Here is a 72,089-nt window from a genome sequence, read left to right on the forward strand (position 1 = left end):
AGGGTTAGGGTTAAAGCTCGGACTAGGGCTAGGTTTTGGGTTAAGGTAGTGCTAGGGTTAGGATTACAGCTAATGTAAGTACAAGTGTTACAATTAGGGTAATTTAGCATTATGATTAGGGCTAGGTTTAGTGTTAGGGTTAGGGTGATGTTTAGAGCTAGGGTTAGTGTTCGTGTCAGAGTAAGGGCCAGGGTTAGTTTTAGGGTTCAGCTTAAATCTTGAATCATGGCTAGGGTTAGGGGTAGATGTAATATTAGGGTTTAGGTAGTTTAAGGGTTAGGGTTAGAGCTATGGCTCGGTTTTGTTTTAGCGCTAGGGCTAAGGTTAGGGCGAGTTTTAGGATTAATGTTAGGGTTAGGGCAAGTGTTAGGGTTAGGCTTAGGCTTCAGGTTAGGGTTAGATTTAGAGTGAGATTTTTATCCAAGATAAGTGTTAGAGCTATGGATATGGCAAGATTTAGAACTAGGTTTAGGGCTTTGGTTATGGTTATGGTAAGGGACAGGGTTAGAACTAGTGATAGGATAGTGTGAGATTTAGAGTTATTGTTAGGTCTAGGGTTAGGGTTAGGGATAGGGCAAAATTATGGCTAAGATTAGGGCTAGGGTTAGTATTATGGTTAGGGCTAGGGTTAGGGTTAAGGTTAGGATTAAGGTTAGGTTTATGGCTTGGATTGGACTTGAATTTTTGTTAGGGTTAGGGCTAGAATCAGGGCTAGGGCTAATGTCAGCTCTAGGGTTATGTTTGAGGATAGTTTTATGATTATATTTATGGCTAGATCAAGTGTAAGGGTTAGATTTAGGGTAAGGTTAAAGTTTAGAGCTAGGGAAATTATTATGGTCTGGATCAGGGTTAGAGTTTAGTTGAGGTTAGCGTTTAGGTTTAGGTTTAGGGTAATTGATATTGTTAGGGTTTATGATATAGTTGGTGTTATGCCTAGGGTTAGCATTAGGCTAAGGGTAATTGTTAGGATAATTGATAGGGTTAGAACTAAGGTTAGGGCTAGGGATATGGTTAGGAATAGATCTTGTGTTAGGGTTAGGGTTAGGGTTAGTTTTTGTGTAATTGATAGCGTTTTGGTTAGGGTTAGCAATAGGGTTAGTGTTAGCCCTACATTAGCATTAGGATAAGGGTAATGGTTAGGATAATGGATACTGTTAGAGCTAAGGTTAGGGCTAGGGTTATGGTTAGGAATAGGTCTTGAGTTAGGGTTTAGGCTAGGGTTAAAACTAGGGTTAGGTTTATGGTTATGTTTACCATAAGGGTTAAGTTTTGATCTAGGGATAGGGCTAGGGTGAGGGTTATGTTAGTATTAGGTCTAGGGATAAGATTACAGGATGGTTAGGGATAGATTTAGGATTAGGGCTAGCATCATCATTAGGGGTAGGGTTAGTTTTAGATTAATGGATATAGTTATATGTAGGTATAGGTTTACAGTTAATGTTAGATTGAGGTTTAGGCTTAGGTTTAGGACTATGGTTATGTTTACATTTATGGTAAGGTTTAGGGTTTGAGCTAGGCTTAGGTCTATGGTGATTGTGAGGTTTAGGGTTGGGTCTAGGGTTAGTTTTCTGGTTAAGTATGGGGTTAGTTTTAGGTCTAGGGTTATCAATAGAGTTAGGGTTACGTTTAGGGTAATGGGTAGATTTAGAGCTAGGTTTAGGGCTAGAGTTATGGTTAGTATTAGGACTAGGGTTAGAGTTTTATTTAGGGATAGGCATAGGTTTATGTTTAGGCTAAGGGTTAGGCTTTTAGCTTTGGTTAAGTCTAATCAAGGGTTAGGATAGGATTAAGGCTATGATTACGCTTAGAGCTAGGTTTAGGTCTAGAATTTCCTGTAGGATTTGTGTTAGGTTTAGGCCTAGGGTTAGAGCTGTGGGTCACATAAGAGCTAGGGTAATGATTATAGCTTGTTTTATAGTTAGGGCTATGGCTAGGTCTAATGTTAGGTTTAGATATTTGCTTAGGCTCAGGTTTAGAGATAGGTTTACTGTTAAATGCAAGGTCAGTGTTCAGGTTAGAGTTAGAGTTAGGGTTACAGCCAGAATTAAGACTAGGTTTAGGTCTAGGGATAGGGTTAGTATTTGTATTATGGCTATAGTTAGGGCTAGGGTTTGGATTAGTGCTAGAAATCCTACCTTAGCATAGTGTTAGGGTTAGGTTTAGGGTAAAGGTTAGGTTTTGAGCTAGAGTTAGTCCTAGGGTGAGGTTTAGGTTTTGTGTTTTTCTAGGGTTAGGGTTATGGTTATAGTCAGGGTCAGGTTTAGGGTTAGGGCTAGGGTTATCATTAGGGTTAGGGTTACGTTTATGGTAATAGATTGGGTTAGATGTAAGGTTAGTTTTAGGGTTAATTTTAGATTTAGGGCAAGATTTAATACTGGGTTTAGGGTAAGAGTTAGGATTTGAGCTAGTGTTAGGACTAAGGTGAGGGTTAGGGTGAGGATTAAGATTAGGGTTAGGGTTTAGGTTATGCTTAAGGTAGGTTTAGACTTTGGATTAGGGCTAGATTTTGTGTTAGCTTTAGGCCTAGAGTTAGTGCTATAGGTAATGTAAGATCTAGGGTGTAATTAGGGTAGTTTTAGGTTTAGGATTATGGCTAGGTCTAGTGTTAAGTTTAGTTTTTGGTTTAGGGTGAGGTTTACAGCTAGGTTTAGTGTTAATGTTAGGTCAGTGTTCAGGTTAGAGTTAGGTTTAGGGTGAAAGCCAGAATTAGGACTATATTTAGGTTTAGGGGGTAGCATTAGTGTTTTCTTTAGGTTAATGTTATTTATAGGGCTAGGACTAAGTTTTTGTTTGGGTCTAGAGCTAGAGTTATCACTAGATTTAGGATTAGGTTTAGTCTAGGGCTAGTGATAGGCTTAGGTTTAGGTAAAAGATTACTTGTAGGGCTAGTTTCAGGGTTCAGTTTAGGGTAAGGGTCAGGTTGAGACCTATAATTAGTGTTAGGGTCAGAATAATAGTGACAGTTAGGGTTATGTTTTGGGTTAGGGTTAGATCTACAATGAGGGCTTTGGTTAGAACTAGTACTAGGTTTAGGGTTTGGTTTAGGCTATGGATTAGGATTAGGACTTGGGTTAGCATTATGGATAGGATTTGGATTAGGAAAAGGGTTAGGGTTAGAGCTAGGATTAGGGGTAGGATTAGGGTTAGGGTTAGGTCTAGGGTTAGAGTTAGAATTAATCTAGTGTTAGGGCTCACATTAGGGTTATTTTTGTGTTAGGGTTAGGGCTACAGTTAGGGCTATGACTAATATAAGAACTAGGGTTATGATTAGGGTTAGTTTTAGGGTTAGGGTTTGGGCTAGGTCTAGTGTTAGCATTAACTTTAGGTTTAGGGTGATATTCAGAGCTAGGGTTAGTGTTTGGATAAGATTTTGGGTAAGGGTTAGTTTTAGGCCTAGGACTCGAATTAGAGCTAGTGTTATTGCTAATTGTATGGTTAGGGATTTGTTTAGGTTAAGGTGTAAGTTTAGGACAATGGCTCAGTTTTGTTTTAGGGCTAGGGCTAGTGTTAGGGTTAGTTTTATTATTAGCGATACTGTTCAGCTAGTGGTAGGGTGAAGTTTAGGCTTAAGATTAGGGTTAAATTTAGAGTTATGGTAAGATCTAGGGTTAGGGCTATGGCTAGGGTTAGGGCTAAGGTTAGGGCTAATGTTAAGGTTATGGTAATGGATAGGGTTAGAAATAGAAATAGGGCTAGGGTGAGAGTTAGATTTAATCTTAGGGCTAGACTTAGGGGTTTGGTTAGGGTTAGCACTAAATTAGGGCTGGGATTAGCGTTAGCATTACTATTAGGGTTAGGCCTATGGTTAGGGCTAGGGTAAGGTTAGTGTGAGTGTTATGGTTAGTTTTAGGGGAAAGAATGGGGTTATAGCTAGGTTAACAGCTAGATCGAGGGTTAAAATTAGGGATAGGGATAGGGTGAGGTTTCAGGTTAGGATTAAGGCTCAGTTTAGGACTAGGATGAGGGCTAGGATTTATGTTAGGGTTAAGTCTAGAATTAGGGATAGGGCTAATATCAGTTCTAGCATTATGGTTAGGGATAGTGTTAGGGTTAGATTTATGTCTAAGTCTATTGCAAGGGTTAGGTTTAGGGTAAGGGTCAGGTTTAGAACTAGGTTTATTATTAGGGCCAGATTCTGGTTCAGGGTTTGGTTAGGTTAAGATTTAGGGTTAGGGCTCAAATTAGTGTTATGGTTATGGTTAGGGTTAGAGTAATGTATAGGGTTAGGATTAGGGTTCAGGTTAGGTTTAGAGTAATGTATAGGGTTAGTGTTAGCCATGGGGTTAGTTTTAGGCCTAGGGTTAGCATTTGGGTTAGGCTTATGTTTAGGGTAATGAATAGGGTTATTGCTAGTGTTAGGGCTTGGATTAAGGTTAGGACTTTGGCTAGGGTTAGGGATAGGACTAGGTTTAGTGTTAGGGTTAGTTTAAGGGTAAGTGTTAGGGTTTGAGCTAGTGTTAGGTCTAGGGTGAGGGTTATGGTTAGAATCAGGGCTACAGTTAGGTTTAGGGTTATATTAGGGCTTGGGTCAGCATTAGGATCAAGGTTATGTTTAAGGTAATGTATAGAGTTTGAGCTGGGATTTGGGCTATGGTTACAGTTAGGATTAGGTCTAGGTTTAGGATTAGGGTTAGGGCTAGGGTTATGTTTAGAGTAAAGGTTAGCGTTTGATCTAGAGTTAGGGCTAGGGCAAGCGTTATCGTTAGGGTTAGTGCTAGGGTTAGTGTTAGGGTTATGCGTAGGGCTAGGTTTAGGGCTAAGTTTAGTGCTAGGTTTTGTTTGAGGTTTATGGCTAGTGTTAGGGCTATGGGTAATTTAAGAGCTAAGGTTATGTTTATGACTAGTTTTAGGGTTAGGGTTATGGATAAATCTAGTGTTATGGTTAGGTTTTGGGTTAGGATAAGGTTTAGAGCTATGGTTTGTGTTAGGTTAAGGGTCCGTGTTTGTGTAAGCATTTGGTTTAGGGTTAGGGCCAGAATTAGAAATAGGGTTAAGTCTAGGGGTAGGGTTAGTCTTGGTGTTAGATTAATTGTTATTGTTAGGGATAGGGCTAGGTTGTTGTTTAGGGATAGGGCTAGAGATATGACTATGTTTAGGATTAAGTTTAGGTCTAGTGCTAGTGTCATGGTTAGTTTTAGGTATAAGTTTAATGGTAGGGCTAGTTTTAGGGTTCGGTTTAGGGTTAGGGTCAGACTTAGACCTAGGGTTAGTGTTAGGGTCAGAATAAAGGTCAGGGATAGGCTAAGGGTTTGGGTTAAGGTTAGAGATAGAATGAGGGCCTAGGGTTAAAACTAGTAATAAAGTTAGGGTTTGGGGTATTTAAGGATTAGGGTTAGGACAAGGGTAGCTTTAGGGTGAGTGTTTGGCTTCAGGTAAGTGATAGGTTTAGAGCTAGGATTAGGGTTATATTTAGGGCTAGGGTTAGGGTTAGGGTTAATGCTAGGTTAGGGCTCATATTAGGCCTAGGATTTGTTAGAATTAGAGGTATGGCTAATATAAGAACTTGCATTAAAATTAGGGCTAGATTTATGGTTAGGTTTAGGGCTAAGTGTAGTGTTCAGGTTAGGTTTAGGGTTAGGGTGATGTTTAGAACTAGGGTTACTTTTATGGTCAGAGTCATGGTCAGTATTAATTGTAGGGTTAGGGTTAGGACTCTAAATAGAGCTAGGGTTATGGCTAGGTTTATTTTTAGAATTTGATTTAGGTTATGGGTTAGGATTAGGGCTATAACTCAGTTTAGTTTGAGGGTTATGGCTAAGGTTAGCTAGTTTTCAAATTACTATTAGGGTAAGGGCTAGTGTTAGGGTGAGGTTTAGGTTTAGGGTTAGGGTTAGATTTAGAGTTAGGGTTAGATCTACAATTAGTTCTAGAGCTAACTTTAGGGCTATGTTTGGGCTAGGGTTAGGGCTAGGCTTTGGGCTATGGTGAGGGATAGTGTTAGAACTAGGGATAGGGCTAGGGCGAAAGTTAGAGTTAGTCTTAGGGCTAGAGAAATGGTTAGGTTTAGGGTTAGGGCTTAATTAGGGCTAGGATTAGAGCTAGGGTTAGTATTAGGGCTAGGCCTTGGTTTGGGGCTAGAATTAGTATTAGGATGAGGGTATTTTATGATGTTATATTTAGGTTTAGGGCTAGGGCACCAGTTAAATTTAGGGTTATGGCTAGTGATAGGGTTAGAGTTAGGATTAAGGCTAGGTTTAGGGACAATATTAGGGCTATGTTTTTTGTTAGAGTTAGGGCTAGCATTAGGGTGAGGGCTAATATCAGGACTAGGGTTATTATGGTTAGGAATAGTTTAAGCATTAGGTTTATGGCTAGGTATAGAGTAAGGGTCAGGTTGAGGGATAAGGTCAGTTTTAGAGGTAAGGTATTTTTAGGGTCATGGTGAAAGTTAGGGTTTGTTTAGGATAAGATTTAAGGTTAGGGCTAAATTAGGGCCAGGATCAGGTCTTTGATTAGTGTAAGATTTCATTCTAGGGTTAAGGTTAGGGTTAGATTTAGGGGAGCGGATGGGGTTATAGCTAGGTTCAGAACTAGGGCAAGGGATACAATTAGGGATAGGGCTAGAGTCAGGGTTCGGGTTAGGATCAAGGCTAGGTTTAGGGCTAAGTTTAGGGCTAGTGTTTGATTTAGGGTTATGGCAAGAATTAGGGCTAGGGCTAATATCATATCTAGGATTACGGTTAAAACATTGTTTTAGGGTAAGATTTATGGCTAGGTCCAGTGTCAGAGTTTGGTTTAGGGTAAGGTTCAGGTTTAGAGGTAGGGGTAATATCTGAGGTATTGGGTTTAATCTTAATGATAACTCTAGCCCTAAGCCTAACACTAATTCTACCGTAATCCTATCTGTAGACCTAACCCTAAAACTAACCCTCTCCCTATCCATAACCCTAGCTCAAAACCGAACCATTACACTAACCATAACCCTAAACCTAACTCTAGTTCTAAACCTAACCCTAGTTCTATACCTAACCCTAACCATAACTCAAGTTCTATTCCTAACCTCAACCCTCGTTCTAACCTAAGCTCTAATCTGACAGACTACCATAACCATAACCCTTACCCTAATGCTAACCCTTAACCTAACCCTAACTCTATTGCTGATGATAACCCTATCAATTACCCTAAACCTAACCTGAACCATAAACCAAACCCTATCATTACTGTAAGTCTAACCCTAACGCTAATTCGATCCCTAAACCTAAATCCTAACTTATACAAAACCTTAAACTTCACCCTAACCTTAAAATTTCCCCTAGCTCTAAACCTGACCCTAACCCTAAGCCTAACACTTACACTAGATGTAGACCTAAACCTAACCTTAAAATTATCTTTAACTGTAACCCTAGACCTGATATTAGCCCCAGCCCTAATCCTAGCTCTAAACCTAAAAAAAAAAAAAAAAAAAAAAAAAAAAAAAAAAAAAAAAAAAACACTAGCCCTCATCCTAGCCCTAAACTTACCTTAATCATAACCCTAACTCTATGCTTAGCCCTATCCGTACGCTAATCCTAACCCTAGCTCTAAATCTAGTTATAAAGCCATACTTTATCCTAAACATAAACCTAACCATAACCTTATCGCTAGGCCTAAACTGAACACTAATTCTAGCCCTAATCCTGGTCTTAACTTAATCCTTATCCAAACCCTAACCCTAATCCTAGCCCTAAGACAAACTCTAACTCTCACACTAGCCCTATTCCTAGTTCTAAACCTATCCCTTAACGTAACTCTAGCCCTAGCCCTAAACCTAGCCCTATCCCTTGCCCTATCCTTAGTCCTAGCCTAAGCCTAGATCTAAGCCTAACTCTAAATATAACCCTAATCATAAGCCTAAGTGTAACACTAACACTAGACCTAACCCTAATACTCATCATAAATCTAGTGATAACCCTAACCCTGGGACTAAAACAAAACCAAGTAATAGACCTAACCCTAAACCTTAACTTAAAACAAAACCTAAATTACACCTAGAACTAATCCTAGCCCTAATTCGACTCCTAAACCTAACCTTAAATCTAACCCTGACCTTGACTTATACCCTAACACTCACCCTAGCTCTAAAACACAATTGTAACCTTAAACCAAACCCTGACAGTAAACCTAGCCCTAATTTGAGTCCTAATCCTAAAACTAACCCTGTCCCTGAATCCTATCCTAATAATAACTCTAGCTCTAAGTTTATCCTAACCTTAAACCTAACAATAAACACTAATCTTAAACATTAATCCTAAATCTAACTCTAACTGTAATCCTCATTCTTACATTATTCATTGTCCAAACCCTAGCCCTAATGCTAACACAAAAACTGCCTTAATCTGAGCCTAAACCTAGCCCTCATTCTAACTCTAACCTATTCCAAACCCTAACACTTACCCTTATTCTGACCATACACTAACTCTAGATATAAACCTGACTCTAATCATAGACAAAACTTTAACACTAGCCCTACCAGTAAACTTATACTAAACCTGACTCTACCACTAGCACTAGACCTAAACCTGATCCTAAATCTAGCCTTACCCCTTAAGTCTTAAGCCCTAGACCTAAACAAAAATCTATCCCTAGCCCTAACAATAACCCTTAACCTAATGCAAAGTCTAACCCTACCCCTAGACATAAACCTAGTCCTAATTTTGGCTTTAACCTTAATCATAACACTAACCAGAACCCGGACCCTGCATTTAACACTAAGCTAACTCTAAATCTGACCCTTACCAAAAACCTAAACGTAACACTAGACCTAGCCATAACCTAAATCTACAAATAGCCCTCATCATAATCCTAGCTCTTACATGACCCACAACCCTAACCCTACACCTTAACCTAACACAAAACCTAGAGCAAATCCTAGACCAAAACCTATCCCTAAGCAAAACCCTAACCCTAACTCTAGCCCTAATTTTCACCATAATTCCAGCCTTAGTTCTAAACTTTACTCAATGCCTAACCCTTACCCTACATATAAACTTAGACTTATTCCTACCTATAACCCTAACATTATCCCTAATCATAAACTTAACCCTATCCCTAAACCTAGCTCTAAACATACCCATCACACTAACCATTACCCTAACCCTAATTGGAAAACTAACCCTAGACCTATCCCTAAACATAAGACTTGCCATAGCCCTAACCTTAGCTAAAACCCTAAGATGTACCAGAAACCTAAACCTAAACATGCCTTAACCTTAACCATAAATCTAACCCTAAATCTAACCCTAAACATAATCATAACTTACATCTAACCATATCCATTACCCTAACCCTTATCCTAAAACTAATGATAAATCTAGCCCTAACCTTAACCCAAATCCTAAGCTTACCATAATCCTATCCCTAGACCTAATGCTGAACGTAACCTCAACTTAGCCCTAGGCCTAACTCCAGCTCAAACCCTAACCCTTACACTAAACAAAACCTAGCCGAAACCCTAACCTTAACCCTAGCTTTAAGACAAACTCTAACTCTCACACTAGCCCTATTCTTAGTTGTGACCCAATCTCTGACCATAACCTAACCCTAGCCCTAACCCTTGCCTTATCCTTAGTCCTAGCCTAACCCTAGATCTATGCCTAACTCTAAATGTAACCCTAACCATAAGCCTAAGCCTAACACTAACACTTGACCTAACCCTAATGCTAATCATAAAACTAGTGCTAACCCAAGCCCTCAGATAAAACAAAACAGTACAATAGACTAACCATAAACCTTAACTTAAACTAAACTCGCAATTACACCTAGAACTAATCCTAGCCCTTATTCGAGTCCTTACCCTAACCTTAAAACAAACCCTGACCCTGACTTATACCCTAACGCTCATCCTAGCTCTAAAACACCACTCTAATCCTAAACCAAACCCTAACAGTAAACCTAGCCCTAATTTGAGTCCTAACTCTAACCCTAAAACTAATCCTGTCCCTAAATCCTATCCGAACAATAACCCTAGCTCTAAATTCATCCTAACCTTAAACCTAACCCTAACACTAGAATAACACCTAACACTAACCCTAAAATTACCTTAATTGTAACCCTGATTCTTACATTACTTGTTGCCCTATTCCTAGCCCTAACACTAACACAAAATATAGCCTTAATCAGAGCCCTAAACCTAGCTTTAACACTAACGCTAACCCTAACCCTACACCTAACACTAGCTCTAATTCTATTCCTAAATCTAAGCAAAACCCTTACCCTAATGGTAACTCTAAACCTATCCCTATTCCTTAGGCTAATCAAAACCCTAACCCTATTAATAGTCCTAAACCTAGCCCTCATTCTAGCTCTAACCTATCCCAAACCCTAACCATAACCCTGACCTTTATTCTGACCATAACACTAACCATAGGACTAAACCTGACCCTAACCCTAGACCAAACCCTGACATAGCCCTACCAGTAACCTTGTAGTAAACCTGACTCTACCACTAGCCCTAGACCTAAACCTAATCCTAACTGTAGCCTTAACTCTAGCCCTAGAACTAAACAAAAACAAGCCCTAGCCCTAACAATAACCCTTAATGTAATGCAAGTCTAACCCTAAGTCTACACATGAACCTAGTCCTAATTCTGGCTTTAACCTTAAACCTAACACTAACCTGAACATGGAACCTGCATTTAACACTAAGCTTTCTCTAAACCTGACCCTAACCGAAAATCTAAACCTAACACTAGACCTAGCCATAACTCTAGGCCTACAATGAGCCCTAATCATAACCCTAGCTCTTACATTACCCATAGCCCTAACCCTACACCTTAACCTAACACAAAAGCTAGAGTGAATCCTAGTCCTAAACCTAGCCCTAGGTGTAACGTTAACCTTAACCTTAACCCTAATCCTAACCCTAACTGTAGCTTTAGTACTGAATTTACTCAATGCCTAACTCTTGCCCTAAATATAAACTGATATTTATCCCTAAATCTAACCCTAACTCTATCCCTAACCCTAAACTGGCCTAAAATGCCGCAGTCTGGCTGGGCACACAATCACGAGCCACCACACAGCTTGTAGATTCAAACAGCAGCTCTTTATTCCCGAACTCACACCAGCCTTCTACAATCACGTTCTGGGGAAATCCACGTTCTCTGCCCAAACCCACCTTCACTGGGCTTCTATCTCCAAAATATACTGTCTGAATCCCGTGAGAACTCAAGGGGAACTCAGGCAGCAGGATACGCCCTATTCCCAGCAGGAATAATCTTAAACCTTAAACCTGGAACCTAAACCTGGAACTCCCTAATCCGCCTTGGTCCTTGAGCAAGGTCACCTACATTCAATGTCACTGCAACATGGGGTACACTGGCAAGGAAATTGTCATACCTACTTGGCTAATGGCTCCCAGCATAACCCTATTCCTAAACCTAGCTCTGACAATACACATTACCCTAACCCTAACCATAACCCTATTGAAAACCCTAGCCATAATCCTAACCCTAACCCTAACCCTAAATGGAAAACTAACCCTAGACCTAACACTAAACCTGACACTTACCACAGCACTAACTCTAGCTCAAACCCTAAGCTGTTCCAGAAATCTAAACCTAACCATGTCTTAACCTTAAACCTAAAACTAAATCTAACCCTACACCTAAACTTAAACTTACATCTAACCGTATCCATTACCCTAACTCTTATCCTAACCCTAAAGATAAACGTTGCCCTAATCCTAACCCCATTCCTAAACCTACTGTAATCCTATCCCTAGACCTAATGCTGATCATAACCCAAAACTTAGTCCTTACTTTAACTCTAGCTCAAACCCTAATCCTTACCGTAAACAAACCCTGGCCTGAAACGTAATCCTAATCCTAGCCCTAATCCTAACCGTAACTGTAGCCCAAATCTTAGCTTTAACTCTATCCATTACTCTAATTATAATCCTAAACCTAATGGTAATCCTAGCTGTAATAACCCTAAATCTAACTTTATCCTTAACTCTGATTCTAACCTGAACCCCCAGCCTAGCACTAATACTTATTAATTTCATGAGCCTTACCCTTAACCTAACGGTAAGAAAACTCTAAGCCTAACACTAACCGTAGCACTAGCCCTAACCCTAATACAAACCCTAACCCGTGACCTAACCCTAAACCTAGCCCTAGCCTTAGCACTAACCCTAGCTTAAACCCTAACCCGTATCCTAATCTTAACCCTAACCCTAACTCTAGCTTTAGGCATAAGCCTTACCCTAACTCTAGCCCTAATCCTAAACATAATCCTATCCCTAAACATAGCTCTAAATTGATCCATTACCCTAATAATAACCATAAACCTAATGCTAACCCTAGGACTAATCCTAACCCTATCCATTAACCTAAACCTATCATGAACCGTAAACATAACCTGAAGCTTAAACCTAACCCTATCCCTTACACTAACCCTAACTCTAACCCTAATGCTAATTTAAGCGCTAACCCTAAACCTCAACCTAATCTAAACCCCAAACCTGACCTGACCATTATAATACTCCTAGGTCTAAACCTGAACCTTACCCTAAACCTAACTCTGAATAAAGACCTAGCCATAAACCTTACACTAAAACTATCCCTAACCATAACCCTAGACCTGATATTAGCCCTAGCCCTAATTCTTGCCATAACCCTAACACAAATGCTTGCCCTCATTCTAACCCTAAACCCATTCTTGATCCTAACCCGAATCATAACTCTAGCCCGATCCCTAATTTTATCCCTCACCCTATATCTGAACTTAGATACAACTCCAACCCTTCCCCTAACTCTAACCCTAACTTTATCCCTAGATTTAACCTTTACACTAATCCTAGACCTGATCCTAGCCCTAATTTAGCCCTAACCCTAATCCAAACACTAGCACTAATACTAACTCTAACTATCCCCCTAACCCTATTCCTAGTTCTAACCCTATCCCTTACCATAAATCTAACACTTGCTCTACCCTTAGCCCTAAACCTAGCCCTACCACTAACCCTGGATCTAACCATAACTCTAAATCTAACCCCAACCCTAAGCCTAAACCTCACACTAAATCTAGCAATAACACTAATGCTAATCCGAAAACTAGCCTTAACCTAGTCAAAGACCTAGAAAAAAAAAGAGCCATAGCCCTAACTCTAACCCTTAACCTAAATAAAAACCTAACCCTCACCTAGCCCTAACCCTAGTCCTAATTCAAGTCCTACCCTAACCCTAAAACTAACCTTGACCCTGATTCTGATCCTAACACTAACTCTAGCTCTCAGATCACCATAAAATTATACCTAACCCTACTAAAACTATATCTACCCTTAACCCTAACCCTAAAAGTAGCCCTAATCAGTTCTTACATTAGAGGCAGCCCTAATCCTAGCCCTAACCTAACCCAAAACCTAGTACTAATCTGAGCCCTACACCTGTTTCAACCCTAACCCTAACCAGAGTCCTAACAATTACCGTAAAACTAATCCTAACACTGACACTTGCCCTAACCCAAAACCTAACCTTAGCCTTAATCCTAACCATAATCCTAGCCCTAACCCTAAATCTAACCCTATCCATTACCCTAACCATAACTCTAACCCTAATGCTAATTTTAGGATAACATTAACCCTATCTCTAACCCTAACTTTATCCATTACCCTAAACTTAACCCAAAACCTAAACCTAACCATAAACATTAACCTAACCTTAACACTAACCCTAATGCTAATGAAAGCTCTAATCCTAAAACTTAACCTAACTCAAACATTAATCATGACAGTTACCCTAATAATAACCCTATCTCTAAACCTGACCCTAACCCTCAACCTAAACATTACACTAGAACTAGCCATAAACCTAACCCTAAAACTAACCCTAACTATAAACCTAGACCTGACATTAGCCCTAGCACTAATTCTAACCCAAAACCTAACACAAAACCTAACCCTAACCCTAGCCCTAAACCTAGCCCTAATCCTAGCCCTTCATCTAGCCTTCATCATAAACTTAACCCTAACCCTAGCCCTAACCTTATTTTGTACCTCACCCTAAACCGAGCTATAACATCATAACCTTACCTTATAACATCATACCTTATGCTAATCCTAACCCTAACCCTAGCCCTAAACGTAGGCCTAGCCCTAAGAGTAACACTACTGCTAATCCTAGCACAAATTTAGGCCTAACCCTAACCCTCACTGTAACCCTAACCCTAACTCTCACTCTAGCACTAACTTTAGTTCTAAATCTAACCCTTACCATAACAGAAACCCTAGACCTAAACCTAGCCCCAACCCCATTCCTACATTCGCCTTAGCCCTAAACCTAGACCTAAACCTAACCCTAAATCAAACCCTAATCCTAAGCCTAAATCTCACAATAACGCTAGCCTTAACCCTAATGCTAATTGGAAAACTATTCATAATCCTATCCCTAACACTCAAACAAAACCGAGTCATAGGCTTAACACTAATCCTTAACCTAAACTAAAATCTAAGCTTATACCTAGTCCTAACCCTAGCCCTAATTTGAGTCCTAATCCTAACTCTAGAACTTACCCTGATCCTGATTCAGACCCTAACAATAACCCTAGCTCTAAACATCACACTAACACTAAACTTAAACCGAACACTAGACCTAGCCCTAACCCTAACCTTAATACTAGCCATAATCGTAACAACAGTTCTTACATTAGCCATAGCCCTGTGCTAACAGAAAAGCTAGATCTAATCTGAGACCTAAACCTAGCTTTAAACCTAACCCTAATCTAAACCTAGAACTATACCTAACCCTAACACTAGCCATTACCCTAGATCTAACCCTATCCCTTACCCTAAGCCAAACCCTCACCCTAGTGCTACCCTAGTCCTAACAGTAATCCTTAGCCTACCCCAAATCATAACACTATTACTAGTTCTAACCCTAGCCCTCATTCTAGCTCTAAACATAACCCAAATCTAAACCCTAACCCTGACCCTTATTCTAACCCTAACTCTAACCCTAGAATTAAACCTGCCCTAACCCTAAACTGAACCCTAACACTAGTCCTATGGGTAACCCTGTACCTAAACCTAACCCTAAAACTTGACCTAGACAAAAACATAATCCTAATATAGCCTTAACTCTAGCATTAGCTTTAAATAAAAAACTAGCTTTAGCCCTCACAATAACAATTAACTTAACCCAAACACTACCTCTACCTCTAGACCTAAACCTAGTCCTAATTCTGGCCATAAACCAATCCAAACAATGTCTCTTCCTGTAACACAAATCATAGCTCTAAACTTTATGCTAACACAAAATCTAGTCATAACCCTAACACTAGACCTAGGAATAACCCTAACTCTATGTCTTACATTACATATAGCCCTAAGGTTTGACCTAAACCTCACACAAAACCTAGCTCTAAGTGTAACCCTAACCTTAACCCTAACCCTTGCATTTACCCTAACCCTAGCTCAAACACTAAGACTTACCCAAATATAACTCTAGAACTAATCCTAATCCTAAACCTAGTCCTAATACTAACCATGACCAAAGTCATTCCCTAAACATAACCCTAACCCTAATGCTAAACCTAGCTCTAAACTTAACCGTAACCCTAAACCGAGGTGTCACACTAACCCTAACCATTGCCCTAGGCCTAACCATTGATCAAACCCTAGCACTTACCCTAAATCTAACCCTAACACTAACCCTAGGCTTAACCCTAACCATAACACTAACCCTAGTCCTAATACTAAACATAAACCTAGCCCTAAACCTATCCATTACCATAAACATAAAGCATAATCGAAATGCTAAACCTAGGCCTAACTCTAAACCTATCTCTAACATTAACCCTATCCAATTCCTAAAACTAACCTGAACACTAAACCTAACCTTATTAATTAATCTAACCCAATACCTAACCTTAATGCTAAATCAAGCCCTAAATCTAAACCATAACCTAAACCAAATCCTAAACAAGACACTTACCATAACAATACACCTAGCTTTAAAACAGACCTTTTCCAGAAAACTAACCTTTACAATAGACATAGCCATAAACATAACCTTAACACTATCCCTAAGCATAACCCTAACTGACATTAGCCATAGACCTAATTCTTGCCCTTAACCTAACACAAACCCAAGCCCTCATCCTAGCCCTAAACCTAGCCTTAATCCCAACCTGAACCCTAACCCTAGCCCAATCCCTAATTTCAACCCTCAGCCTAGTTCTGAACCTAGGTATAACCACAATCCTTACCATAACCCTAACCCTAACCCTAATCCTAACACTAACACTAACACTAATGCTAACCCTAACCCTTACCCTAACACTAACCCTAGCTCTAATCCTCGCCCTAATTTAGTGATAATCATAACCCTAACACTAACCCTACCCCTAAGACTAATTCTAACTCTTGCCCTTGACCTATTTCTAGTACTAACTCTGTTACCATAACTCTAACACTAGCCCTAACCTAAGCCCTAAACCTAGCCTAAGTTCTAACAATAGATCTAACCATAACTCTAAATATAACCCTAAACCTAAGCCTGAACCTCACCCTACCATGAGCCCTAACACTATCGCTATTCCTAAAACGAGTTCTAAAACTAGCTGTAGGTCTTAAATAAAACTGAGCCTTAGCCCTAAACCTAACACTAACCTAACTGTAACCTCAGACATGAAACTAGACCTAGCCCTAATTCTTGCCCTAACCACAACACAAAACATAACCCTAAACCTAACCATAACTCTAGCCTTTTTTCAAGTGTTATCCCTAACCCTAAAACTAACACTGACCTTGACTCTGACCCTAATTCTATCCCTATTTCAAATCATCACTCTAATCATAACTTAACCCTAACACTAGACCTAGCCATAACCCTAACCCTAAAACTAGCCCTAATCATAACCCTAGTTCTTACGTTAGGCACAGCTCTCCCCTAGCCCTAACGTAATCTAAAACCTAGCCCTAATCCTAACCCTAACACTAGCATTAACCCTAACCCTAAGTCTAAACCTAATCCTAACCCTAGTCTTAATCCTAACCATAACCCTAGCCCTAATTCTAGCTCTGATCCTATCTATTACCTTAACCCTGACCCTAACCCTAATACTAATCCTAGGATAACCCTAACTCTATCCATAACCCTAAACCTATTCATTACCCTAAACCTAACCTGAACCCTAAACCTAACCATATCCATTGTCCTAACCCTAAACATAATCCTAATCTAATTTGAGCCCCATCCCTAAACCTTAACCTAAACAAACCCTAAAGATGACCTTGACCCTTATAATACCCCTGTTTCTAAAAGTGACCCTAACCCTTCTAACCCTTACACTATACATAGACATAAATCTAACCCTGAAACTATCCCTAACCATAACACTAGACCTGACATTAGCCCTAGCCCTAATGTTAGCCATTATGCTAAAATAAAATAAAAAACCATAGCCCTAATCCTGGCCAGAAAACTAGCCTTAATCCGAACCCTAACCCTAACTGAAGGTCGAACCCTAAAGTGAACCCTCACTTTAGCCCTTAACCTAGCTATATTATCATACCATACCCTAACGCTAATTCTAACCCTAGCCCTAAACAAAGGCCTAGCCCTAATACTAACCCTAGCTCTAATCCTAAACCTAATTTAGCCATAATCCTAAACCTAATCATATACCCAGCCCTAAGACTAACTCTAACTCTTGCCCTAGCACTATCCCTAGTTTAACATTATCCCTTACCATGACCCAAAGCCTACCCCTAACCCTAGCACCACCATAGCCCTAGCCCTAAACCTAGATCTAAAACTAACTCTAAATCTAACTCTTACCCTAACACTAACCATAACAATAGCCCTAATCCTAATGTTAATTTGAAAATTATCCCTAACCATAGCCATAACATTCAAGCAAAACTAATCTACAGCTCTAATCTAAACCTTAACCAAAACAAAATGCTAACGCTATGCCTAACCCTTAACCTAGCCTTAATTCGAGTCCTAAACCTAACCATACAACTAATAATGACCCCGACTCTGATCCTAAAACTAACCCTAGCTCTAAACATCACCCTAACCCTAATCTAAAATGAACACTAAACCTAGCCTTAACCCTAATCCTAAAACTAGCTCTAATTGTAATGCCAGGTCTTACTTTAGCAATAGCCCTAACCTTAAAAAATCCTAGCCTTAATCTGAACCCTAATCCGAGCTTTAACCCTAATGCTAACCGTAACCCTAACACTAACCCTAACCCTAGATCTAACCCTATCCCTTACAGTATGCCAACCCTCACCCTAATGCTACCCTAGTCCTAATCTTAATCCTTAGCATACCCCAAACCCTAACTCTATTACTAGTCCTAACCCTAGGCCTCATTCTATCTCTAAACCTAATCCAAAACATAAGCCTATTCCTGACCCTTATTCTGACCCTAACACTAACCCTAGGTCTACGATTGACTCTAACTCCAAACCAAACACTAACACTAGCCCTATGAGTAATCCTATACCTAAACCTAACCATAACATTAACTAAAGACCTAAACTTAATTCTAAATATAGCTTTGACTCTATCCCTAGCCCTAAACAAAAAACTAGCTCTAGCAATAACAATAACCATTAGTCTAATATAATGACTAACAATACCCCTAGAACTAACCCTAGTAAAAAACTAAACCTTCTAACTGTAAATCCAATGCTAACCTGAACACTGACACTTACCCTAACATAAACCCTAGCTCTAAACCTTATCCTAACCCCAAATATATCCCTAATACTAGACCTATTTATAACCTTAACCTTAAAACTAGCCATAACCATAATCCTAGTTCTTACATTACCAATAGTCCTAACACTAGCCATAAACCTCCCCCCAAAACCTGGCCCTAAATGTACCAATAAAACTAGCTGTAAGCCTAACCCTAACCCTAGCCCTAGCCGTAACCCTCACACTTGCCTAGCCCAAACCTAAGCTCAAACTCTCTTAACCTATAACCATAACCCTAAAGCTAACCCGAACCCTTGCCCTAATCCTAAATGTAAACATAGCAAAAATCCTACCTCAAATTCTATCAATGACCTTAAATATAACCCTAACACTAATGCTAACCCTAGCCCTAACTCTAACCCTAATTCTACCATAGACCTGACTCTAACCCTAAACCTCGCCCTAGCCCTAACATTAAACACTTAACCTAACCCTAACCCTAACACTAACCCTAGGCCTAACCCTAACCCTAGTCCTAATCCTAACTTTAACTCAATCCCTAACACTAGTACTAACTCTATCCATTACCCTACACTTAAGCCTATCCCAAATGCTAACCCTAGGCCTAAACGTAACAATATCCCTAAAACTAACCCTATACATTACTCTATACCTAACCTGAACCAAAAACCTAATCCTATTCATTATTCTAACCCTAAACCTAATGCTAATTTGAGCCTTAAACCTAAACCTTAACCCAAAGTAAACCCTAACCTGGACTTTAACCCTAATAATACCCCCAGCTCTAAACCTGACCCTTACCCTAAACCTAACCCTTACACTAGACCTAGCCATACACCTAACCCTAACCATAACCCTAGACCTGACATTAGTCCTAGCCCTAATTCTAGCCCTTAAACTAAAACAAAACCTAGCCCTCATCCTTGCCCTAAACCTAGCCTTAATCCTAATCCAATTCATCACCCTGACTCTATCCCTAATTTTAACCCTTTTCCTAGCCCTGAACCTAACCATAACCCCATCACATCCCCTAAAACTAACCCTAACCCTAACATTAACCATAGGCCTAACACTAACACTAATCATAGCACTAATCCTAGCCCTGATTTAGCCCTAACCCTAACCCTACCAGTAACCTTAGTCCTAAGACTAACTCATTCTCACCCTAGCTCTATTTCTATTTCTAAACTTATCTGTTACCTTACCCCTAATTTTAGCATTAATTATAACCATAGTCCTAACCCTAGATCTAAACATAACTCTAAATCTAACCCTAAACTTAAGCCTAAACCTCACCCTACCACTAGCCCTAATACCATTGCTAATCCTAAAACTAGCCTAACCCTAGCCCTATCCCTAAAACAAAACAGAGCCATTGCTCTAACCCTAAATAACCTAAACCAAACCCTAATCCAACAACTAGCCATAACCCTAGCTCTAATTCAAGTCCTAGATCTAAAACTAACAATAGCTCTAAATATCACCCTAACCCTAAAGCTAATGCTAACACTAGACCACCCCAAATCCCATCCCTAAAACTAACCCTAATTGTAAACCTAGTTCTTACATTGGCCTTAGCCCTAACTCTAGCCTTAACCCTAACACAAAAATAGCCCTAATTTATGCCCTAATACTAGATTTAACCCTAATCCTAACCCTAACCCTAGTCCTAAACCTAATCCTAACTCTAGTCCTAACCGTATTCCTTACCTTAAGCCAAACACTATCCATAATGCAACCCTAGTCCTAATCCTAATTTTTAGCTTAATTGTATTACTAGTCCTAACCCTAGCACTCATTCTAGCTCTAATTCTAACCCAAAACCTAACCATAACCTTCACCCTTAATTTGACCCTAACACTAATTATAGGTCTAAACCTGAACCTAACCCTAAACAGAACCCTGAAACAAGCCTTATAGTAATTTTATACCTAAACCTAACCCTAACACTAGAGCTTAACTAAACCAAATCCTAAATCTGGCAATAACTCTAGACCTAGACCTAAACAAAAACTTAGTCCTAGCCCTAGCAATAACCCTTAACTTAAAACAACCACTAACCCTACCCCTAAACATAACCTTGAATTAATTCTGGTTTTCACAGTAACCCTAATGCTAACCTGAACCTTGACCTTGCCTTTAACAGTAAATCTCTAACCTGAGCCTAACCAATATCTAAACCTAACAGTAGGCCTAGCCATAACTCTAACCCTAAAACTAGCCCTAATCATAACCCTAGCTCTTATATTACCCATGGCCCTAACCTTAGTCCTAAACCTAACACAAAACCTAGATATTATCCTAGGCCTAAACCTAGCCTTACGCGTAACCCTTACACAAAACGTAGCACTAACCATACCCTAACCCTCGCCTTTGTCCTAACCCTGGCTCAAAACCTAACCATTACCCTAAATATAAACCTGCACCTATCCCTAAAACTAACCCTAAACCTAGCCCTAATCCTAACCTTAACGCTAGCACTAAACCTAGCTCTAAAGATACCCATTCCCCTAAATATAATCCTAACTCTATTGATAACCCTAGGCCTAAACCTAATTCTAAACCTAACCAGAAAATTAATCCCAGACCTAACCCTAAACCACACCCTCACCATAGACATAAACCTAGCTCAAACCCTAAACCTTATAATAAACCTAACAATAACCATAGCCCCAACACTAAGCCTAAACCTCAATCTAAATAACCATAAACCTAAAACTACATCTAATTGTATCCATTACCCTAACACTAACAGTACCCCAATGATGACCATAGCCCTAATCCTAACCGTAACCCTAACCATACTGTAATATTATCCCAAGACCTAAACCTAAATCTAAACTTTAGCCTAGGTCAAAACCCAACTCTTACACTTAACATAACCCTAAACCTATCCCTAGATTTAACCCCAACCCTAATCCTAACTCAAGACCTATTTCTAACCATAACCCTAGCTCTAACCTTAGCTCTAACCTTATCCATTATCCTAACCATAACCCTTACCCTAATGCTAACTCTAGACCTAACCCTAACCCTATTGCTAAACCTAACCTTATCAATTACCCTAAACATAAACTGAACCTAAACAATAACCTATCATTACCTTAACCCTGACCTAAAGCTAATTTGAGCCATAACCCTAAACCTTAACCTCAAACAATCTCTAACCCTGAACCTTACCTTAATAATTCCCCTAGCTCTAAACCTGACACTTACCCTAAACCTAATCCTTACATTAGACCTAGCCATAAAACATTCTAAATCTACCCCCAACCGAAACCTTAGACTTGACATTAGCAGTAGCCCTAATCCTAGCCATAACTCTAACACAAACCTCATCCCTTTTCCTCGCCCTAAACCTAGCATTAATCCTAACCCTAACCCTAACCTTAGGCCTAACACTAACCCTAACCCTACTCTTAATCGTAGCCCTAACCCTAGCCCAAATCTTAGCACTATGTTATAACTATCCCTAACCCTAGCCCTAACCCAGGCCTAAGACTAACTCTAACTCTCACCCTTCTCCATTGCTAGTTCTAACCCTATTCCTTACTGGAACAATAATCCTAGCCCTAACCCTAGCCCTATCCTTAGCCCTAGCCCTAACCTAGATCTAACTCTAACTTTAAATCTAACTTTAATCCTAAGCCTAAACCTAAACCTAACACTAGCCCTTACCTAATGCTAATCCTAAACCAGACCTAATCCTAGCCATAGCCCTAAAACAAAACCCAGACATAGCCCTAAACCTAACCCTTAACCTAAAACAAACTCTAAGCCTAACCCTAAACTTAGCCGTAATTCGAGTTTTAAGCTGAACCAAAAACTAACACTGACCCTAAATTTGACCATAACACTAACCCTACCTCTAAAGATCACCCTAACCCTAAACCTAAACATAACACTAGACCTAACCCAACCCTAAACCTAAATTTAGCCCTAAATGTAACCCTGGTACTTACATTAGCCATAACCCTAACCCTACTACTAACTTAACACAAAACCTAGCCCTAATTCAAGCTCAAACCCAAGCTTTAACCCTAACACTAACTCTAACCCTAGCCCTAACCCTAGCTCTAATCCTATCAATCGCTATAACTATAACCCTGACACTAATGCTAACCCTAGGCCTAAACATAACCCTATCCCTAAACCAAACCCTATCCATTACCCTAAACCAAACCTAAATCCTAAACCTCACCCTATCATTACCCTAACACTCACCTTAATGCTAAATCAAGCCCTCAATTTAAACCATAGCCTATCCCAAACCCTATCCAAGGCCATAACCCTAATAATACCCATAGCTCTAAACCTGACTTAAAATTAAATATAACCCTTAAACTACCTGTATCCATAAACCTAACCATAAAACTATCGTTAACCATAACCCTAGACCTGATATTAGTCCTAGCACTAATCCTAGCCCTACCCTAAAACAAAACCTAGCCCTCATCCTAGATCTAAAACCAGCCTTAATCATAACCCTAACACTAACCAGAGGCCTAACCCTAATTCTAACCCTCACCCTACCTCTAAACCTAGCTATAATGCCAATCCTTACCCTAATCTTAACTCTAATTCTAAACCTAATGCTAGGCCTAAACTGAACAATAACCCTAGCCCTAATTCTAGCCCTAATTTAACCCTATCCTTAACCCTAACCCTAGCCCTAAGACTAACTCTAACTTTCAAACTAACCTTTTTCCTAGTTCTAACCCTATCCCTTAACATAACCCTAACACTAGCTCTAACCCTAGCCATAAACCTTGTCCTGTCCTTATTCCTGGCCATAACTCTAGATCTATGCTTAACTCTAAAACTAACACTAACCCTCAGCCTAAGCCTAACATAAACACTAGCCCTAACCCTAATGCTACTCATAAAACTAGCCCTAATCCTGACCCTAACAGTAAATCAAAATCAAGCAAAATAGCCCTAATACTAAACCTTAACTTAAACCAAATCCTAATACTACACCTAGACCTAACCCTAGACCTAATTCGAGTCCCAACCTTAACCTTAATACTAACTCTGACTCTGACTTATATCCTAACACTCACCCTAGCTCTAAACACCATTCTAACCATAAACCAAACACTTACAGTAACCCAGCTGAAATTTGAGTCCTAACCCTATCCTTAAACTAACCCTGACCCTGACTACTAACCAAACACTAACACTAGCTCTAAATATCACCCTAACCTTAAACCTAATCCTAACACTAGAGGTCTAACCCCTAACCATAACTCTAAAACTAACCCTAATTGTAACCCTAGTTCTTACCTTAGGTGTTACTCTAACCCTAGGCCTAATCCTAACACAAAAACTAGCCCTAATCTGAGCTCTAAACCTAGATTTAACCCTAACCCTAGCCCTAACCCTAGCTTTAACTTTATCCCTTACTCTAAGACAAACCCTTACACTAATTCTAATCCTAATTCTAACCCTAATCCTTAACCTAACCCAAACCCTAACCTATTACTAGTCCTAAATCTAGCCCTTATTCTAGCTCTAACCATTACCCTAAACTTAACCTAATCCTGACCCTTATTCTGACCCTAACACCAATCATAGATCTAAACCTGAACCTAATCCTAAACCAAATTCTAACATTAGCCCTAGACCTAAACCTAATCCTACATCTAGCCATAACTCTTGCCCTAGGCCTAAAGAAAAACCTAGACCTAGACCTAATGATAATCCTTAGCCTAAGACAAACACTAACTCTCCCTTAGAAATAACCCTATTCCTAATTCTGGCTTTAATTCTAATGATAATCCTTATCTGAACAATGACCCTGACACTAACACTAACCCTAGCTCTAAACATCACCGTAACCCGGAAATTATACCTAGACCTAACATCAACCCTAAAACTAGCCTGAATCATAACAATTGTTTACTATAGCCATAGCCCTAGCCTATTGCAAAACCTAGCCCTAATCCAAGCCCTACCCTACCTTTAAACCTAAAGCTAACCATAACGCTAACCATAGCCCTAACCCTACACCTAAGCCTAACCTTATATCCAATACTAAGCATAACCCTAGCCTTAACCCTAGCTCTAACCCTATCCATTACCCGAAGGATAACCCTAATCCTTATGCTAATCCTAGGCCAAACCCTAATCCTATGCCCATTCCTAACACTATCCATTACCCTACAACTAACTTGAACCCTAAACCTAAAACTATCATTAACCTATCACTAAACCTAATGCTAATTTGAGCCCTAACCATAAACCATAACCTAAACTAACCTAAAACCTATCCCTAACCCTAATAATACCCCTAGCTCTAAACCTGACCATAACCATAAACCTAACCCTTACAATAGACCTATATATAAACCTAACCCTAAAACTATCCCTAACTCAAACCCTAGACCTGACATTTGCCCTAGCTATAATCCTAGTCCTAACCCAAACACAAACCTTAATCTACATCCTAGACATAATCCTCGCCTTCATCAAAACCATAACCCTAACCCTAACCCTAATCTAACCCTTATCCTATCCCTAAAACTAGGTATAAACTCATCCTTTACCCTAAACCTAACCCTAAACCAAATCCTAACACTAAACTTAGCCCTAAACCTAGGCCTAACTTTAACATTAACACTTGCCCTAATCCCAGACCTAACTTAGCCCTATCCCTAACACTAAACATAACCATAGCAATAAGACTAACTATAACTCTTGCCTTAGAAATATAGGGTAGTTCTAATCTTTTCCCTTACCGTCACCCTAAACCTAGACTTAATCTTAGCCCTAACCCTAGCCCTAGCCCTAAAACGAAACTGAGGCATAGCCCTAATCCTAACCCTTAACCTAAACCAAACCCTAACCTTACACCTAGTCATAACCTTATCCCTAACCCTATCCCTAATTCTAGTCTAACCCTAACCTGAAAACTAACCCTGACCCTGACTCTGATCCTTACACTAAACCTAGCTCTAATATCATTGTAAGCGTATATCTAACCCTATCACTAGAACTAGCCTGAACCCTAACCTCATTACTAGGGGTAATCTTAACTTTGCTTTGTACATTAGCCATAGTCTTAACCATAGCCCTAACCTAACACAAAAACCTAGCCTTAATCAGAGTTCTTATCCTAGCTTTAACCCTTAACTTAAATCTAACACTAACCCAAACAAAAGCCTTAATCCTATACACAACCCTAGCCCTAAACTTAGTTCTCACGCTATCCATTACACTAATGATAACCCTAACCCTTATGCTAACCCTAGGCCTAACCCTAACCCTATCCATTAAAATAAAACACAACTAAACCCTAAACCTAACCCTGTCATTACCCAAACCATAAATCTATTGCTAATTTGAGCCCTAAACTTAAACCGTAACCTAACCCAAACCCTAAACTTAATTCTGACCCTACTAATAACCCTAGATCTAAAACTTACCCTTACCCTAAACCTAACACTTAAACTGGACCAAGCCATAAACTTAACAGTAAATGTATCCCTAACAGTAACCCTAGACCTGTCATTAGCCCTGGACCTAATACTATCCCTAAACCTAATACAAACACTAGCCCTCATCCTAGCCCTAAAACTTAGCCTTAATCATAACCCTAACCCTAACTCTGGCCATAACCCTAATACTACCCCTCACCAAGCCCTCAATCTTGTTATAACCAATTCTTTAAAACTAAACATAACCCTAAATCTAACCCTTAACCTAGGAATAAACCTCACACTAACCCTAGCCCTAATTTATCCCTATTCCAAACCATAAGCCTAAACCCAGCCATAAGACGGACTCTAACTCTCACACTAGCCCTATCACTAGTTCTAAACCTATTACTTACCATAAACCTAATCCTAGCCCTAAACATTGTCTTAACCCTTGTCCTATCCTTAGCCCTAGCACTAACCTTAGATCAACAACTATCTCTAAATCTAACCCTAACCTGAAGCCTAAGCCTAACCCAAACACTAGCCCTAAGCCTAACACTAACCTTAAGAAAAGCCCTAACACTACCCTAGCCTAAAACAAAACTGAGCCATAGCTCTAACACTAATTCTTAAAGTAAACAAAACCCTACCCATACACCTTCTCCAACCCTAGACCTAATTTGAGTTTTAAGCCGAATCCTAAAACTAACTCTGACCCTGACTCTGACACTAACATTAACCCTAGCTGTAAACATCACCCTGACCTTAAACTTAACGCTAACACTCAATCTAGCCCTAACCTTAACCCTAAAATTAGCCCTAAATGTAACTATAGCACTTACATTAGCCATACTCCTAACACTACCACTAACTTAAAATAAAACCTAGCCATAATCTGAGCTCTATCCTGAGCTTTAATCCTAACCGAAGGCCTAACAATAACCCTAGACCTAATCATAACCATAACCCTAGCCCTAACCCTAGTCTAACCCTATCCATTACCATAAACATAACCCTAAACCTAATGCAAACCCTTGGTCTAAACCTAATGCTATCTCTAATCCTATTTCTATCCATAACCCTAATCCTATCCTGGATCCTAATACTAACCCTATCATTATGCTAACCCTGACCCTAATGCTAATTCAATCCCTAACTTTAGACCATAACCTATCCCAAACCTTAACCCAGTCCTTGTCCATAATACCCCTAGCCCTAAACCTGAACCTACCCCTAAACCTAGCCCTTACACTGGACGTAGCCATAATTCTAAACATAAAATTATCGTTAAATGCAATTCTAGACCTGAAATTAGCCATACCCCAATTCCTAGCCTTAACCCTAAAACAAACACTAGCCCTCATCCTAGCACTAAACCTAGCCTTAATCATAACCCTAATTGTAACCAAAGCTCTAACCATAATTCTAAATATCACCCTACCTCTAAACCTAGATATAACATTATCACTTACCCTAAACTTAATACTAACTCAAACACTACTCTATATTTAACGTGAACACTAACCATAGCCCTAAACCTAGCCCTAATACATAAATTTCCCTAACCCAAGCCCTAACTAACTCTAACTCACACTATCCCTATTTCTAGTTCTTGCCATATCCTCAGTCCTAACCCTAAACCTATATCTAACCCTAAATCTAAATCTAACCCTAAGCCTAAGCTTAAGTCTATCACTAACAATAGCCCTAACCCTAACATTAATCATAAAATTAGTACTAACCCTAACTCTAGCAGCAAAACAAAACCAAGCAATAGCCCTACCCCTAAATCTTAACTTAAACCACCCTAACACTACATCTAGACCTAACCCTAGCCCTAAATTTGACTCCTAACCCTAACTTTAAAAGTAACCATGACACAGACTCATATCCTAATGCTCACTCTAGCTCTAGACCCCATGCTAAATTTTAACCGAAACCTACCAGTAATCCTATCCCCAAATCAAGTCCTAACCCTAACTCTGACCCTCATTCTTATCCTAACACTAAACCTAGCTTTAAATGTCACTCTAACCTTAAAGCTAACCCTAACCTACCCTTAACCCTAACCCTAAGGTAACCCTAGTTCTTACATTAGCCATTGCCCTAACACAAGCCCTAACCCTACAACAAAAACTTGCCCTAATTCAAGCACTAAACCTAGCTTTAACCCTAACCCTAACCCTAGCTCTATCCCTATCCCTTACCCTAAGCAAAACTATAAACCTAATGGTAACCCTAGAACTATTCCTAATTATTAGGCTAACCAAAATTCGAACACTATTAATATCCCTGACTCTAGCCCTCATTCTTGCTCTAATCTTATCCCAAAGCCCAACGCTAACCCTGACCCTTATTCTAACACAAACAATAACCCTAGGTCTAAACCTGAACCTAAGCATAGAGCAAAGCCTAACACTGGCCCTACCAGTAACCTTATAATTAAAACTAACCCTAACCCTAGGACTAAGACTAACTCTAGCTCTCACACTAGTCCTATATCTAGTTTTAACCCTATTCCTTACCGTAACCCAAAACCAAGCCCTAAACCTAGAACTAATACTTGCCCTATCCTTAGTATTTGCCCTAACCCTATTTCTAACCCTAACTCTAAATCTAACCCTAAACCTAAGCCTAATTCTAGCACTTACACTAGACTTAACTATAATGTTAATCATAAAACTATTCCTAACCCTAACCCTAGTAGTGAATCAAAACTGAGCAATGGCCCCAACACTAAACCTTAACTTAAACCACTGTAAAACTACATCTAGACCTAACCCTAGCCTTAAATTCGACTCCTAAACCTAACCTTAAAACTAACCCTGAAACAGACTCATATCCTAATGCTCACCCTAGCTCTGGACCCGATCCTAACCTTAAACAAAATCCTAAGAGTAACCGTAACACTAATTCGAGTCCTAACCCTAACCCTGACCCTGACTCCTATCCTAACACGAACCCTATCTCTAAATATCACTGTAACATTAAACCTAACAGGAACACTAGACCTACCCCTAGCTCTAACTCTAAAAGTAACCCTACTTGTAACCCTAGTTCTAACATGAGCCAATGTCCTAACCCTATCCCTAACCCTACAACAAAAATAAGCCCTAATGCAAGCTCTAAATCTAGCTATAACCTAACCCTAACTCTAACCCTAAACCTAGCTCTAAAGTTATACCTTACCCTAACCAAATCCCTAACCCTAATGGTAACCCTAAATCTATCCTTAATCCTTAGGCTAACCAAAATCCTAACCCCATTAATAGTTATGACACTAGCCCTCATCTTAGCTCTAATCCTTTGCCAAACTCTGATGCTAACCCTGACCCTTATTCTGACCCTAACACTAAACTTAGGTCTAAACCTGACCCTAACCCTAGACCAAACTCTAACACTGGCACTACCGATAAACTTATTCCTAAACTCAACTATACCACTAGCCTTAGACCTAAATGTAATCCTAAAACTTGCCTTAACTCTAGACCTAGACCTAAACAAAAACATAGTTCTAGCCCTAACAATAACCCTTACACTAACCCAAACACTACACCTACACCTAGACCTAAACCTAGTTCAAATTCTGGATATAACCTGAACTCTAACTCTAACAGGAACACTGACCAGCATTTAATAGTAAAACTACTTCTAAACCTGAACATATCTGAAAATATAAATTTAGCACTAGACCTAGCCATAACCCTAACCCTAAAATTAGGCCTACTCATAACCCTAGTTCTTACATTACCCACAGCCCTAACCCTAGGCCTAAACCCAACATAAAACATAGAGCTAATCCTAGGACTTAACCTAGCCCTAAGAATAACTCTAACCCTAACCCTATCCCTAATCCTAACTTAACCCTAGCCTTAGGACCAACCCTAGCTCAAAGCCTAACACTTTCCATAAACATAAACCTAGAACTATCTTTAAATCTAACCCTAAGCCTAGCCCTAATCCTAACCTTAACACTTCCCCTAACCCTAGCTCTAAACCTACAAAATACACTAAACCTAACCCTAAACATATTGGTAATCCTAGCCTTAACCCTAACCATATCCCTAACTCTAAACAGAAAACAAAACCTAGACCTAACCCTAAACCTAATACTCGCTATAAACCTAACCCTATCTCAAAACCTAATCCTTACCATAAACTTAAACAAAACCATGGCCTTAATCTTAACCCTGAACTTAAATCTAACCCTAACCATAAACCTAAACCTAAATCTAACTGTATCCATTACACTAAACCTAAACCTAACTCTAATGATTATCTTAGCCCTAACCCTAACTCTAACACTAAAACTACCATAATTCTATCCCTAAACCTAAACTTTAACCTAACACTTGCTCTAGCCCTACACATAGCTCATAACCTAACCCTTATTCTAAACATAACCCTAGTTCTAACATCACCCTAACACAAACTGAAGATGTTATCCTAACCATACCTTAGTCCTAAACTAAACTCTAACTGTATACATTACCCTAAATATAAAACTTACCCTAATGCTAATCCTAGGCCTTAAACTATTCCTATCACTAACCCCAACCCTATCATTGTCCTAAACTTAACCTGAAACCTAAACCTAACCCTATTATTACAACAACACTAACCCTAATGCCAATTCGAACACTTAACCTAAACTCAAACCTAAACCAAAACCTAAACCAAACCTAACTATTTTGAATCATTACCCTTACTGGAACCATAATCCTAGCTCTAACCCTAGGCCTAAACCTAGACTTTTTCTTAGCCCTAGCCCTAACCCTAGATCTAACCTCAAATCTAAATCTAACCCTAACCAGAAGCCTAAACCTAAACCTAACACTAGCCCTAAGCCTAACCCCAATGCTAATCCTAAAACCAGTCCTAACTGTAGCCCTAGCCCTAATACAAAACCAAGCCATAGCCCTAACCCTGACCCTTAACCTAAAACAAAACTTAAACCTACACCTAACCCTAACCTTGGCCCCAATTTGAGTTTTAAGCCGAAAAATTAAACTAACCCTGAACCTGACCCAACCCTAAACCTAGTTCTAAACATCACTCTTACCCTAACCCTAAAACTAACACTAGACTTAGCCCTAACTCTAACCATAAACTAGCCTTAATCATAACCCTAGTACTTATATTAGACCTAACCCTAACCCTAGCCTTAACTTAACCCAATACCTAGCCTGAATCTCTGCCCTAACCATAGCTTTAACCCTAACCCTAACCTTAACCCCAACACTAGCGCTAATTGTAACCATAACCTTAGCTCTAACCTATCCATTACCCTAAACCTAACCCTAACCGTAATGCTAACCCTAGACTTAAACCTAACCCTGTACCTACTCATAACCCTATTCATTACCCTAAACCTATCCTGAAACCTAAACCTAAAACTATCATTAACCTAATTTTAACCCTAATGCTAATTTGAGCCCTAACATAAAATCTTAGCGTATTTCAAACACTAATAATGACCCTGACCTTAATAATACCCTTACCTCTAAATCTGACTCTAACCTTAAACCTACCAGTACACTACATGTAGCCATAAAGCTAACCCTAAAACTATTTTTAACCATAATGCTGGATTTGAAATTAGCTCTAGCCCTAACTAAAACCATAACCGAAGTTTTAACCCTAACTCTAACACTTCCTCTAGCCCTAAACCTAGCTATAACCACAACCCTTACCCTAAACCTAACCATAACCCAAAACCTCACCCAAACACATTGCCCTATCCCTAGGCCTAACAATAACACTAAGCCTAGCACTAATCCTAGCCCTAATTTAGTCCTATCCAAACCCTAACCTTAGCCCTAAGACTAACTCTTGCCCTAGCCCTATCACTAGTTCTATCCTTAGTCCTAGCCCTAATCATAACTCTAAATATAAACCTAACTCTAAATATAACTGTAACCATAAGCCTAAACCAAACCCTAACATAGTCCTAACAATAATGCTAATCCTAAAATTTGAACTACCCCTAGCCCTAGTAATAAAACAAAACCAAGCCATAACCCTAACATTAACCCTTATTCTAAACCAAACTCTAAACATATAATTAGGCTTAACCCCAACTCTAAAACTAACCCTGAACCTGATGCTGACCCTAACACTAATCCTAGCTCTAAAATTAACCTAGCCTTAAATTAAGCCTATCACTAGACCTAGCTTTAACCCTAACCATAAAACTAGCCCTAATCATAACCCTAGTTCATACATTAGTTCTTTTCCTAACCCTACCCCTAACCCTAACACAAATCCTACTCATTATCTAAGCCCTAACCCAAGATTTAACCAAAAAATTTACCCTCACTCTAGCCCTAACCCTAACACTAGCCCTAACCCTTTCCCTTACCCAAAGCCAAACCCTGACCAAATGCTAACCCTAGTGTTACCCCTAATTCTTAGCCAAACTTATAATCTAACCATATTGCTAGTCCTAAACCTAGTCCTCATTCTAGCTCTGACCCTAACCCTGACACTTATTCTGACCTTAACAGTAAACCTGGGTCTAAACCTGACCCTATCCCTAAACCAAACCCTAACACTAGGCCTACCAGTAACCCTATATCTATACTTAACAATAACACTAGCCATAGACCTAAAGAAAATCCTAAAAACAGCTATTACTCTAGCCCTAGACCCAAACAAAAACCTAGCCATAGCCCTCACAATAAACCCTAACATAAACCAAACACTAACCCTAAGCCTAGACCTAAACCTAGTCCTAATTTGGAGTATAACCCTAACCCTAACCCTATCCCAAACACTGACCCTTACCCTAAGACTAAACCAAGCTCAAAACCTGACCTAACCTAAAAGCTAGTCCTAACACTAGACCTAGCCATAAACCTAACCCTGAAACCAGCCCTAAACATAACCCTAGCTCTTACATTGCCCATACTTCTAACCCTAACCCTAAACCTTACGTAAAACCTAGCCCTAATCCTAGGCCTAAACTTAGTCTTAAGCATAACGGTAACTCTAATCATAGCCGTAACATTAACCCTAACCCTAACACATGCCTTAGACCTAACCGTAGATCGAGGAAAACCCTTTCACTAAACATAACATTTTAAACCCAACCTTAATCCTAGCTTTAATCCTAACTTTAGTCCTAGTCCATATTTTTGCTCTAACCCTATCCATTACCCTTACACTAATTATAATTATAACCCTATTCCTAACACTAAACCTATCCTTCAACATAAATGTAACCCTAGACCTAACCCACAACTTAACCCTTGCAATAGACCTAACCTTAGCTGAAATATTAAGCCTTACACTAAACCTAATCCTAATACTAGCCCTAACCCAAACCCTAACCCTAACCCTAATCTACCTCTAATATTATCCATTACCCTAAACTTAACCCTAAACCTAATTAATACCCTAGCCATAACCGTAACCCTAAATCTAGCCCTAATCATAACACTAGCTCTTACATTACCCATAGTTCTAACCCTAACCCTAAACTTATCATAACACCTAACCCTAACCCTATGCCTAAACTTTGTCCTAAGCATAACCCTAACCCTAATCCTAGCAAACACTAACCCTCACAATAACCCATATCTTAGACCTAACCCTAGATCTAGGAAAAATCTTTCACTAAACATAGAACTTGACCCATCCTAAACCCTAACCCTATTCCTAGCTTTAATCCTAACTTTAATAATAGCCCCAAATTTTACTCTAACCCTATCCATTACCCTTACACTAACTCTAATTATAACCCTATTCCTAACAATAAACCTAACCTTAAACATAAATATAACGCTAGGCCTAACCCGATACCTAACCCTTGCAATTGCCCTAACTTTAGCTGAAACATTAAGCATTACACTAAACCTAATCCGAACACCAGCCCTAACCCATACCCTAACCATAACCGTAACCGCACCTCTAATAATATCCATTACCCTAAACTTAACCCTAAAACTTATTAAAACCCTAGCCATAACCCTAACCATAGACCCAACCATAACCTAGAACATAACTCTAGGCCTAAACTTAAACTCATCCTGGCCCTAGCTCTAACCCTAGCTCAAACATTAACTTTTACTCTAACCTAACCATAACCCTGGCCCTAAACCTAACACTTACCCTATATGTAATACTTACCCTAAACCAAACCCTAGACCTATCCCAAACCTAACCCTAATCCTAGACTTAATTCAAACCATAACCTAGCCCTAACCCGAGCTCTAAACTATCCATTACACTAAACATAACCCTAACCCTAATGCTAACACTAACCCTTTCAATAAACCTAACCGATTCTTTACCCTAAACCTTATCTGAAACCTAAACCTAATCATATCCACTACCCTAACCCTAAACCTAAACCTAAAACTAACTCATGCTTTAACCATAAACTTTAACCTAAACCAAATGCCAACCCTGACTCTAACAATAATAAAACCCCTAGCTCTTAAACTGACCCTTACAATAAAGTTAACACACTAGAACTAGGCATAACCTAATCCTAAAACTATCCCTGACCATAATTGTAGACCTGACATTAGTCCTAGCTGTAGTTTTAGCCCTAAAACTAACAGAAATCCTAGCCATCATTCTAGCCCTAAACCTACCTTAATCCTACACTGAACACTAACCCTAACCCTAATCCTAATTCTAACCCTCATCCTAGACCTAAAGCTAGGTATAACACCACCCATTCCCCAAAACTTAACCTTGACCCCAATGCTAACCCTAAACCTAGCCCTACACCTACGCCTAAACCTAACACTAACCCTAGCCCTAATCCTAGTCCTAATTTAGCTATAACCCTAACCCTAACCTAAGCCTGGTACTAAGTCTAAAACTAACTCTCTTCCTAGCTGTATCCCTAGTTCTAACTCTATCCCTTCTGGAACTTTAATCTACCCTAACCCTAGTCCTAGATCTAACCCTAAAACTAAATCTAATCCTAATTGTAATCCTAAACCTCATCCTAACACTAGCCCTAACTCTAACACTAATCCAAAGTCTTGCACTAACAGTAGCCCTAGCCCTAAAACAAAACCAAACCATAGCCCTAACCCTAAAACTTAACTTATACCACACCCTAACCCTACACCTACCCCCTAACATTAGCCCTAAATAGAGTCCTAATCCTAACCCTGAAACTGACCCTTACCCTGACACTTACCCTATCACTACACCTAGCCCTTTACATCGCCCTCACCCTAAACCTATGCTTTGCATGCTTAAGCATAGGGCTACATTCACAAGGAACAAATCAGAGAGTGCCCACAGAAAACTGATTGAGTGTGTGAAGTTTCAAGCAGCTAACACCATTTGTTATCCAGCTCCATTTCCAATTACACATATTAGTCAAGATGAAGTGAAACCTTAAAACACAAACTGTTCCTGACAGCGAACAATGAACCAAGAAGGCCTAAACATGGGAAATATAGTAAGAATAGGTAAAATATGAATCCTCCATGGTATCAAAGAAATTTGAACAAAACTAACAATAACCCCAACACTAATTCTAACCCTAGCTCTAAACCAAACCCTAACACTAACTCTAACCTGTTTAGAAAACCTTTGATCATAGAAGACCCAAACTTGGGGTGCCTAGTAGGAAAAGGTAACAGATGAATCCTGCCCAGTATAAAAAAAAATGACAAAATAATTGGGGGAGGTGTTTCAGTACATGCCTATTCCCCTGTTTTGTTTTTGTTTTTTTTTTTTCTAAAGAGATCTTGGGTAATGTTCTTTTTATTACCATAGCTTTGGAAAACTTTCACTAGGAGGAAACCAGAGAGTGCACACAGAGAACTGAGTGTGTGAAATTTCAAGCAGCTAGCACCAACCTTGTTTGATTTTCAGCTCCATTTCCATTTACCCATATATGACAACTTGAATTGAAACTTTAAAATATCAACTGTTCCTGACAGTGAACAATTGAAATTAGAAGGCCCAAAAGTGGGTAATATAATAAGGCTAGGTAAAAGAGACATCCTGCCCAGTATCAAATAAATTTGAACAAAAATAACTGTAACCTTAACACTAGTTCCTACTCTAGTACTTAATCTAACACTAACCCTAAACCTATCCTGTTTATAGAGATTTGATCATAAAGTCCCAAACTTGTGGAACCCAGGGCAGGAATCTAGCAGAAGAATCCTGTGCAGGATCAAACAAATCTGATCGAATAATTGGGGGGAGGTAGTTCAGGACATGCATATTTCCCTGACTTCTCATAAAGAGTTCTTGGATAAAGTTGTTTTTGAATGCTTGTGCTTAGAGCTATTTTCACAAAGAAGAAACCACAGAATGCCCACAGAGAACAGATTGAGTGTGTAAAGTTTCTTGCAGCTAGCACAAACCCTGTTTGATTTCTACCTCCATTTACATTTATCTGTATATTTTCAAATGAAGTGAAACCTTAAAACTCAAACTGTTCCTGACAGTGACCCTTGAACCAAGAAGGCCCAAACCTGTTGAACATAGTAAGGCTAGGTAAAAGATGACTCCTGTTCAATATCAAAGAAATTTGAACAAAACTAACTCTCACCCAAAAACTCGCACTAATACTAGCCCTAACCCTAACCCTAGAAGTGAGTCAAAACTGAGCAATAGCCCTAACCCTAAACCTTAACTTAAACCACCATAAAACTACATCTAAACCTAACCCTAGCTCTATATTCCTCTCCTAAACCTAACCTTAAATCTAACCCTGAAACAGACTCATATCCTAACGCTCATTCTAGCGCTAGACCCCATCCTAACCTTAAACAATATCCTAAGAGTAAACCGATCGCTAATTCGTGTCCTAACCATAACCCTGACCCTGACTCATATCCTAACACTAACCCTAGATCTAAATATCACCATAACCTTACACCTAATCCTAACACTAGACCTACCCCTAGCCCTAACCTAAAACTAACGCTAATTGTAACCCTAGGTCTAACATTAGCCAATGCCCTAACACTAGTCCGAATACTACAACAAAAATAAGCCCTAATCCAATCTCTAATTCTAGCTTTAACCTAACCCTAACTCTAACCCTAACCTTAGCTCTAAAGTTATCCCTTACCCTAAGCAAAACCCTAACCCTAATGGTAACCCTAGACCTATTCCTAATTTTTAGGATAACCAAAATCCTAACCCAATAATAGATCTGTCCCTAGCCCTCATTTTAGCTCTAATCCCATCCCAAACTCTGATGCTAACCCTGACCCTTATACTGACCCTAACACTAAACTTAGGTCTAAACCTGACCCTAACCCTAGACCAAACTCTAACACTGGCACTACCAATAAACTCATTCCTAAACTTATCTATACCACTGGCCTTAGACCTAAATCTAATCCTAAAACTTGCCTTAACTCTAGCCCTAGACCTAAACAAAAACATAGTTCTAGCCCTAAAAATAACCCTTACACTAACCCAAACACTACACCTACACCTAGACCTAAACATAGTCCTAATTCTGGCTATAAACCAAACTCAAACTCTAATAGGAAAACTAACCAGAACTTAACAGTAAACCTACCTCTAATCCTGACCCTAACTGAAAATATTAAACCAACATGAGACCTAGCCATAACCCTAACCCTAAAACTAGGCCTACTCATAACCCTAGTTCTTATCTTACCCACAACCCTAACCCTAGGCCTAAACCTAACACAAAACCTAGAGCTAATACTAGGCCTTAACTTAGTCCTAAGCATAACCCTAACCCTAACCCTAGCCGTAATCCTAACTTAACCCTACACTTAGTCCCAAACCTAGCTCAAAGCCTAACACTTACCATAAACATAAACCTAGAACTATCCTTAAATCTAACCCTAACCCTAGCCCTAATCCTTACCTTAAACCTTGCACTAACCCTAGCTCTAAACCTACAAAATACACTAAACCTAACCCTAAAACTATTGGTAACCCTAGCCTTAAACCTAACCATAACCCTAACCCTAACCAGAAAACTAAACCTAGACTTAACCCTAAACCTAACACTTGCTATAACATTAACCCTATCTCAAAACCTAACCCTTACCATAAACCTGAACATAACCATAGCCCTAACCTTAACCCTAAACTTAAATCTAACCCTAACCCTAAACCTAAACCTAAATCTAACTGTACATATTACACTAAACCTAACTCTAACCCTAATGATAATCCTAGCCCTAATACTAACTCTAACCTTAAAACTACTGTAATTCTATCCCTAGAACTAACTTTTAACCTAACACTTGCTGTACTCCTACCCATAGCTCATAACCTAACCCTTATTCTAAACATAACCCTAAACATAACCCTTGTTCTAACCATCACCTAACCCAAAACAAGATCTAATCCTAACCATAACCCTAGCTCTAAACTAAACTCTAACTGTATCCATTTCCCTAAACATAAACCTTACCCTAATGCTAACCCTAGGCCTAACAATAACCCTATCACTAACCCCAACCCTATCAATTATCCTAAACCTAACCTGAAACCTAAATCTAACCCTATTATTACAATAACCCTAACCCTAGTGCCAATTTGAACAATTACCCTAAACTCAAACATAAACCAAATCCTAAGTATGAACATGACCCTAATAATTCCCCTAGATCTAAACCTGATCTTTTCCCTAAACTTAATTCTTACACTAGACCTAGCCCAAAACCTAAGCTTGAAAATATCCCCAATGCTAACCCTAGACCTGACATTAGCCTTAGCCATAATCCTAGCCCTAACCCTAAAATAAACCCTAGCCCTTATCTTAGCCCCTAACATAGCCTTAATCATAACCCTAAACCTAAACCTGGGCCTAACCCTAACACTAACCATAGCTCTAATCTTAACCCGAATTTAGCCATATCCCCAATACTAACCTAGCCCTAAGACTAAGTCTAACTCTCACCCTTGCCCTAAAACTAGTTCAAATCTATCCTTTACTGGAACCATAATCCTAGTTCTAACCCTAGACCTTACCTTAGACCTTTTCTAAGCCATAGCCCTAACCCTAGATCTAAACTTAAATCTAAATCTAACCCTAACCATAAGCCTAAAACTAAACCTAACACTAGCCCTAATCCTAACCCCAATGCTAATCCTAAAACCAGTCCTAACTCTATCCCTAGCCCTAATAAAAAACCAAGCCATAGACCTAAACCTGAACCTTAAACTAAACCAAATCTTAACCCTACATATAGCTGTAACCTTAGCCCTAATTTGAGTTTTAATCCAACAAATAAAACTAACCCTGAACCCAAACTAACCCTAAACCTAGCTCTAAACATCACTTTAAACCTTACCCTAAATCAAACACTAGATTTAGCCATAACCTTAAACATAAAATTAGCCTTAATTGTAACCCTAGCACTTATATTAGACCTAACCCTTCCCTAGCCTTAACTTAATCTGAAACATAGCCTGAAACTCTGCCCTAACCGTAGCTTTAACCTTAATCCTAACCTTAACCCTAACACTAGCACTAATTGTAACCATAACCTTAGCCATAACCTTAGCTCTAACCCTATCCAATACCCTAACCCCAACCCTAATGCTAACCCTAGGCTTAAACCTAACCCTATCCCACCACATAACCCTATTTATTACCCTAAACCTAACCTGAAACCTAAACCTAATCCTATCATAAACCTAATTTTAACCCTAATGCTAATTCGAACCCTAATCTAAAGCCTTAACCTATACCAAACCCTAATAATGACCCTGACCCTAATAATACCCTTACCTCTAAACCTGACCCTAACCTTAAAACTACCATTACTCTAGATGTAGCCATAAACCTAACCCTAAAACTATCTTTAACCATAATGCTGGACTTGAAATTAGCCCTAGCCCTAACCCAAAACATAACCCAAGTTTTAACAATAATTCTAACCCTTGCCATAGCCCTAAACCTATCTATAACCCCATCTCATACCCTAAACCTAACCCTAACCCTAAACCTAACCCTAACATATCACCCTAACCCTAGGCCTAACAATAACACAAAGCCTAGCACTAATCCTAGCCCTAATTTAGTCCTATCCAAACCCTAAACTTAGCACTAAGACTAACTCTTGCCCAAGATCTATCTCTAGTTCTATCCTTAGTCTTAGCCCTAATCCTAACTCTAAATATAAACCTAACTCTAAATTTAACTGTAACCATAAGTCTAAACCAAACCCTCATCTAGTCCTAACAATAATGCTATTCCTAAAATTTGAACTACCCCTAGCCCTAGTCATAAAACAAAACCAAGCCATAGCCCTAAAAATAACCCTTATTCTAAACCAAATTCTAAACCTACAATTAGCCCTAACCCTAACTCTAAAACTAATCCTGAACATGACGCTGACCCTAACACTAATACTAGCTCTAAACATTACCATAGCCTGAAATTAAGCCTATCACTAGACCTAGCTTTACCCATAACCATAAAACTAGCCCAAATCATAACCCTAGTTCATGCATTAGTTGTTGTCCTAACCCTAACCCTAATCCTAACAAAAATCCTACCTGTAATCTAAGCCCTAACCCTAGATTTAACCCAAATCTTAACCCTCACACTAGCCCTAACCCTAACCCTAGCCCTAACCATTTCCCTTACCCAAAGCCAAACCCTAAACAAAATGCTAACACTAGTACTAACCCTAATCCTTAGCCCAACTTATAATCTAACCATATTACTAGTTTTAACTCTATTCCTCATTCTAGCTCTAACCCTAACCCGGACCCTTATTCTTACCCTAACACTAACCCTGGGTGTTAACCTGAACCTATTCCTAAACCAAACCCTAACACTAGCCCTACCGGTAACCCTATGTCTATCCTTAACTCTAACACTAGCAGTAGACCTAAAGCTAATCCTAAAAATAGCTATTGCTGTAGCCCCAGACCTAAACAAAAACCTAGCCATAGCCCTCACAATAACCCTTAACCTAAACCAAACACTAACCCTACGCCTAGACCTAAACCTAGTCCTAATTCGAGCTATATACCTAACCCTAACCCTATGCCGAACACTGACCCTTACCGTAAGACTAAACCAAGCTCGAAACCTGACCCTAACCCAAAAGCTAGACCTAACACTAGACCTAGCCATAACCCTAACCCTAAAACTAGCCCTAAATATAACCCTAGCTCTTACATTACCCATAGTTCTAACCCTAGCTTTAAACCTAACATGAAACCTAGCCCTAATCCTAGGCCTAAACTTAGTCTTAAGCATAATCATAACTCTAATCATAGCCCTAACTTTAACCCTAACCCTAACCCATGCCTTAGACCTAACCCTAGCTCAAAGAAAAGCCTTTCACTAAACATAACAATTTAAACCCTAACACTAATCCTAGCTTTAATCCTAACTTTAGTCCTAGCCCAAACTTCAGCTCTAACCCTATCCATTACCCTTACCCTAACCCTAATTATAACCTATCCCTAACACTAAAACTATCCTTAAAGATAAATGTAACCCTAAACCTAAACCGAAACTTAACCCTTGCAATACCCCTAACATTAGCTGAAATATTAAGCCTTACACTAAAACTAATCCTAATACTAGCCCTAATCCCAACACTAACCATAACCCTAACCCTAGCTCTAATATTATCCATTACCCTAAACTTAACCCTAACACTAATTAAAACCCTATCCATAACCCCAACCCTAAAACTAGCCCTAAAAATAACCCTAGCTCTTACATTACCCATAGTTCTAACACTAGCCGTAAACCTATCATAAAACCTAGACCTAAACCTAGGCTTAAACATAGAACTAAGCATAACCTTAACCTTAATCCTAGCACTAACATTAACCCTCACCCTAACCCATGTCTTAGACCTAACCCTAGCTTAAGGAAAACCTTTTCACTAAACAGCACTAGCCCCATCCTAAACCCTAACCCTAATCCTAGCATTAATCCTAACTTTAATAATAGCCCAAAATTTAGCACTAACCCTATCCATTACCCTTACACTAACCCTAATAATAAACCTATTCCTAACACTAAACCTAACCTTAAACATAAATGTAACCCTAGACCTAACCCAAAACCTAACCCTTGCAATAGCCCTAACCTTAGCTGAAACATTAAGCCTTACACTAAACCTAATCCTAACACTAGCCCTAACCCATACCTTAACCCTAACCCTAACCCTACCTCTAATATTATCCATTACTCTAAACTTAAACCTAACCCTAATTAAAACCCTAGTGATAACTCTAACTCTAAACCCAAACATAACCTAAAATATAACCCTAGGGCTAAACTTAAACCTCACCCTCGCCCTAGCTCTAACCCTAGCTCAAACACTAACCTTTACTCTAACCTAACCATAACCCTAGCCCTAAACCTAACACTTACCCTAACCATAATACTTATCCTAAACCAAACCCTAGAACTATCCCTAAACCTAGTCCTAATCCTAGACTTAATCCAAACCATAACCTAGCCCTAACCCGAGCTCTAAACATATCCATTACACTGAACATAACCCTAACCCAAATGCTAACCCAAAACTTTTCAATAAACCTAACCCATTCTTTACCCTAAACCTTATCTGAAATCTAAACCTAACCATATCCACTACCCTAACCCTAAATCCAAGCCTACAACTAACTCAAGCCTTAACCATAAACTTTAACCTAAACCAAATGCCAACCCTGACTCTAACCCTAATAAAACCCCCAGCTCTTAAACTGACCCTTACACTAAACGTAACTCACTAGAACTAGGCATAATCTAATCCTAAAACTATCCCTAATCATAACCCTAGACCTGATATTAGTCTTAGCCCTAGTCCTAGCCCTAAACCTAACAGAAACCCTAGCCATCATTCTAGCCCTAAACATACCTTAATCCTACCCTGAACACTAACCCTAACCCTAATCCTAATTTTAACCCTCATACTAGACATAAAGCTAGCTATAACACCACCCATTCCCCTAAACTTAACTTTGACCCCAATGCTAACCCTAAACTTAGCCCTACCCCTAGGCCTAATCCTAACACTTACACTAATCCTTGCCCTAATTTAGCTGTAATCCTAACCCTAACCTAAGCCTGGTATTAAGTCTAAAACTAACTCTCTTCCTAGCCGTATCCCTAGTTCTAACCCTATCCCATCCAGAACCCTAACCTACCCCTAACCCTCGTCCTAGATCTCACGCTAAATCTAAATCTAACCCTAACCCTAATCCTAAACCTCATCCTAACACTAGCACTAACTCTAACACTAATCCTATGTCTAGCCCTAACACTAGCCCTAGCCCTAAAACAAAACTGAGCCATAGCCCTAACCCTAAACCATAACTTAAACCAAACCCAACCCTACCCCTAGCCCTAACTTTATCCCTAAATAGAGTCCTAACACTAACTCTAAAACTAACCCTTACCCTGACTCTTACCCTAACACTAAACCTAGCCCTATATATAACTCTCACCCTAAAACTATGCTTTGCATGCTTGAGCATAGGGCTATATTCACAAGAAACAAATCAGAGAGTGCCCCCAGAGAACTGATTGAGTGTGTGAAGTTTCAAGCAGCTGACACCAAAGCTGTTTGTTATCCAGCTGCGTTTCCAATTACACATATAAGTCAAGATGAAGTGAAACCTAAAAACACAAACTTCCTGACAGCCAACAATGAACCAAAAAGGCCCAAACATGGGGAATATAGTAAGGATAGGTAAAAGATTAATATTGGGGGCCTTCTAAGGCTAGATCAAGGATGAATCCTGTACAGTATCAAAATAATCCAACAAAAAATAACTAAAGCTCTTTCAGTACATGTGTATTCTGCTTGCTCCTAAAGCACTCAGAGATAAAGCTGTTTCTTTCTACTTTAGCTTAGGGCTATTTCCACAGGAAACAAACCAGAGAATCCTCACTGAGAACTGATTGAGTGTGTGATGATTCAAGCAGCTAGCCCAAACCCTGTTTGATTTCCAGTTTCATTTTCATTCACCCCTATAGGAAAAAAAAAGAAGAGAAACATGAAAATTGAAACTGTTCCTGAAAGCAAACCCATTATATAAGAAGCCAAACATTTGGAGTATAGTCAAAATAGGAAAAAGATGAATCCTGCACAGGATCATAGAAATTTGAAAACAAAACTAACTCTAACCCTAACAATAGGTCTAATCCTAGTCCTAACACTAAAGATGACTCCCTAACATGTTTAGAGTCTCTTTGATTTTAGAAGTCCCACACATGTGGAGCCAAGTGGGGCAGGCTAACAGATGAATCTTTCACAGTATCAAAGAAATCTGACCAAATAATTGGGGGAGGTAGTTCAGCACATGCATATTTCCATTTTCTCCTAAAGTGCTCTCACATAAATTTGTTTTGCATGCTTACACTTAGGGCTACTTTCACAAAGAAGAAACCAGAGAATTCCCATAGAGAACTGATTGAGTGTGTGAGGTTTGAAGTAGCAAGCACAAAACCTGTTTGATTTCTAGTTCCATTTCCATTTACCCACATAGGTCAAAATAAAGTGAAAACTTAAAATACAAACTGTTCCAGACAGCTAAACCTTGACCCAAGAGACCCAAACCTAGGGAATTTAGTAAGGCTATGCAAAAGCTGAATCCTTCCCAGTATCAAAGAAATTTGAACAAAACTAAATCTAACAAAACACTAGCTGTAAACCTAGCCCTAACCTAATACTAAACCTAACCTAACCTGTTTGGAGAACCATTGATCATAGTAGTTCCCAAATAAAAGAGCCTAGTGGGCAAGCTAACAGATAAATCCTGTGCATTATCAAAGAAATCTGACCAAGTAATTGGGGAAGGTATTTCAGTACGTTCATATTTCCCTGTTTTCTCCTAATGTGCTCCTGGTTAAATTATTTTTTCATGCTGAAATTTATTGTACCTTCATAAGGAACAACCCAAGAGTGCCCACAGAGAGCTGAATTAGTGTGTGAAGTTTCAAGCAGCTAGTACTAACCCTGTTTGAATTACAGCTCCATTTTCATTCACATCTATAGATCATAATGAAGTGAAACCTAAAAATTCAAACTGTTCCTGACAGTGAATCAGCAAACCTTTAAGTCCCAAACTTGGGGATCCTACTAAGGCTAGGAAAATGATTAATTCTGTACAGCATCAAAGCAATCAAGCAAAAAATGTTGAAGCATGCTTCTAAAGTGCTCACAGATAAAGCTGTGTCTTTCTACTTCAGCTTTGGGATACTTCCACAAGAAACAAAAGAGAGAATGTGAACTGAGAACTGATTGAGTGTGTGAAGTTTCAAGCAGCTGGCACAAATCCTGTTTGAGATCCTAAATGTCCCAAACATGGGGAGCTTACTGGGGCAAGCTAATAGATGCATCCTGTGAAGCATCTCAGAAATCTGACCAAATAATTGGGGGAGATATTTCAGTGCATGCCTATTTTCTTGTTTTCCCATAAAGTACTCTCAGATAAAGTTGCTTTGCATGCTTCAGCTTCTGGTTACATTCACAAGGAATAAACCAGAGAGTGCACACAGAGAACAGATTGAGTGTGAGATGTTTCAATGAGCTAGCACCAACCCTCTTTGATTTCGAGCTCCATTTTCCTTTACCATATAGGTCAAAATGAAGTGAAACCTCATAACAAAAACTGTTACTGTCAGAGAACCATTGAACTCAGAAGGCCCAAACCTGGGGAACATAGTAAGGCTAGGTAAAAGATGAATCCTGCCCAGTATCAAATAAATTTAAAAAAAATAATAATAACTCTAAACCTAACACTAAGTCTAAACCTAGCCCTTACCCTAACTGTAAACTTAAGCCTAACCTGTTTATATAACCTTTGATCATAGAAGTCCCAAAGTTGTGAAGCCTAGTGGGGCAAGCAAGAGATGAAAAATGCACAGCATCAAAGAAATCTGACCAAAAAATTGCGGGAGATAGTTCATTACATGCTTATTTTCCTGTTGTCTCCTAAAGTGCTCTCGGATAAAGTTGTTTTTTGCATGTTTCTCCTTTGGCCTATATACAATAGGAAGAAAGCAGAGAGTGCTCACCGAGAACTAATTGAGTGTGTGACGTATCAAGCAGCTAGTACCAACACTGTTTGATTTCCAGCTCCATTGTCATTCATACCTATAGGCCATAATGAAGTGACAACTAAAAATTCAAACTGTTTCTGACAGTGAACGGTTGAACTTAAAGGCCCCAAATTGGGGATCCTATTAAGGCTAGGTAAAGGATGAATCCTGTACAGTATCAAAGTAATTCGACCAAAAATTATTGAAGATTGCTACTAAAGCACTCACAGAGAAGCTATTTCTTTCTATTTCAGCCTAGGGATACTTCCCCAAGAAACAAACCAGAAAATGAACACTAAGAACTGATTGAGTGTGTGAAGTTTCAAGCAAACTTTCGAACCAACTCTGTTTGATTTCAAGCTCTATTTCCATTTATCCAGATATGACAAAATGAAATGAAAACTGAAAATGCAAACGGTTCCTGAAAGTGAACCACTGAACTCAGAACACCCAAAACTGGGGAGAATAGTAAGGCTAGGGAAAAGATGAATCCAGCCCAGTATCAAAGAAATTTGAACAAAAATAACTATAACACTAGCTCTAAACCTAGCCCTAAACCTATCTCTAACTCTAATCCTTACCTCTATAGAAAACCATTGTTCCTAGATGTCCCAAACTTTGGAATCCTAGTGGGAAAAGTTAAAGATGAATACTGCACAGTATTAAAGAAATCTAATCAAATCATTGGGAGACTTATTTCAATACATACATATTTCTGTGTTTTCTCCTCAAGGGCTCTCAGATACAGTTGCTTTTGCATGCTTCAGCTTTGGCCTACCTTCAAAAGAAAGAAATCATAAAGTACCCACTGGGAACTGATTTGTGAAGTTTCAAGCACCTCCTACCAACCCCAACCCTGTTTGATTTCCAGCTCAATTTTCATCTACATCAATGAGACATACTTAGGGAAAATCTTAAAATACAAACTGTTCCTGACAGCGAACTATTGAACCAAGAAGGCCCAAACCTGTGGAGAATAGTAAGGCTAAGTAAAAGATGAATCTTGCACAATATACTAGAAATTTGAAGAAAACTAGGGCCTCGCTGGAGCCCTCTATGCAGATGGAAGTCTCCAGCTGTGTGGTTGCTCTTGGCTCAGTCAGAAGTGGTAAGTCTCTGCCAAGCATGAGCTCTCTGCACAGATGGAAGTTTGAGCTGCACATGTGCTCTAAGCTCGGATAGAAATCTGAGCCACTTTTTTACCCCAAATACAGATTGCAGAATCACATCTGTTACACATCCACATTTTTACATAATGCCCTATTAGTAACTGTTGTATTCTGCAACAGTTGGTTGGGAGTTCATAACCAACTTGAATCTAATGCATGAAATATGATATGTCAAGAGCTTTGTAATGTTTTGAACAACCAATAAAAAAGAAAAAAAAAAAGAAATCTCAGCCACACGTGAGCTCTTGGCACAGATGGAAGTCTTGCCCGTGGTTTTGCTCTCGGGTCAGATGGAAGACTCGGCCATGCAGGAGCTCTTGGCGCAGAGGATAGGTAGCACAAAACACAGAGGCTTTGCTTGTGGGTCACCAGACCAAGATCTGGACATGGCCAAAGGTCACCGCAGAACCACCCACCTCACCAAACATCCTACACAGGTAACAGATGGAATCCATCTTGGAAAACCTTACTCACCATATATCGGTGGCCGTGGCTCCCAGCTCAGTTCTGCGGCTACTCAGGTTCCCGGTTTCCAACTCCCCTACCTCCAGCTGTAATAACAAGATTTTTCTCACAAGCATTTGGGGGGTTGTAGCTATCAATGCAGAAGAGCAAATGTACAGATACCTGGTTTCAAACTCAGAGACTAAGAATAGGGAGACTCCAGGTAGAAGCTCAAGGCCTCTCAAACTGGCTACCTCCACCACCCTTAGCACAGAGACTCAAGCTAAGAATAGACAACTCCACCTGCTGGAAGAAAACAGAGTTCTGAGACACTTTTCTTTTCTTGTTCTTATCATCTATTCTCCTATACCCTTCCCACTCTGGCCCTCACAGTCTCAACGTATGTGAAACCAAGAACTTTGCATGAAATTGGACTTTAAGAACTGAATCAGCAGAATAGTATAATATAGAGGAATTGCATACACCCACCTCACCCCACCCTTTATTTTCACTTATTTTCTTTCTCCCTCTCTTTCTTTCTTTCCTTGTTATTTTTCTTCGTTTTTCTTCCTCCCTCTATCCCACTTTCAACCTCCTAACTTTTACTATTTATACATAGGGTAATTTTATGAATACAGTTAAGGAAATTGAATTTATACATTCTTCCATAAATTACCCCTGTCTATTCATTACAGTTATCCTGCAATTTGCTAAAAGAGATTAATCTCATTCCCTCACTCTTTTCCTCCTTAACATAGCATCCTACCCCTGACCATCAGTTTTCTATATACCACCAGAAATATTATGCATTTTATGAATCTAATGACTATATTCTAAATAATAATTGAAGCCAACATCTGTAGACATAGAATCTAAATATAAATGTATTTATAATGGTTAGGCTTAGGCTTTGGGTTAGGGTTAGATTTAGAGTTAGGATTTGATCTATGGTTAGGGGTAGGACTAAGGATAGGGCAAGGGTTTGGACTAGGGTTAGGGCTAGGGTTATGTTATTGTAGGAGATAGGAATAGAACTAGTTATAGGCTAGGGTGAGAGTTAGTGTTAGTCATAGGGCTAGGGCTAGAGATTTTTAGGGATATGGCTAAATTAGGGCTACGGTTGGTGTTAGGTTTAGCCCTCAGGTTAGGTTTAGAGTTAGGGTTACATGTAGAGTAAGGGAGTGTGTTAAAGCTAAGATTAGGGCTAAGTGAGGGTTAATATGAGGTTTAAGAGTAGGGTTATGGTTAGGATTATGATTAAGGCAGGCTTAGTGCTAGAATGAAGTCTAGTGTTTTTGTTAGGGTTAGGGCTAGTTTTAGGGCTAGGACTAATGCCAGGTCTAGGGTTACACTTAGGGATAGATTTAGTGTTAGGTTTATGTCTTGGTCCAGTGTAAGGGTTAGGTTTGTGGTAAGAGTCAGGTTTAGAGCTAGGGTTATTATCAGTGTCAGGTTCAAGTTTAGGGTTTGGTTTATGTTAGAGGCAATATTTAGGGCTGAAATTAGCATTAGCTTTAGGGTTAGGGTTAATGACAGGGTTAGAATTAGGGTTAAGATGTGGTTTAGTGTAATGGATAGGTTTAAGGTTAGGCCTAATGTTTAGCATAAGGGTTAGGGTTATCATTATGGTAATGGATAGTGTTAGACCTAAGATTGGGGCTAGGGATATGTATAGGATTAGGACTTTTGTTTGCTTTAGGGTTAGGATTAATTTTAGGGTTAAAGTTGGGTTTAGATCTTGGATTAAGTCTAGGTTTGTGGTTAGGTTAGGGCTAAGGTTAAGGCTACCATTAATGTATGAAGTAGGGCTATTATTAGCGCTAGTTATAGGTTTGGAGTTAGGGCTAGGTCTAATGTTAGATTTAGGGTTAAGTTTATGGTTATGACAATATTTAGAGCTAGAGTTATTGTTAGGGTTGTAGTCAGTGTCTGGATTACTTTTCAGGTTATTTTTAGGACTAGAATTAGAGACAGGTGTAGGGCTAGGTGTAAGGTTAGGATTTGGTTTACGTTAAGGGTTAGGGTTAGGGCTATGACTCGGTTTTGTTTTAGGGCTAGGGGTAGGGTTAGGGCTAGTTTTAGGATTAGTGTTAGGGTTAGGGCTAGTGTTAGTGTGAGGTTTAGGTTTAGGTTTAAAGTTAGATTTAGAGTTAGGAATAGATCTAGGGTTTGAGCTAGGGATAAGGATAGTCTAGGGTTATGGCTAATTTTAGGGCTAGTTTTAGGGTGATGGTAAGGGATTGGGTTAGAACTCGTTATAGGGATATGGTGAGAGTTAGAGTTAGTCTTAGGGCAAGGTATAGTGTTAGGGTTAGGACTAAGGTTAGGGCTAGGTTTAGTGTTAGGTTTAGGGTTAGGGTTAGGCTTAGGGTAAGGGTTGCGATTATAGCTAGTTTTATGGCTAGGGTGAGGGTTATAATTAGGGTTAGGGTAAGGTTTTTTTATTAAGGTGATGTTTTGGCTACTATATGGGCTAAGGTTTGTATTAGGGTTAGGACTAGGATTAGAGCTAGGACAAAAGTCAGATCTAGGGTTACAGTTAGAGATAGTTTAGGGTTAGGTTAATATCTAGGTTTATATTAAGGGTTAGGGTCAAATTATTAGGGTTACTTTCAGGTTTAGGGTTTTTGTTAGGTTAAGGTTGAAGTTTAGGGCTGAATTGGCATTATTGTTAAGGATAGGGTAATGACAGTTTTAGGTTTAGGGTTCAGGTTAAGTGTAGGGTAATCAATAGGGTTAGTGTAAGGGATAGAATTAGGGTTTGGCCAAGGGTTAGCATAAGCGTTAGGGTTATCATTAGAGTAATGAATAGGTTAGAGCTAGCGTTAGGGGTAGGTTTATGCTAAGGATTAAGTGTAGGCTTAGACTTAGGGTTAGGATTAGGGTTAGGATTAGGATTAGCTTTAGGGTTAAAGCTAGGGTAGGCCTTGGATTAAGGCTAGGTTTTGCAATAGGTTATGGCTTCAGCTAATGTTAGAACTTGTTATGATTCAGGCTAGTTTTAGGGTTACTGTTAGGGCTAGGTATATTTTTAGGGTTATGTTTAAGGTTGGAGTGGTGTTTAGACCTAGGATTATTGTTAGTGTCAGGGTCAGTGTTCACGTTAGGTTTATGGTTAAAATTAAAGCCAAAATTAAGTCTAGGGGAAGAGTTAGTGTTTTGCTTAGGCTAAGGGTTATTGTTAGGGCTATGTCTAGGTTTTTCATTAGGTTTAGGTTTCGAGTTATGGCTAGATTTAGGATTAGGTTTAGGTCTAGGGCTAGAGTTAGGTTAGGTTTAGGTATAAGGTTACCTGTAGGGTACTGCCAGGTTTCATTTAGGGTTAGGTTCAGGTTTAGACCTACAATTAGTGTTAGGGTCAGAATAGGGGTCAGGATTAGGGTTAGGGTTTGGGTTATGGTGAGAATAGAATGAGTGCTAGGGTTAGAACTAGTAATACAGTTAGGGTTTGGTTTTGGTTAAGTATTCAGTTTAGCATTAGTTTTAGGGTTTGGCTTAGGGTAAGGGATAGGTTTAGAGCTAGGGTTAGGGCTTGCATTAGGGCAAGTTTTAGGTTTAAAGCTAGGTTAGGGCTTGAATTAGGGCTCGTTTTGTGTTATACTTAGGGCTAGGCAATGGCTAATGTAAGAACTAATGTTACTATTAGGGTAAATTTTTGGGTTATGGTTAGGGGTTAAACCTCTAGTGTTAGGATTAGATTTAAGTTTATGGTGATATTTAGAGCGAGTGTTAGTGTTTGGTTAATAGTCAGATCAGTTAGTTTTTGGGTTAGGGTTAGGACTCGAAATAAGGCTAGGGTTATTGTAAGGGTTTGGTTTAAGGTTAGGGTGGTATTTAGAGCTAGAGTGAGTGTTAGGATATGAGTCAGAGTGAGGATCAGTATTAAGGTTAAGGTTAGGACTCAAATTAGGGCTAGGGTTAGGTCTAGGTGTAGTATTAGGATTTGCTTTAAGTTAAGGTTTAGTGTTAGGGCTATCACTCGGTTTTGTTTTACCTCTAGGGTTAGGGTTAGGGCTAGTTTCATGATTAGTGTTAGGGGTAGTACTAGTGTTAGGCTTAGGCTTAGGGTTAGTGTTAGAGTTAGAGTTAGAGTTAGATCTAGGGTTAGAACTAGTAATTAGGATTATGCAAGCCTATGGCTAGGTTTATGGCTATGTTTAGGGCTAGGGTTAGGGTTAAGTTAAGGGATAGGGTTAGAACTAGGGATTGGGCTAGTGTGAGAGTTAGAGTTAGTCTTAGGGCTATGATTAGCATTAGAATTTGGGATAGGGTTAAATTAGGTGTAGCATTAGGGCTAGGGTTAGTGTTCAGCTTAGGTCTAGTGTTAGGGTTAGAGTTAGGATTAAATTTAGGGTAAGGGATGGTGTTATAGCTAGGTTTAGTGGGAGAGTGATTGTTAGAATTAGGCTAGGGCTATGGTTAAGGTTAGGGTTCTGATTAGGGCTATGTTTAGGTCTAGGATGAGTGCTTGAGTGTGTTTTAAGTTTAGGGCTACAATTAGGGCTAGGGAAAATATCAGGTCTTGGGTTATGGTTAAAGATAGTTTGAGTGTTAGGTTTATGGCTACATGTAGTGTAAGGGTTAGTTTTAGGGTTAGGGTCAGGTTTAGAGCTAGGAGTATCTTTACAGTCAGGGTCTGGGTTAGGGTTTGTGTTAGGTTAAGTATTAAAGTTAGGGCTCAAATTAGCATTAGGATTAGTGTTAGGATAATGATAGGGTGAGGTTTAGAGTCTAGATTTGTATTAGGGTAATGGATAGGGTTAGGATTAGGGATAGGTTTAGGTTTGGGACTAGGTTTAGCATTTGGTTTAGTGTTATGTTTATGGCAATCAATAGGGTTAGGGCTAGCGTTAGGGCTAGAGATATGTTTATGATTAGGGCTAGTGTTAGGGTTAGGATTAGGGTTAAAACTGGGGTTATGGCTCAGATTAGGGCTAGGTTTTTTGTTAAGTTAGTTCTAGAGTTAGGGTTATGGCTAATGTAAGTACCAGAGTTATGTTTAGGGCTAAATTTAAAGTTAGGGTTAGGGCTATGTCTAGTGTTAGGTTTAGGTTTAGGGTTAGGGTTATGTTTAGAGCTAGGGTTAGTGTTATGGTCAGAGTCAGGGTCAGGGTTACTTTTAGGGTTCAGATTAAAACTCAAATTAGTGTTAGTGTTGGGTTTAGGTTAAGGGTTAGGGTTAGGGCTGTGGTTGAGTTTTGTTTTAGGGCTAGGGCTAGGGTTAGGTCTAGGGCTAGGGATAGTGCTAGTTTTAGGATTAGCATTAGGGTTAGGGCTAGAGTTAGGTTTAGGTTTAATTTTAGCCTTAGGGTTAAAGTTAGATAGAGAGTTAGGGATAGGTTTAGGGTTAAGCTTAAGGTTATTATTTGATTTAGAGTTACAGTTAAATCTAGTTGGGGCTAGAGGTAAGGATAGGGCTAGTGTTATGTCTAGAGTTATGACTCTGGTAAGAGATTGGCTTAGAACAAGGGATGGGTCTAGGTGAGAGTTAGAGTTAGTCTTATGTCTAGGGTTAGGGCTAGGATTAGGAATAGGGCTAAATTAGGGCTAAGATTAGGGCTAGGTTAGTGTTAGGGTTAGGGCTAGGATTAAGGGTATGTTTAGTGCTACGATAAGGGCTGTGATTTTTGTTAAGATAAGGGCTAGTATTAGGGCAAGGGCTGATGTCAGGTCTAGGCTTATGGTTGGGGATATTTTCAGGATTATTGTTATGGCTAGGTCTAGTGTAAATATTAGCTTTAAGGTAGGGGTCAGCTTTAGAGCTAGGGGATTTATTAGGGTCAGATATAGAGTTAGATTTGGGTTAAAGTTAGAATTTAGGGTTAGCGCTCTAGTTAGCATTTGGGTGTAAGTTATGGTAATGATAGGATTTTGTTTAGGGTTCAGGTTAGGCTTGGCTAATTGTTAGGGTTAGGGTTAGGTTTAAGGTTCACACTAGGGTAAGGGTTAGGGTTAATATTATGGATAGTTTAGGGCTACATTTTGGGCTAGGTTTATGGTTAGGAATAGGCCTTGAGTTACAGTTAAAGTTAGTGTTACCACTAGGGTTAGGGTCAGGGTTATGTTTAGCATAAGGGTTATATTTTGAAATAAGGTAATGCCTAGGGTGAGGAATAGGTTTAGGGTTAAGTCTAGGAATAAGATTACAGTACAGTTAGGGTTAGGGTTATGATTAGGGCTAGGTCATCATTAGGGGTTGGTTTAAGTTTAGGGTAATGGATAGGTTTAGATGTAGGTTAAGTGGTTATAGTTAGGGTTAGATAGAGGTTTAGGCTTAGGGTTAGAGCTATGGTTATGCTTAGGTTTGTGATAATGTTTATTAGAATTTGAGCTAGGGTTAAGTCTATGGCGATGTCAGGTTGAGGGTTAAGTCTTGGGTTAGTTTTCTGGTTAGTTATAGTGTTAATTTTAGGCCTAGGATTATCAATAGGGTTAGGGTTAGGTTTAGCGTAAAGGGTAGGTTTAAGGCTAGGGTTGGGTTAGGATTTGGAATGGGGTTAGGGTTATTTATAGGGATACATGTAGGTTTATATTTAGGGTAAGGGTAGACTTCAAGCTAGATTATGACTAAGGTGAGGGTTAGGTTAGTGTTAGGGTGAGGTTTAGGTTTGTGCTTAAGGTTAGGTTTATGTCTGGGATTAGCTCTAGGTTTTGGGTATGGTTTAAGCCTAATGTTAGAGCTATTGGTAATGTGAGATCTAGCCTTATATTTAGGGCTAGTTTTAGGTTTAGGGTTATGGCTAGGTATAGTCTTAGGTTTAGATTTTCAGGTACGGTCAAATTTAGAGATAGGTTTACTATAAAGGCAAGATCAGTATTTGAGTTAGAGTTAGAGTTAGGGTTACAGCCAGAATTAGGACCAGGTTTATGTCTAGGGTTAGGGTTACTGTTTGGGTTTAGTTCAGGGTTATTGTTAGGGCTAATGCAAGGTTTTTGTTTAGGTCTAGGGCTAGAGTTGAGTCTAGCTTTAAGATTAAATTTTGGTCTCGGCCTAGTGTTAGAGTTTGGTCTAGGGTTAGGGTCAGGTTTAGACCTAGAGTTAGTGTTAGGATCAGAATAAGGATCATGGTTGGTGTTAGGGTTTGGGATACGGTTAAAACTAGAGTTATGGCTTGGTTTAGAATTATTAATAGTGTTAAGGTTTTGATTAGCATAAGGATTAGGGATAGGTTTAGGGTTACCATTAGTTTTAGTGTTTGGCTTAGAGTAAGTGACAACCTTAGAGCTAGGGTTAGGGCTAGGGTTAGGATTAGGGTTAGGGTTAAATCTAGGTTTTGGACTCAGATTAGGTCTAGTTTTCATGTTAAGGTTAAGTAAATGGCTAATGTAAAACCTAGGGTTACAATTAGGGTTTGTTTTAGGGTTATGGTTAGGGGTAGGTGTAAGATTAGGGTAATATTTAGAGCTAGGTTATTGTTAGGATCTGAGTAAGAATCAGAGTTTGTTTTAGGGTTAGGGTTAGGACTCAAATAAGGGCTAGGGTTACTGTTAGGGTTTCATTTAAATTTAGCATGGTGTTTAGAGCTAGAGTGACTCTTAGGATATTAGTCAGGGTCAAGATAAGTTTTAATACTAGGTTTTGGACTCCAATTAGACCTAGGTTTAAGTCTAAGTGTAGTGTTAGGGTTTGGTTTAAGTTAAGGTTTAGGGTTACTGGTATTGTTCAATTCGGTTTTAGTCGTAGATTTAGGTTTGGTACTAGTTATATGATTAGCATTAGGGTTAGGATTAGTGTTAGTGTTAGGTTATGCTTATGGTTAGGGTTAGATTTGAACTTAGCATTAGTCAAGGGTTTGGGATAGGTCTAAGGATAGGGCAAGGTGAAGGTCTAGGGTTAGGATTATGGTAACAGATAGGTTTAGAAATAGGGATAGGTCTAGGACAAGTGTTAGAGTTAGTCATAGAGCTAGGGTTATGGTTAGTTTTAGGGATAGGGCTAAATAAGAGCTAGGATTAGTGCTAGGTTTAGTGTTCAGCTTAGACCTAGCATTAGGACTAGGGTTATGGTTATATTTAGGGTAAGGGATGGCGTTATAGATAGGTTTAGAATTAGGGTGATGGTTAGAATTAGTGTTAGGGCTAGGGATATTGTTAGGGATATGTTTAAGGCTAGGTTTAGGCTAGAATGAGTGCTAGTGTTTGTTGTAGGTTTAGATCTAGAATTAGGGCTAGGGCTAATGTCAGTTCTAGTGTTACAGTTGGCGGTAGATTTAGGGTTAGGTTTGTGTCTAGGTCCAGTGTAAGTGTTAGGCATCGGGAAAGGTTCAAGTTTAGAGCTAGGTGTAATTTTAGGGTCAGGATCAGGGTTATGGTTTGTTTTAGCTTAATGTTTCAGGATAGGGCTCAAATGAACATTAGGGATAGGGTTAGAGTAATGGATATGGTTCAGTATAGGTTTAGGGGAATGGAGAATTTTCAGGTTAGCAAAACGGTTAGGGGTAGGCCTAGGGTTAGCATTCAGATTAGGATTATCATAAGGATAATATATAGGGTTAGAGCTAGATTTAGGGCTAAGGTTATAGCTAATATTAGGTCTAGAGTTAGGATTAGGATTTGGGTTAGGGCTAGTAACCCTAGATTAGGGTTGGGTCAGGGTGAGTTTTAGGGTAAAGGCTAGGTTTTGAGCAAGGGTTAGTCCTAGTTTAAGGGTTAGGATTACTGTTAGGTCTAGGGTTAGGGTTATGGTTATGGTCAGGGTTAGGTTTAGGGTTAGGGCTAGGGTTTTCATTAGGGTTAGGGTTAGGTTTAGGGTAATATATTGGGTTAGATATAAGTTTAGCTTTAGTTTTAAGGTTAGATTTAGGGTTAAGTTAATTTTAGGGCTAGGTTACTGTTGGGTTTAGGTTAAGGTTTAGGGTTTGAGTTAAGGTTAGGGCTACAGCAAGGATGAGGTTTAGGGTTAGGTCTAGGGTTAGGTTTGTGGTTTGTATTAGGGTTAGGGTTAGGGCTTGGGTTAGCATTAGGATTAGGGTTAGAATTAAGGTGATGGCTAGGGTTAGATCTAGGTTTAGGGCTCAGGTTAACTTTAGGATTAGGGCTAGGTTTAGGTTTATGGTTAGGGATAGTCCTAGGATTATGTTTAGGCTAAGGGTTAGGCTTTGTCCTAGGGTTAGGACTAAGATGAAGGTTAGAGTTAGAGTTTGGACTAGGGTTAGGGTAAGGATTATGCTTAGGGTAGGCTTATACCTTGGATTAGGGCTAGGATTTGTGTTAGGTTTAGGGCCTAGGGTTATTGCTATGGTTAATGTAAGATCGAGGGTTCCATTAGGGCTAGTTTTAGGGTTACAGCTATGGCTAGGTGTAGTGTTAAATATAGATTTTGGTTTAGGTTCGGCTTTAGATCTAGGTTTAGTGTTTGTGTCAGGGTTAGAGTTCAAGTAAGTGTTATGGTTAGAGTGAAAGCCAGAATTAAGACTAGGTTTAGGTATATGGGTAGGGTTAGTGTTTGTTTTAGGTTAATGGTTATTGTTAGGGCTAGGACTAAGTTTTTTTTTAGGTCTAGGGCTAGACTTATCACTAGATTTTGGATTAGGTTTACGTCTTGGAGTTGTGTTAGGGTTAGGTTTAGGTATAAGATTACTGGTAGGGCTAGTTCAGGTTTCAGTTTAGGTTTAGGGTCAGGTTTAGACTTATAATTAGTGTTATGGTAAGAATAAGGGTGAAGTTAGGATTTTAGTTAGGATTAGAGCTAGAATGAGGGCTAGGAGTAGGACTAGTAATAGGGTTTGTGTTTGGTTAGGCTAAGTATTAGGATGAGAACTAGGTTTCGCTTTATGGTATGTTTTGGCTTAGCGTAAGTGATAGGGTTAGAGTTAGGGTTAGGGCTCGGTTTAGGTTTAGGTTTAGGGCTAGGTTTAGGATAAGGGTTAGGGTTAAATCTAGTTAGGGCTCAGATTAGGTCTATTTTTGTGTTAGGGGTAGGGCTATTTCCAATGTAAAAACTAGGGTTACAATTAGGGTTATTTTTAGGATTCGTGTTTGGGCTTGGTCTTGTGTGAGTATTAGCTTTCGGGCTAGGGTGATATATAGAGCTAGGGTTAGTGTTTGGATAAAAGTTGGGTCAGGGTTAATTTTAGGCCTAGGACTCGAAATAGAGCTAGGGTTATTGCTAGTTATAGTGGTAGGGTTTGGTAAATATATGTATTTAGGGTTAGAGCAGAGGCTTAGTTTTGTTTTTGGGCTAGGGCTATGGTTACGGCTAGTTTTAGGATTAGCAATAGTGTTAGGGCTATTCGTAGGGTGAGGTTTAGGCTTAAGGTTAGGGTTACATTTAGCATTATGTTTAGATCTAGGGTTAGGGCTTTGGGTAGGGTTAGGGCTAAGGTTAGGGCTAGTGTGAGGGTTACAGTAATGGATAGGGTTAGAAATAGGCCTAGGGTTGAGAATTAGTGTTAGTCTTAGGACTAGGGTTATGAGTACGGTTAAAGTTAGGGCTTAATTAGGGCTGGATAAGCATTAGGATAAGTGTTAGGGTTAGGCCTTTGGTTAGGGCTAGAATTAAGTTTAGTTTAAGGGGCAAGCATGGGGTTATATAGCTTGTTTCAGGGCTAGGGAATGGGTTAAATTTAGGGCTAGGGCTAGGGTGAGGGTTATGGTTAGGATTAAGGCTAGGTTTAGGGCTAGGATTAGGGCTAGGGTTTGTGTTAGGGTTAGGGCTAAGATGAGGACTAGGGCTAAAATCAGGTCTAGGGTTAAAATTAGGGATAGTTTTGAAGCCAGATTTAAAATTAGGTAGTCAGTGAAGTTAGGTAAATGGGGTCTAATATTGAGTAAGATCTAAAATGGAGGCCATGCTGACAATGATTCCGGAAATGCAGGACAACTCATGGAATGTTAATGAAGTCCCAGAAAGGCCCTAGGCCAATGTCCACCCCAAAGAAATGTTAATGGAACCCAGGAACAGCCCCCAACAGATTTGGAGATAGCCCATCCCAGAGAAGTGAAAAGCCCATCCCAAGAAGTGATAATGAAATCCTTCCTGCCCAGATTACTTGTTTGGCACACCTGTGTCCCACCCCTCAAGCCTTCCAACTTACATTCTGTCACCAAAACTATAAAAAGGGGAGACAACCACACTTCCATGGATTCCACCTCTTGGGTCCCCTTCTTCCTCTGGGAGAAGTCTTTTCTGCTGTCCTTTAATAAACTTCTATTTCTACTCTGACCTTACCTTGGCCTGCTTCTTTGGTGTTATTCTTCAAAGCTGGGGAAGCAAGGACTCGTCACCGGTCAACAGCGGTAGCATATTGGAGGCACCAGACCGAGATTCTACATCTACCCCGAGGTAAGCGCCTCTCCACGCACCCCATGTCTGTTTGAGGTTCATCTTTCTCTTTCTTTCTGGAGGGTAAGGTGGGCACCGGATGGCTACTTAAATGCAATTAGCGCAGCCACCACTCTTCAAGACTTGGGTGAGAGGTTTTGCGGCCTAGGCAGCTCTCAATCACCTGTTCAATACAGAGCAGGCATGTTGGGTTGTGTCAAAGCCACTTCCAACTTTTCTGTCTGGGCCTGGAGAACAATTGGCGTGAGTACACAGTATCCCGAATCCTGATCTGCCTAGGATGCGTGGAGGTGGGGGAAGGAGTTTGGAACATTGCGGAATTCCGGTCTGGGCTACACTCAGATGTATTCCTAAGGTTCCTTTCTCTTGAGCCCCCTCCCAACAGCCCTCAGAGGTATCTAGGGTGATCAGTAGATGAATGGCACTGAGGGAAAGCCCCAATTACATTTGCCTCCATATGGGCTATGCAACACTACCAACTTTGCATCCATTCCTCCTGGATACTCCCCTTCCTTCGCAGGTCAGAAATGTTAGCAATTCAGGTTGTAGGACTGAGAAAGGCATGAGATAATTAGTAAAATCAGCCCAGGTTCCCTACGGTGCATAGGTAACTTTCACTAGTCTGTTTTACCACCCCAATGTTTAAAATGAGCTGTGTTCTTTAAGCTGCTAGAGAGACATTTTTAGAATCAACTCCTCCAGTAATCTCTGATAGAAAGCTCTACCTTACAACCAGTAGATATCCCTTAACCCTTAGGTGATTCTTTAGTCTACAGAGCAAAGACAAAAAAGAGTGCATGATTCTCTTTTGCAATGGGTTTTTAGTGGCCGGGAGGATAAGCAGTATTGCACTTAAGTCTGAATTCTCCCAGGGTCTCTGGCACAGGGCAAACTGAGACCCTAGCACTTTGCTAAAGGGGACCAGAAACCCCTTGGCAAAGCAAGGTGAGAGACGGGTTTTCTGGACCATTTAGGAAGCTCAAGCTTAGGGAGATGACCCTAATGATAACGGTTTTCTCCAGCTTGGTGCGGGCGCCTGAGTCCTGTTTTCTTCTCACTCAGATGGGAGCTTCTCTCTCTCCAATACGCCAGGTGCACCATTAGCCTGTGTATTGAAAAATGGGATAGATTTGACCCTCAGACACTCAAGAAAAGGCGCCTCATTTTCTTGGCCTGACCTCAATACAAACACTCTGATGGAGAAACCTGGCCACCAGAGGGAAATATCAATTTTAATACAATTTTACAGTTTGATAAAATTTACAAAAAAGGAAATGGTGTGAGGTGTCGTATGTTCAGATTTTCTTTGCTCTAAGGGAAAATCCTAAATTATGCCAACAGTGTAAAGTAGACTTACCTATGATGTCTGCCATAAAGAGAAAAAATCTTGGGGACTCACTGATGAAAAGAGTCAGGAGGACCCCAAAATCTCCATCTGCTGGCCTCTCTGCATCTTCCCCAACAGTCAAACCAATTGTATTACCTCTCCAGGAGATGCCAGGAGAATTTGAGCCAATCAAATTGCATACCCTCTTACCCCTTCAAGACCTAAGACAGATAAAAACTGACTCTACTGGAAAGTTAGGAGATATGCCAGATTGCCTGGAATCGGATCTAACTAAAGGAGCTAATTCTGTAAGTAAAAGGGGAGACTGAGGGACTCCAGGCAACGGCCAAATCCATTTCGCTTTGGGGAACCTCCTCATTTCTTCCCTGCACTGTAAGGATGGCTCCATCTCTGTCTACTTAAAAAGAAGGGGACACTGAATGCAGTAAAGTCGCCAAACCGAGACCCTTGATTTTATACCTATAGTTGCCCCTATGTGAAAATATTTGGTCCACTCGTGGGGAAATCTATGGTGCCACTGATGTAGGAGCCATAATTAAATGGGAGTTAGAAACCTGGGGAGATTTTTCTCTTATCTGGTCTCTCTGTTTTAAAGGTTATTATAGATTGTTTCCTGGGGATGATCTTGACTAAATGGGTATCTAAAAGATGATTTTTTTATTGGAACAATCTGGTATCTGAATGGGTTTTTGAAGCATTGCACAATCTTGCAGTTAAAAGATGGGGTTAGGTAATTGTTTAGTTTGTGATTTCAGATAATTCATACCAGAGAACTTAAATACTTAGGATAGAAAATTTAAAAAAAAACTCTACTTTCAAGTTGGCAAGTAACTCACAATCATTTAGTTTTATTTTTTTCATCAATTTTTGAACTCGGTAGCCTGAGAAGATTTCACTATGTGTACCAGTGCATTCACTTAGGCAAGGATAGTAAATTATGATATGGTATCTGTTCCCCTCAGTGTGTAAGATTTAGAAAAGGAAAGTGTTGGATTGAGATGTTGGTCTGACTTATTAAAATAACATTGAATGGCAACAGTCTTGGAAATTTTTAAAGCTTAATTTTAGATATACATGGTAGTGTGTGGTTCTCTTTTAAATTTTTTTTCAGGTGATTTAATGTAACTTAATACTACTTTAGGAACTTCAGAACAAAGGGAGTGGCTTAATGATCCTAAAGAATTTTCTTCTGATGGTAGAGTTCCTATTTTCAGTTTTGTGTGAGCAAGTTTTTCTAGTGTAGGAAAATGTAAAGGTATAAAATTTTGAAAATTGTATCTTAAACTTGTATCATAATTTTCAACATCCAAACCTGGAAATTATGACTTATGGTTAAAATGCCTTAGGCATGAGGTTTCTGCTCAGAATTTCAGTTTTCCCAGTTCCTTCCAGACCTCAGCCAGGACTTAAGTTGATATGCAAATAGAAGAAGCCTGGAGCTCAGGAGGAGACAGATCTGAGGCCCAAGGAAAAAAAAGAGTAAGAGTGTTTTTTTTTTTTTTTTTTACCTGAACTCAAACTAGATTAAACCTAAAAGCAAATTGTATGACATTTACTTATTACTGCTGGTCAATTTTTTTCTAGGACTTTTGCTTTTTCTTAGATTCTGTATTTTTTTGAGCTCATGATTTTGATCCTACAGACACCTTAATATTTTTCTGATAAGTTCTATTTTTGATCAACTGGAGTTTTTTTTTGTTTGTTTGTTTGTTTGTTTGTTTTGTTTTGTTTTGTTTGAACATTGCAATGAGATTTCACCTGAGAAATCTACAAGGCCTTTAGTATTGTGTTATGTGTTACACTTGTGTTACGTGTTGTATGTCGGTATGTCTGTATGCATGTATGTCCATATATCATGCAGTGATATGACAATTGATAGATATATGAGGAATGCTCATGAAAAATTAAAAAAAATAAAACAATGGATCCAAATATCTTTGATTCGCATGATTCAAATGGCTCAATTTAAATTTGGTAAATAGATGAAAGAAAAGATGTCTTTAAAATTAAGCTTTTATGTTTTTCTAGGTGTTCAAAAATAAAACCTAATAAAATGTTGATATCTATGAAATAATCTGCCTAAATTCAAAAATTTACAAGTATTGTTTCAAAATGTGAACAGAAGAAGGTTAACAGATGAAAAAGAGAAACTAGAAGGTTCTAGGTATGGATTTAATAGAGGGAAAATGTGTTTCTGGATAAGAGTCTATATGATTAAGTAATTAAGAATGTTTAAGTAAATGATAAAGAAGGTCTGTGTAAGTTGGTTATATGTGTAAGATTTGAGCAAGTAATCTTAAAGAAATTAAACAGCTGGTTAAACAAGTGCTGTTTTAGAGAATTGTGCTATGTTATTTCTTTAAAAGATAAACTTGCTTAATACAAAAACCTCAATGTAATTGTGCTGCTATTAATGTGTTCATATCTTCTAGGTATACAAGTCTGTAAGGTAGAAGCTAGAAAGAACAAAATATAAAGCTGTGTTCTAAAGTTGTATGGTAATTTTAGGCTTAAAAGAAAAACATGTTGGAGATTTATTTATATCATTTGTGTTCTATAACTGGACTTGATATCAATAAGTTATGTAAAGTTCTATGTTACTTTTTACATTGAGATACAATTTAAATGTATTTTTAAGTTAATGAGAGCCTAATCTATGTAAAGGTTTTATTGCAAAACACAAAAGTACTTTGATACTTTTCTACAAAATGTTAGAAGCTTTCAGCTTTTCTTTAATTCATGTTTTAGGTGTGATATTATATTGTGTTAGCTAATATTCATGTGAACTTGAGCAACAACTTATGTAGGCTTTGTAAAATGATGTTTAAAAAAACAAAGATCAGCTTCAGAACTACAATACTTAAGATTTATGAGGAACCCCACCTTACCTGAGATAAGGCTCTGTGTCCCATCTCACTGCATGTGAAAGTGACTATGAAAGAAGTAGGCCAGATTTCAGTACATTTAAAGTTGTGTCCAAAAGCTGATTTTTGTCAAGATTACTAGGATCTCAAACAGGGGATATAATGTATAACTCTGCCAAAATTCAGGGTAGCTATTACATGAACTAAATATGTTTTTTTACTCTTGATAATTTTATTTTGTTGTTTTCTTATAAATAGTCTAACGATTGCCTGTTAATATTTTGTAGAGGTACTGCTTTAAGAACTCACAACCTGGGTTGATTTAAGATAATGAGTTATCACCTACAGGATAGAGAGATAGATATTAAAGCCCAGTACTCTTAATATAAGACTGTTAAAACTTATTTGCTGGATGTTTAAGATTAAGTTTTAAAATTAAAGTTAAATTAAAAGGGCCAAGAAAACCAATATTTGGCTCTTGCCCTCTGAGTCAGTCTGAATCCAGGGAACAGGGGACATCTCCAAAGAGCTTTGCAACTCTGGGCCACATAACCTCCTGATCAGGGAGATTAATGAGACCACTGGAGAATGAAAAGCCAATCAATGCATTTGCTGTGAAGAGGAGGGTTATCAAAGTAGGGAGATATGCCTGATGCTTCCAAGGGAAGCCACATGGTCAAGCAAGGCCTGGACCCATCCTAGCACAAATGGCACTAGCAGAACTGAAAAGCTGCTGTAAGAGTTCCCCCAGGACTCCCAGGGAAACTCAGCTGTTAACAATAGATAGAAAAAAAAAGTCAGTTTGACTTGCTTCATCTTAAACACTTAGCAAAGACAGTCAAAGCCAAAACACAACTATTCCTGGGCATTTTAAATGATAATAATAGTTAAATGTATCTTCCATAAATAAGTAACCTGGAGGCTGCAAAAGAGATTCTTAGGTAGGAATGCCTGATAACTATCAAAAAGAACTGCTAGAGTAGTTTTTAGTTTAAAGCCTACAGCTATTTCTAACCTACGCAGGTAGGCTTAGCATTTACTAGTATGGTTATCCAGCCCTAAGTAACAAAATTAAAGTTTTCTCTATTAGACACAGAGGTCATACTAATAAAAGGATTTTGCAAGATCAGATGACATTAAATTATTAAACTGTATCTTAAGGGAAGGACATCTGTAACCCTAAAAGTTAAATGTTGTGTTTACATTCCTGACAATTCTGACAATGTGACAAATATCCTTAAAGATTTAAATGCTTAGATAGAAGCCATGTCCTTAGCAACTTTTTCATGGGAACAATATCTTAGCTCCTGGTTCTCTGGTACTTTCTGGTGGAAAATATTGTTAGTCTCTGTCTTTGTCATCATACTCATTGGCATATTCCTGTGCTGTGGCATTTATTGCTGCATCAATCTGGTTCCAGTACTAATGAATTCTTGTTTCTCTTATAGACCACCCATCACTCAAATGGTCCTCCAGCCTATTACTTCTCAATCGGACTTCTATCATGGACCACTCGATAGACGCGTTTGTTTAAAGGGGACTCCAAACTGCTTGCCCCACACCATCCCTTTTCAGCCTGAAGAAGCCAGAAGGATCTTCGCCCCCATTCTTTACAGCAGTAAGGAGTTCCCCAAATTAGAGGGGAGAATGAAGCCAGATTTAAAATTAGGTAGTAAGTGTAGTTAGGTAAATCGGGTCTAATATGGAGTAAGATCTAAAATGGAGGCCATGCTGACAATGATTCCAGAAATGCAGGACAACTCATGGAATGTTAATGAAGTCCCAGAAAGGCCCTAGGCCAAAGTCCACCCCAAAGAAATGTTAATGGAACCCAGGAACAGCCCCCTACAGATTTGGAGATAGCCCATCCCAGAGAAGTGATAAGCCCATCCCAAGAAGTGATAATGAAATCCTTCCTGCCCAGATTACTTGTTTGGCTCACCTGTGTCCCACCCCTCAGGCTTTCCAGCCTACATTCCATCACCAAAACTATAAAAAGGGGAGACAACCACACTTCCATGGATTCCACCTCTTGGGTCCCTTTCTATCTCGGGGAGAAGTCTTTTCTGCTCTCCTTTAATAAACTTCTAATTTCTACTCTGACCTTGCCTCGGCATGCTCTTTGGTGTTATTCTTCAACACTGGGGAAGCAAGGACTCGTCACCGGTAAACAGCAGTAACAGTTTTAGGGTTTGGATTATGGCTAGGTATAATGTAAGTGTTAAGTTTAAGGTAGGAGTCAGGTTTAGAGCTAGGTGTATTATTAGGATCAGAGTCCGAGTTAGGGTTGGGTTAAGGTTTGGGTTAAGGTTTACAGTTAGGGCTCAAATTAGAGTTAGGTTTAAGTTTCGGCTTATAGTAATGGATTGGGTTAGGTTTAGGGTTCAGTTTAGGTTTAGAAAAATGTGTAGGGTTAATGTTAGGTGTAGGGTTAAGGTTAGGCCTAATGTGAACATTCGGGTCAGGCTTATGTTTAGGGAAATGGATAGGGTTAGTGCAAGTGTTAGGTATTGGCTTAAGGTTAGCATTAGGGCTAGGATTTGGGTTAGGCTTAGGTTTAGTGTTAGGATTGGGTTTAGGGTAAGTGTTAGGTTTTGAGCTAGGGTTAGAGCTAGCATGAGGTTTAGGGTTAGATTCACAGCTATGGTTAGAGTTAGGGTTATGGTGAGGGCTAGGATTAGCATTAGAGTTAGGGTTATATTTAAAGTAATGGATAAAGTTAGATGTAGGATTTGGGCTATGGTTACAGTTGGGATTTGGGCTAGGATTATGGTTAGGTTTGGGGCTAGGGTTAAGCTTAGGTTAAGGGTTAGAGTTTGAGCTAGGTTAAGGGCTATGGCAAGCATTAGGGTAGGGTTTGGTTAGGTTAGTGTTAGGTTTATGCTTAGGGCTAGGTTTAGGGCTATGTTTTATGTGAGGTTTATGGCTAGCATTAGGGCTATGGGTAATGTAAGAGCTAGGGTTATGGTTATGGGTAGTTTGAGGGTTAGGGTTATGGATAAATCCTGTGTTAGGTTTAGGTTTTGGATTAAGATAAAGTTTAGAGCTAGGGTTTATGTTAGGGTAAGGGTCAGTGTTCAGGTTAGTATTGACTTTAGTGTTAGGGCCAGAATTAGAACCAGGTTTAGGTCTAGTGGTAAGGTGAGTCTTTGTGTTAGGTTAATGGTTATAGATAGGGCTAGGGCTAGGTTTTTGTTTAGGGTTAGGGCTAGAGTTATGGCTATATTTAGGATTAAGTTTAGGTCTAGTGCTAGTGTTACAGTTAAGTTCAGATATAGGTTTACCAGTAGGGCTATTGTCAGGGTTTGGTTTAGGATTAGGGGCAGGCTTATTCCTAGGGTTAGTATTAGGGTCAGAACAAGGGTCCATGTTAGAGTTAGGCTTTGAGTTAGAGTTAGAGATAGAATGAGGTCTAGGGTTAGGACTAGTAACAGAGTTAAAATTTGGGGAAGGCTAACGATTGTGGTTATAACTAGGGTAGCATAAGGGTGAGGGTTTGAATTAAGGTAAGGGATAAGTTTTGAGCTAGGGTTATGGTTAGGGTTAGGGCTAGGGATAAAGCTAGAGCTAGGACTCAGATTAGGGCTAGATTTTGTGTTAGGGTTAGGGCTATGGCTAATCTAAGAAATGGTTTTACGATTAGGGCTAGTTTTCTGGTTAGGATTAGGGCTAGGTCTAGTGTTTGGGTAGGTTTAGTGTTAGGGTGACATTTAGATCTAGGCTTACTTTTAGGTTCAGAGTCCAGATCAATATTAATTGTACGGTTAGGGTTAGGGCTAGGTGTCACATTAGGATTTGGTTTAGGTTAAGGGTTAGGATTAGGGCTATAGCTCAGTTTTGTTTGAAGGCTATGGCTAGGCTTAGGGCAAGTTTTCAAATTAGCATTAGGGTTAGGGCTCCTATTAGGGTGTGGTTTATGTTTAGGTTTAGTGTTAGATTTAATTTTAGATCTAGGTTTATGGCTAGGCCTAAGTGTGGGGCTAGGTTTGGGCTAGGGTTAGGGCTAGGCTTTAGCTTATAGAAAGGGATAAGTTTAGAACTAGGGAAAGGGTTAGGGCAACAGTTAGAGTTAGTCTTAAGGCTAGGGATATGGTTAGGTTTAGGATTAGGGATAAATTATGGATAGGATTAGAGGAAGGGTTAGTATTACAGCTAGGCCTTGGTTTAGGGCAAAGTTAGGATTAGTGTTAGGGTATGGTATGATGTTATAGCTAGGTTTAGGCCTAGGGTGAAGGTTCAATTTAGGGTTATGGTTAGTGTTAAGGTTAGGGTTAGGATGAAGGCTAACTTTATTGCCAGGATTAGGCCTACAGTTTTTGTTAGGTTTAGGTCTAGTATTAGGATTAGGGCTAAGGTCTCATCTAGTGTTATGGTTAGGGATAGATTTAGGGTTAAGTTTATGGTTAGGTATAGTCTAAGGGTTAGGTTAAGGGTTAAGTTCAGTTTTAGATAGGGGTATTATTAGGGTCAGGAAAAGGGTTAGGGTTTCTTTACGTTAAGGTTTAGGTTTAGGGCTCAAATTAGCGTTAGTGGAAGGTTTAGGGTTAGGGTAATGGATATGGTTAGGTTTAGGGTTCAGGTTAGATTTAGGTAATAGTGTTAGAGTTATGGATAGGGATAGGAATATCCTAGGGTTAGCATTAGGGTTAGGTGTAGGGTTAATGTAATGGATAGGATTAGAGCTAGGTTTATGGCTAGGGTTATAATTAGGATTAATGCTAGGGTTAGGATTACATTTAGGGTAAGTTTTAGGGTCAGGGTTAATCTAGGGTTAGGGCTCAGATTAGGGCTAGGTTTTAGATTAGTTTAGGGCTAAGGTAGGGCTATGGCTAGTGTAAGAACTAGCATTATGTTTAGGGCTAGATTTAGAGTTAGGGTGAGGGCTAGGTCTAGTGTTAGGATTAGGTTTAGTTTTAGGGTGATGATTTGAGATAGGGCAAGCGATAGGGTCAGAGTCAGGGTCAGAGTCAGTTTTAGTGTAAGGGATAACTTTTGAATTAGAGCTAGGGTTAAGTGTATGTACAGGTTTAGATTTTGCGTTAAGGTTAGAACAAGAATTAGGGCTAAGACTAATGTCAGGTATACAGTTACAGTTAGCTTACGATTAGCATTAGGACTGTGGCTCAGTTTTGTTTTAGGTGTATGTCTTGGGTTAGGGCTACTTTTTGGATTAGCGATAGTGTTAGGGCTAGTGTAAGGGTGAGGTTTAGGCATAGGGTTAGATTTAGAATTATGTTTAGATCTAGGGTTATGTCTAGGGTTAGGGCTAAGTTTAGAGCTAGTAATGGTGTTACAGTAATAGATAAGCTTAGTACTAAATGTAGGTCTAGCTCAAGAGTTAGAGTTAGTCTTAGGGCTAGGGTTAGAGTAAGGGTTACATTTAGCGATAAATTAGGGCTTGGATTAGAGCTAGGTTTGCTGTTATTGTTAGGCCTAGTGTTAGGGCTAGCGTTAGGGCTAGTGATAGTGTTAGGGTTAGAGTTAGGGATAGGGGAAGGGATGTGGTTATACCTATGTTCAGAACTATGGCAGGGTTGAAATTAGGGATTGGGATAGGTTTAGGATCCGTATTAGGATTAAGGCTAGATTTAGGGCTAGGATGAGGGCTAGGGTTTGTGTTAGGTTTAGGGCAAAAACTAGGTAGAGTGCTAATGTGAGGTCTATGGTTTGGTTAAGGATAGTGCTATGGTTAGTTTTATATCAAGGTCAAGTGTAAGGGTTAGGATTAGGGTAAGGGTCAGGATTAGAGCTAGGTGTATTATTAGAGTCAGTGTGTTGTTCAGAGTTTGGTTTGGGTATGGTTTAGGTTTAGTGCCCAAATTAATGTTGGTGTTAGTGTTAGGGTTAGGGTTAGTGTAATTGATAGGGTTAGGTTTAATGCTCAGGTTAGGTTTAGGTAATGGATAGGGTTAGTGTTAGTGATAGGTTTAAGTTTAGGCCTAGAGTTAACATTTTGGTTAGGCTTACCTTTAGGGTAATGGATAGGTTTAGGGCTAGGGTTATGTTTAGGTTTAGGTCTAGGGTTAAGGTAGTGTTAGGGTTAGGCCTAGCATTAGTGTTAGAGTTAGGTTTAGGGTAAGTGTTAGGGTTTGACCTATGGTTAGGGCCAGGAAGAGGGATAGGGTTAGTGTCAGGTCTAGGTTTATGATTAGGGTTTAGTTTAGTGCTAGGATTAGCATTAGTGTTAGGTTTATGTTTAGGGTAATGGATAGATTTAGAGCTAGAGTTTGGTCTTGGTTATGGTTTGGATTAAAGCTAAAATTAGGGTTAGTTTTAGGGTTAGGGCTAGGGTTATGTTTATGTTAAGAGTTAGTGTTTGACCTAGGGTTAAGGATAGGGAGAGGGTTAGGGTTAGGCTTAGGCTTAGGGCTAGGATTAGGGCTAGGTTTTGTGTGAGGTTTAGGGCTAGCATTAGGGCTATGGGTAGAGAATGAGCTAGGGTTAGTTTTATGGCTAAGTCTAGTGTTAGGGTTATGGCTAGATTTTCGGTTAGCATAAAGTTTAGAGCTAGGTTTGTATTAGGGTAAGGGTGGTTGTTCGAGTTCGGGTTAGGTTTAATGTTAGCGCCAGAATTTGGGCTAGGTTTATGTCTAGGGGTAGGGTTAGTGTTTGAGTTAGGTTAAGGTTTATTGTTAGGCCTAGGGCTAGCGTTTTTTTAGGGCTAGTGCTAGAGTTATGGTTAGATTTAGGATTAGATGTGGTTGTTTTTTTGGTTTTTGTTTTTGGTTCTGGTGTTAGGGTTAGGTTTAGGTATAGGGTTACCTGTAGGGCTAATGTTAGAGTTCAGTTTAGAGTTAGGGTCAGGTTTAAACATAGGGTTGAGTTAGGGTCAGAATAAGGGTCAGGGTTAGGGTTAGAGTTTGGATCAGGTTTAGAGCTAGAAAGAGGGCTTGGTTTAGGATTAGTATTAAAGTTATGGTTTGGGGAAGGCTAAGGATTAGGGTTAAGACTAGGATAGCATTAGGGTGAGGGTTTGGCTTAGGGTAAGGGACAGTGTTAGAGCTAGTGTTGGTGATAGTATTTGGTTAGGGATAGGGCTAGGTTTAAGGTTCGGGTTAGGTTTAAAGCTAGGTTTAGGTCTGAGATTAGGGCTAGGTTTTCTGTTACGGCAGGACCATGGCTAATTTAAAAACTAGATTTCCAATTAGATTATTTTTAGGGTTAGGGTTAGGGTGAGGGTAATGTTTAGGGCTAGGGTGATGTTTTGAGCTAGGTTTAGGGTTAGTGTCGGAGTCAGGGTCAGCGTAAATTCTAGAGTTAGAATTAGGACTCGAATTAGTGCTAGGTTTAGGGCTAGGTATAGGGTTACGGTTTGATTTAGGGTAAGGTTTAGGGTTAAGCTTATGACTCAGTTTAATTTGAGTGCTAGGGCAAGGTTTAGGGCTAGTTTTCCAATTAGCTTTAGGCAAAGGGCTAGTGTTAGGGTGTGGTTTAGGCTTAGAATTAGGGTTAGTTTTAGAGTTAGGATTAGATCTAGGTTTAGGGCTAGGACAAAAGTTAGGGCTAGGGTTGGGGCTAACATTAGGGCTAGGGTTTATGTTATTTTAAGGGGTAGGTTAAAAACTAGGGATAGGACTACAGTGAGAATTAGAGTTAGCCTTAGGGCTAGGGTTAGGGTTAGGTCAAAATTAGCACTAGGATTAGCGCTAGGATTAGTGTTAGGGCTAGGCCTAGTTTTAGGTCTAGAGTTAGTGTTAAGGTTAGGATTAGGCTAGGTTAAGTGCTAGGATTATGGCTAGGTTTTGTGTTAGGGTTAGGGCTAGGATTAAGGATAGGGCTAATGTCAGATCTAGGTTTATGATTAAGGTTAGTTTTAGGGTGGAGAGGTTTATGTCTAGTTCTAATGTAAGTGTTAGGTTGAGGGTTAGGGTCAGTTTTAGAGATAGGATTATTATTAGGTTCCTGGTAACAGTTTGGTTAGGTTAACGTTAAGGGCTAGGGCTCTAATTAGCATTACAGTTAGGGCTAATGTTAGGGTAATGGATATGGTTAAGTCTAGGGTTCAGGTTAGGTTTAGGGTAATGGATAAATTTAGGGTTAGAGATAGGGTTAGAGTTATTCTAGAGTTAGCATTAGGGTTAGCATTATTGTTAGGGTATTGGATAGGGTAAGAGCCAGGATTAGATCTAGGTTTATGCTTAGGATTAAAGTTATGGTTAGGTTTATGGTTAGGGAAAGTTTTAGGGTTAGGATTAGGTTTAGGGTAAAGATTAGGGCTAGGGCCAGGGTTATGGTTATGGTTGAAACGAGGTGTAGGTCTCAGATTAGGGCTATGCTTTGTGTTAGTTTAGGGCTAGTGTTGGGCTACAGCTAACGTAAGAACTAGAGTTCTGATTAGGGCTACTTTTAGCGTTGGGTTTAGGGCTATGTCTAGTTTTAGGATTATGTTTATTTTTAGGGTGATGTTAGAGGTAGGGTTAGTTAGAGGGTCAGAGTCAGGGTCAAGGTTAGTTTTAGGATTAGGATAGGACTGGAATTAGGGCTAGGGTTAGGGCTATGTTTTGGGTCATGTTTTGGTTTACATTAAAGTTTACGGTTAGGGATTTGGCTCGGTTTTGTTTTAGGGCTAGAACTATGTTAGGACTTGTTTTAGGATTAGCTTTAGTGTTAGCGCTAATGTTAGTGTGAGTTTTATAGTTAGGTTTGGGGTTACATTAAGAGTTATGGTTAGATCTAAGGTTAGTGATAGGGCTAGGGTTAGGGCTAAGGTTAGGGAAAGTGTTAGGGTTATGTTAAGGAATAGGTTAGGAGTAGGGATAGTGCTAGGTTAAGACATGGAGTTATTTTTAGTGCTAGTGTTAGGGTTAGGGTTAGGGTTAGGGCTAAATTCGGGCTAGGAGCAGGTATAGTGTTAGTTGTAAGTTTAAATCTAGGGATAGGGTTAGGGTTAGGTTT

This window comes from Marmota flaviventris, chromosome 18 (assembly GCF_047511675.1).
Source record: "Marmota flaviventris isolate mMarFla1 chromosome 18, mMarFla1.hap1, whole genome shotgun sequence".
NCBI lineage: Eukaryota > Metazoa > Chordata > Mammalia > Rodentia > Sciuridae > Marmota > Marmota flaviventris.